General features: G+C 39.3%; 1 protein-coding gene and 1 pseudogene across 2 annotated transcripts; one reads left to right on the forward strand and one right to left on the reverse strand.

Annotated features, from left to right (window-relative positions):
- Positions 1 to 8,155: 8,155 nt before the first annotated feature.
- Positions 8,156 to 59,801, forward strand: LRRC72 (leucine rich repeat containing 72). 2 transcript variants are annotated; one of them, XM_050785387.1, is made up of 9 exons: positions 8,156 to 8,392; positions 13,787 to 13,860; positions 18,944 to 19,013; positions 41,024 to 41,105; positions 42,543 to 42,653; positions 50,005 to 50,094; positions 51,083 to 51,235; positions 58,269 to 58,296; positions 59,526 to 59,801. In XM_050785387.1, exons 1-9 carry the CDS (start codon positions 8,303 to 8,305, stop codon positions 59,689 to 59,691), a joined length of 864 nt encoding a protein of 287 aa, XP_050641344.1. In that variant the 5' UTR covers positions 8,156 to 8,302; the 3' UTR covers positions 59,692 to 59,801. The 2 variants fall into 2 exon arrangements, with proteins under 2 accessions (XP_050641344.1, XP_050641345.1); XM_050785388.1 differs by lacking the exon at positions 51,083 to 51,235.
- A 2,081-nt stretch (positions 59,802 to 61,882) lies between these two features.
- LOC126951326 (ataxin-2-like protein) lies at positions 61,883 to 65,114 on the reverse strand (annotated as a pseudogene).
- Between the last annotated feature and the right edge of the window lie 24 nt (positions 65,115 to 65,138).

Here is a 65,138-nt window from a genome sequence, read left to right on the forward strand (position 1 = left end):
TCTACTTATTTATTTGGAAAAATAGAAGCTGGAGACCACTGTTTATCCCATGACAATCTATTCTATGAGAGTAAACAGGAAGAATCATCGTTGTGACTTTGAAAAATATAACCTTTAAAAATACTTATATTGGGAAGCTTTAAATATTACATTGGTTAGAAACATTGTTAAGGGAACTTTCTTTTTCTGCCTGTAGTGGTTCAACTTCTGGTGAGAGTATATGCTGATAGAAAATCTAGAAGTCATGGCTTTTAGGGAATTAAAGAAAAGTAGCAAAATATGATTGATATGCAAAGATTTTGAATAAGGGACCTGGAACAGGAATAAAAGGCAATGAGCTCCAGAAAATAAGCTACCCCCAACTCAAGATAACCTGCTACTGAAAGCAGATCTACCATTCAACCCAGCAAATCCCACTACTGGGTGTCTATGCAAAGAAAAAGGAGTCATATCAAAAAGACATCTGCACGTGTATGTTTACTGCAGCGCAGTTCATAATTGCAAAGATATGAAACCAGCCTAAATGCTCATTGATCAATGAGTGGATAAAGAAAATGTGGTATATATATACCATGGAATACTACTCAGCCATAAAGAAAAAAGAATGAAATAATGTATTTCACAGCAACTTGGATGAAGCTGAAGGTCATTATTCTAAGTGAACTAACTCAGGAATGGAAAACCAAATAGCATATGTTCTCATAAGTGGGAGCTAAGCTATGGGTACGCAAAGGCATACGGAGTGGTATCATGAACTTTGGAGATTCAGAAGAGAGAGGGTGGGAGGGAGGTATGGGATAAGAAAAACTACATGTTGAATACTATGTATACTACTTGGGTGACAGATGCACTAAAATCTCAGACTTCACCGCTGTACAATTCACCAGTGTAACCCAAAACCACTTACACCCCAAAAACTATCTAAATTAAAAAAAAATAAAGATAATCCAGAAAGAAAGTAATAAAGTCCTGTGAAGAATCATTAAGGAGGGAATATCTGGAGATAGCCTGACTAGCTGTGTGACCTCAAGAAAAATTAATTTATTTCATGTAATGATTGTGCTTTACACTGCCCCCATGTTTTTTAAGTATGTAGCACATTTGCAAAGCTTTTCATAAACAGGTAAGAAAAATATGTTATCGTTTTAACTTGTATTTTAGTGCAGGTTTGTTATATTGGTAAACCTGTGTCATGGGGGTTTGTTGTACAGATTATTTTGTCACCCAGGTACAAAACCTAGTACCCAATAGTTATTTTTTTGTGTACTACTCTCCCTCCTCCCACTCTCCATCCTGAAGTAGGCCCCAGTGTCTGTTGTTCCCTTCTTTGTGTTCATGAGTTATCATTTAGCTCCCATTTATAAGTGAGAACGTGTGGTGTTTGGTTTTCTGTTCCTGTGTTAGTTTGCTAAGAATAATGGCTTCCAGCTCTATCCGTGTTCTGACAAAAGACATGATCTCTTTCTTTTTTTATGGCTGCATAGTATTCCATGGTATATATGTACCACATTTTCTTTATCCAGTCTATCACTGAATGGCATCTAGGTTGATTCCATGTCTTTGCTATTGTGAATTGTGCTGCAATGAACATTCACATGCAGGTGTCTTTGTGATAGAATGGTTTCTATTTCTCTGGTATATATCCAGTCATGGGATTGCTGGGTCAAATGGTAGTTCTGTTTTTAGCTGTTTGAGGAATCACCACACTGTCTTCCACAATGGTTGAACTAATTTACACTCCCATCAACAGTGTGTAAGTACTCCTTTTTCTCCACAACCTTTCCAGCATCTATTATTTTGAGAAAAATATCTATTGACTTGGTAATAGTATACATTCTGGCAAATGATTTTTTAAGTCAACATTCAACTTAGATTACTTAACATTAAAAATATTTGCTAAATTATCTCTTATGTCAAAAAAAATTATTTATTTTTACGTTTGAATAGGAGGCTGCATGCAGATGACGTTCCAAGAGTAAATCTGTCTTTCTAGATTTAAATAGTAACCCAGGAAGTGTTGGGTACGAAATTTTGTCAAATTTTTACTACATAGACTGGCAAGGATAAGGATTATTTTGAGAAAAGCTGAGCTTGACCCGAGAGATGTCTTTTTCGGGTCTTACGTATATTTGTAATTTCAATTTACATAGCATATATGTATAATAACTAATAATATACGACATAGATATCTACATAGCAAATTATCTCAAAACGTAGCTGCTGAAAACAACCAGTATTTATTATCCTCCTTTCTGAATGTCAGGACTTTGGGGGTTGCTAGGCTGGGTGCCTCCAGTCAGTCCCCCATCAGGCTGCAATCCAGGGCAATACTGTGGTTATCTCAAGGTTCCCTTTGGGGGGATCCACTTCCAAGCTGCCTCACCTGACTGTTGACAAGCCTCAAGCCTTCTTTGGCTGTTGGCCACAGACTTCAATACCTTGCCATGTGGGTCTCCCTGTAGGTCAGCTTACAACATGGCAGCTGGTTTTCCTCACAGTGGGCTAGAGAGCAAGAGAGAAGGTGCTCAAGATAGAAACCACAGTGTTTTTATCACCTAATCTCAGAAGTAATATCCTGTCCTTTGTATTCTGCCCACTAGATGTGAACAGAATCCAGCCCACATGCAAGAAAAAGGGATCAGACAGGAATGTGAAAATCAGGAGGCAGAGACTACTGAGGGCATTGTTGAGGGTGTGCGCATGTATGCACGTATGTGTGTATATGGTCATGTATATGCATACCACTCATACATACACTCATATTTAAATACACACAAATGCATGTGTGTGCACACACACATATATATTTATGCATGCATGTATCTATATATTTCCAGAGTATTTATGCTGCAAATGCCTGACTGTTGTATCATATGTGTGATAATATGTGGCATTCCTGCTAACATTCACAAGACTTCTCTGTCAGTTTAGGCAGAGAATAATTGTCATTTATTATCACCAAGTCTAAATTAAGCAAAGTGAGGAAAGGGTTAGTACTTTCAGTGGTTTCCAGCATAATGGAAGTTAACTTCCATAAGTTATCTGACTTTTGCATTCTGTTCCATCTCTAATTTCAGGCTAGAGGCTTCTGTCCTTGACTCCATGATTTAGAAGGGCTGCTCTGGCCCTCCTCACTGGAGAAGGAGTTCCCACTGGAGATCTTACCCCCTCATCTTTTTCACACTCTACCCTGAAATGACGGGCATGTGCTCCCCTAGGGGCACAAGGGATAAGCAAATGGTGGCTGTTTATGAGGACAGACAGAGCTTAGACATGGGGACCCATTATTCTTGGGAGGAAATATGAAATCACACTGAAGCTGTACTGGTTTGGAATTGAAAATTATTATTATTATTATTATTATTATTATCATTTTAGTTAAGCTGAAGTTGTGTCTAGAAGCATCTAGCTTTTCCAGACAGTGTAGGAATGTTTACAAATCTGACCCACTTTGTGTTCCTATACAGGTAGGTATTTGGAAGATTGTGTGCAAATTTTGAAAGAGAGGAGGTGCATATGGAAGAAGTGGAAGTGGCTGCTTTCCTGAAAGAGCTTAAGAAAAACTGCACGTGAGCAGTGCTTCTTCAGAACCTTGATGGCAAAGTGTTACATGGGTTTGGAGTAAGACAGTGTTTCTCCTATCAGCTCAAAACCCACCACCACCCTAATAACTCAAAAACAAAAAAGTTGATACTTAGAACATCAGGTGATAGCATCCTGGGCATGGACCCTAGAGACTAGCAAAGGAAACTTGGGCTTAGAGAAATGAAGTTTATTTCAATAGTCTGAAGGGCAGCAGGCATTAGGCAGGAAGAGGAGGGCAAGAGAAGACAGCTTTGTAGGATGCTGCAAGGTGACTTGAAGCTACCCATTGATGACTTCAAGAAATAAATGGCAAACACTCTATAGATCCAGCTTGCAGGGCTTTATTCATTGGCATTTGGATGTTAAAAGTTAAGCAATGAATATGAAAAGACCATTCACAGAAAAAAAAAATACAAATGACCAATAAGTTTTTGGAAAGATCGTAAACTTCCCTAAATAAATATAAACCAAAACATTGAGATTAAAAATTTCTCCAATTAGATTGGCAAAGTTCAACAAAATTGATATCCAATAGAGAAAGATACCCTATCCAGAAAGGGGCATTATCATATATGATCCAATAGTCTCATGAGGGAATTTCAGCTACTGGAATAGTAATCCAGGTATGCAAAGACATGTGTTACAACATTGTTTGTTGCAGCAAAAACCTGGACAACATATATGTTCATCAATAGAGTAATAAGTAAATGAACTGTAAGATACATTACTATGAAACATAATGCCACAATTCAATTTCGTAATTCTATGTACACTTACTTGAAAAGATGGAGGTTGATGAGATGGTAAAGAGAAAAATGAAGGATGAAGAAGAACAAATTACATGGTTTAATCTCATTGAAAATCCACCTATATACACAGAAGCAAAAGTTAGCCTATCACAGTTTCACAGATGCTGGCAAAAGATGATACTTCTGGCTTAGAGACAAAGGATAGCTTATTACTCATGGTAACAGCATAGATAGAATATTAGTATTTCCACCAGTTCTCCTACCCACAATTTCCAGAGGGCAATGTGAAATGGGTCAGGTGATATGGGCACATAGAGTGGGTTGTGTTACAGAAGAGGAAATTTGAACTTAAGGAAGCCAGACCTTTTATACTGGGCAGTGAGCTGCCTGAGATTATCTTTATAAGAAGTGAGGGAGACATTATCTTTATTACACTGCTCAGTAAAAATAAATAAATAAGTAAATAAATAAACAAAAAAACACCTACTCTTTGCTCTGAAAGTGGACACTATATCTACCAAAGCTGTAATAGACACTGTATCTTAAAAGGCTATTTGCTACACAAATATCCTTGAAAGTGTAGTCCTTACCAAAGGCAGTTAGTGCCTTTGCTTATGTGTAGTAACAGGAGAGACTCCTGGAAAATTTTCCCCCGATATTCCATTGTTATTTGCATTTTATGTAAACAAAAAAAGAAGAATGGTAGCTATCAATTACAATGGGATGTTATTTTACCTAAACTTATAACAATGAAAATTTTGATAACCTGGTCATTGACTATCATAAAAACATGTATTTTATAAATTTTGAATATTTATTATTATTTTTTTAGAGATGGGGTCTCACTCTGTTGCCCAAGCTGGAGTAAAGTGTGTGATCACAGCTCACCACAGCTTTGAACTCCTGGCCTCAAGTGATTCTCCTGCCTTGGCTTCCCAAAGTGCTGGGAGTATAGTCGTGAGCCACTGTGCCTGGCCAGATATATCTTTTTATACATGTGATATAAGAATATGTATATTGATTGTGGCCGATATATTGTTTATTCTATGCTCATTTCACCCAGTAGAAAATGAGTGATAATGATCATTTTACCCAATACATATTTTTCAGTTACTTAGCAAAACAATATCTAGATTGATAACTGGAATTATTCAAGACAAAATTAGAAAGTTTTAAAATTATGTAGCTTTAACGATAGCCATCACATGCATATTTTTTTCTCACATATTTTTCACTGAAAACTTGTTCTTAAAAACCTATTCTATATCAATACGAGAATCTTTTACTCTGTAAACAATACACACTACCTGTCTAGGAGAGTGAATTAAATAATAAACTTTTTGAACTGAACTTCCAGCTTTTACTGTTGAAGAAACTGAGGCCCAGAGACATTAAGTGATTTGAAGGTGGCCAACAAGTAGTTAATGTTAGAGCTGAGACGAAATCCCACATGCCCTGACTTGGAGCAGAGGGTTCTTTCTTCTTATCCAAATCCATATACATGATATGATGGAGCTTTCAAACTGGGGTATGCATACCCCTGCGGGCAATGGCAGCAAGCCAGGGAGGTAAAGCCACAGGATCAACACAGGGTGTCTTGCTTCAATGTAAATATTACACAAAGATTGGAGGCGAGTTAGGGGAACTGCTTTATTTTTATATTAAAACAAGATTGATTGTAAAGAAGAATGCATATTTTACATGAATTTTAAAAATTCCAGGCTAGATTCCTCAGGCTATAATCCCACCCCATGGAGGCAAAAGTTCTCTCTGTTCACTCTGCTGGGAATAATTCTTTTGTAAACATTTCATGTCACCAAAGTGAGAATGTCTGGGAAGGAGCTTTTATCCAAAAAGTGCCTTCATTAACCTCCATCCTTGACCTTCCATAATTAAATTTGCTTTATTTTAGCCTTCATGATGAGTTAATTTCTTCTTTAAGAAGGAACACATTGAGATCTTATAATAAGTCAGTCTTGAGTTCCTTTCCTAAGAATAGGGTTTTTTTTTTAAATTACCTTTTTAATATGAGGTAAAACGCTGAAAAAATAAAGAATAAAAATTTTCGATGTGATTTTAGTAGAAATTAACTGGCGACTAGTTTACATCTGCAAGATGCTCCTTAAAACTATTTTGCATATGGTTATTAAGTCACATTTGTGTAATGTAGAAAACTGAACAAGTATTGTTCATTTCCTTTTTTTCTTGTAGCACATTCATGAATAATATCTGCAATGCTATAACACACATCAACAGCAAACATGAGCCAACGAATTATTATATATGCCTCCTCAGTGGACCATTTCTCTCATTTGAGTTTTATTTCTAGGATAGAAACTACTTAAACAATAGTTCTTAGATGATTAATCCCTCCACAATAACTTGGAGAGCTTTTACCCCCACCTCAGCCCCAAATACATATTAGAACTACTGAAACAATGTGTGCTTGATTTCCCCACTGAGACATTTTTTAATGTTTCATTTCAACACCAGCATTTTTTTTTAACGCAAGTAGCTTGACCCATTTCAGAAAGCTACATTTGATTCCTAGATTTCAGGTTCAAATTGGGAGCCAAGAAACCAATTCATTTAATCCAGTCAACATTAATTAAGCGCAGTATGTTAGGCTCTGGCAGAAGAGAGAGATGTCTTAAGCAGGATCCTGCCTCCAAAGTTACCCAAGCTAGAGGGAACAAGGCTCATATAAATAAAATCACAAGATAATCTATGCTAGAGGTTCCAATACAGTTACAGGAGACAGCAATTTCAAAAAACAAAAACAAAAAACGAGGTTGAAAAGATTGGCCAAATAGTGGCTCAATTTATCCATTTCCTGTCAGAGAAAAGATTTCTCAGCTACTGAAACAATATGCACTTGTTCTTAGCCAATAAAGTCAGTAGAGAGTTCCTTCCATTTTTCTGTGCACCTGGACTCTTCCGGAGCCTTAATACTACCACCCCCATCTTCATCCCAGGTCTGGGTCTATGGTGAGGCAATTAAGGCAGTGGCCCTGGATCTGGATGTAAGAAGCACCATAAAACCAAAAATTCAGCATTCAAAGTAAATTTTTTTTTTTGAGACAGAGTGTCCCTCTGTCACCCAGGCTGGAGTGCAATGGTCTGATCTTGTCTCACTGCAACCTCTGCCTCCCAGGTTCAAACTATTCTCCTGCTTCAGCCTCCCAAGTAGCTGGGATTACAGGCGCATGCCACCATGCCCGGTTAACTTTTGTATTTTTTTTAAATAGAGACAGGGTTTCTCCATATTGGCCAGGCTGGTCTGGAACTCCTGACCTCAGGCAATCCACCTGCTTCAGCCTCCCAAAACACTGGGATTACAGGCGTGAGCCACCGTGCCCGGCCTCAAAATAAATATCTTAATGCAATATTTAAAAAAAGAAAAATCAAAATGTATGCAAATAACATGCATAATGAACAAAATGTCAAGCTTTTAAATAGAGACACGATCAGTAGTACTGGCTTTTTTCCTTTTGCGTCAAGATCTACAGTGACTCTGCAGGGCACCTCGTCACCCCCACCCTGTACATGAGGCCAGTGGTCCATACACACGTCTAATTTTCAGAAACCTAAATTTCCTGATATTCAAATCTCGAATCAAAGTGATGATTACTGGGTGACTGCTGTTGAGGCGCTCTGACCTCCTCCTGGTCCCGGACATAGCTGACCCCCTCTCTCCGGCATCTACCACACGCATCACCACGAGCAGAGATAACAAGCGTGTGTCCGAGGCGCAAGCGTGGGTGTTGCAGAATCACACGCGCAAACGTCACAGAAGTCAGCGTTTGGCTTCAAATATTTCCCAGTGTGGACTGGCTTTTAGTCAACGGGAATGCGGTAACTGTTGGTAACAGAACAATGAGCTGCGCGCCAAGCCAAGTCTCTCTTCGGTGCCACCCGCGGGCGAGGCCGGATTAATCACCGCTGCTGCCGGCGGCCCGTGTGTCCTGATGTCCTGGGACCCGAACCCCGTTCCCCGTGCCTTGCGATGCCGGAGCCTACGGAGGGCGTCCGAAACTGCCCTACAGAGCAGTCGCCGGGTAAGCGGCACCTGCCTTCTCAAGCCATCAGCCCCTCTGCCCCCCTGCCTGAGGACTCCAGGCAGATACTGACTTTGGAAGGGAATTTCCGTATCCTAAAGATGGAGATAGGTCAGATTTCAAATTAATTGGTCAACATAAAAGGAGAACAAGGAGTCCAGCACAAAATTGGAATGTGAACAGCGTTTAGCGGTGGCAAAGCCCCCTCAGCAACTCTGCCTGGGCTAGAGGTCCCTAATCTCGTGGGTGGGGTTTGAGAACTTTCCGATCCACACTAATAGACTTACACTGACCTTTTACCACTCAGCATCTGCTGCGTATATAATTATGGTGGTTTGTAGATTAAGTGAAACGGAGATTAAGTAAATTTTGCAGTCTTGATTCTCCAACAGGGGTGTGTGGGTGTGGGTGTGGGTGTGTATCCCTAATATATTGTTCCCGGCAAGTGCAAATCGACACCTTGAAGAGGAAACGTTATTTGATGATCCCTACAAGCAGAGTCCAGAGCAGTTAAAATAATGATTAAAAGAATATTTGGATATTTGGGTGGGGAAAAAGAATCTCAGAATTGTGCCAGGTGAGACCTAGCAAGGCTTTCTGGAGTTCTCTGACTCATCTGCAAAGACGGGGGCTGCTGTGATTAAAGGAGGCTGAGAGTTCTGTGTTGAATTGAAAGCTCTTCACACTAAGTCCTAACTTGTGCCTGCGTGTTGCATGGAGGTACAAGAATTTATCATCAGAGAGGACATTTTCTTCTATAGGTTTTAATACTGACCTTATTCTTCTAGGATTTAATAATCCTACCATTTTCAAACATTTTTTCCCTTTGATTCTAGATCTTCAGGCATTGGGCGGTGGAGGAAGCAGCTGCTGTTCTCCCCGTGCTAGAACTGTTCACATCCCAATTTTGTGATGGCCTCTTTTTATTTTCCTTTTAGGCTGACCAATTAATTTGAAATCCAACTTTTCGCCCTCTTCAAGCTACTGATATTCAGGCCTCTAAATTCAGTACCTTTTCTGAGTGACATCCTCCACCAGCCAAAACAATGCTGCACATTGAAATTCTACCTTCTTCAAATGCCCCTCTGCCTCCCACTGTCCTTTTGTTTTTCTACCTCACTTGACAACGATCCTCCTCTGTCTCCTTTCCAACATGTTTCCCTCTCCTTTCTTTCCATGAAAGGAAAGACCCTTCATCGTGATCTTCCTTGGATCCCATTCTCCTCAGGTTAACTGACTCATCAGATCAGCACAGCTGCCCGGATGAGATCTCTGATGAGTTCCACATTTACCCTTGCAGCTTTCTGATGGATGCCTTGACCAGTATGTTCCACCATGGCCTCAATTTCAGCATTTCTCAGCTGCATCTGTCTTCCCTCCCAGTCACCTTTCTCATCAAGTCATCACATCATCATCATCATCACCTGTGACTTCCCTCGTGCTAATTCTCTGCCTCCTTTTACTTGCCAGTTCCCATTCATTCTCCCTAAACATGCCCCATGTCATATCTGTTCACTGCCCATTCACACTTGCCCCCACCCTAGGGCAGGTTCCTTAGCAGGTGGACTTTGTTTCCCAGAGGTAGCCTTGCTTCCTGTCTGCAGTTCTCACTGCACCCCAGGCCCCCATACACATCACTGCTAGAGTCATCTTCCCGAAGCCTAGCTTTGTCACATGTTTTTTTCTAGTTCAAAAATCCAGTAATATCTTCCTATTCCCCCAGAAGTGAGCACAATGCTGAATCACCCAATAGTCAGTTCTGTGCCTTCAGGGTACCAACAAAGCAAGGGCACCAACGGAGAAGGAGGAAAAGTGTTTGTGACATAATTTTGATACTGGATATTGTGTAAAAGCATTGACATTGTTATCCTTAATTAGACTTTCTTACATGAATTTTACCATACAGCTACTTAGAATATATATTTCATATATATGTACATATACATGTGTTTATATATCATATAAAATTAAATGATGTTCAGTTAGAGTTCTCAAGGCCTGAAGAAGTTTTCTCTGAGCACTGATTAAGTACACAGTTCTGAGCCTAAATTTCAAAGTTGGCATAAATAATATGACCCCAACCCACCTTTCTTATTTCTCACAATAGCCTTCCACATGCCTTTTACTTCAGCCAAAGGCTGTACAGCCCCACATACCTTATACATTCTTCTGCTTCTTCTGTTTTGTGTGCTTACTCTCCTCTTCCACCAACATCCCGTTTCTAATTTCGCCTCACCTCTCAAGGCCCAGCCTGACTGTTAGTTGTGCCCTGAAATCTTCCAACGTGCCCGGGCTAACAGTACAGGCATACTTCATTTCTACTGTGCTTCACTATATTGTGCTTTGCAGATACTGGTTTTTTTTTTTTTTTTTGGAATGTTACTATCATATTTGTTTAAGGGACCACGAACTGTGCCCCTGTAAGATGGCAAACTTAATTGAATTCCTTTAGATGAGGGCATATGGTAGTAGTGAAGCTGTGTGTTAACTGGGAACTGGAATTGTTCCACCACGGATTCACTGAAATGTGAATTGGCACATTTTCATGTTTCTTGGTACTTTGATATTAATATTTTGTACCAGATTCATGTAAAATTATTGATTGGAAAGAAACATGCTGTGACAAAAACTTGTGTAAATAAATAACTATGATAATGATTTACATATTATGCTGATACATTCAATTTCCCTTTCACCTCATATTTTTTGAAATTTGATTTAAATTTTTAAATATTCATTCTATGGCTACAATTTTCAAAATGTGCATTACTTTCTGATTATCAAATTAATATATGCTTATTGTAAAATACTAACACATCACTAAAAATAAATATTGCCTAGAAAGTGAAAGTCCCTCATGATCTCACGTGATGACTTTTGCTAGTAATTTGAAGTGTGTGCATTTTGTATTCATATAAATATGACTTTTAACAAAAAGATTGTTACACATATTATACTGCCAATTACTTTTTATTTATAAATATATTTTAGATATCTTTAGATGTCTAGATATCTATTTGTATCAGTTAGAGTTCTCCAGAAAAACAAAACAATAGGATATATAGAGATATATAGAAAGAGACTTATTATGAGGAATTGGCTCACTTGATTACGGAGACTGAGAAGTCCCACAATCTGCTGTCTGCAATCTGGAGCCCAGGAGAGAGCCAGTAATGTAGTTTAGTCCAAGCCCAGAGACCTGAGAACTAGGAATACTGATGTCTGAAGGCAGAAGATGGATGTCCTAACTCCAGAAGAAAGCATGAATTCACATTCCTCTGCTTTTCTGTTCTATTGGGGCCCTCACTGGATTGGATGATATCCACCCCCATTGGCGAGGGTGATCTTCTTTACTCAGTCCACTAATAGTAATGCTAATCTCTTCCAAAAACTTCCTCAGAAACACACGCATAAATAATGTTTTACCAGCTATGTGGGCATCTCATAGTACAGTCAAATTTATATATAAAATTAGCCATCAGACCACCTCTCTATATTTGGAAACTACTTCACAGTATTCCATTGTGATGTCACATGTCAATTTAACCTGCATTCCAGTTAATGGGGACTATTTCACAACCACAGAAAATGTATGCTGAAATAAGCAGTGATAATCACATTTGTCTGGGTGTATGCACCTGTGTGTTTCTGAGTCCTGGAGGTAGAATGGCCGCATCAATTTAAAAGCACATTTATAATTTTAATAGATGGCTGCCAAGTTTTAATTCTTCTTTGACTGGGCTATACCACCCCAAACACTATGCAAAGATGTGACTGACTGTACATAGTAGAGGCTGATAGTTGACATCTTTAAGTTAAAATACCCAGATGAGGGCCGGGTGTGGTGGCTCACGCCTGTAATCCGAGCACTTTGGGAGACTGGAGCAGGCAGATTGCCTGAACTCAGGAGTTCGAGACCAACCTGGCCAACATGGTGAAACCCCATCTCTACAAAAAATCAGCTGGGCGTGGCGGCATGCACCTGTAGTCCCAGCTACTTGGGAGGCTGAGGCAGGAGAACTGCTTGAACCTGGGAGGCAGAGGTTGCAGTGAACCGAAATCATGCCACTGCACTCCAGCCTGGACAACAGAGCAAGATTCTCTCAAAAAACAAAACAAAACAAAACAAAACCAGATGAGAATGTCTAAGCCTGATCCAATGGGTTTTTCCAAGCCCCAGGCTCGGCTTGTGTAACTGGATAACAAAGCACCCTGATGGCAATGCCTAACCCTGAGCCTATGAATGCTCCAAGTCCCTAGATTCAGCTTGCTTAACAAGGTGTCAAGGGAGGTTCGGGACTATACATTTGCAGCTGCTGTCCATCACTAGGATACCTACCTTCCTCATTTCTTTAAATACGTTCATTGCACTAAATATAACTCCTATTGAAGTCCTCTACCAAATAGCAAAACTACTGTCAAAATTTCATATATCACCCAGAAAGATTTATAAGTCAGTTATAACCTCACCATTCATAACAAATCCCAGCTAAAATTCAGTGATTGTTTTGACTCTGATAATTACAATGTTTGTCAGATTCCAGGACTGCAATGATTATACTTTTCACTTTTGTCATGTCTTGTTAGCTCTACTTTTTCATGGCAAATTACAGACAGACTTTACTTTTTTCATCTTATTTTAGGTCATGTGGCCTATTAACGTTATTTTATAATTTAGCAAAGGACTTTAAAAGAAAAAAGCAAAGCATTTAAACAGCTGTTGCTAAAGTTTTATTTTTAAAACAGAGCTATGGGAATAAAAGTTGCTTCTCCACCAAAAATTCTCACAGTATGAGTATGTTAGCAACTCATGAAAAATGAAGTCACTGTTGCTTGCCAAGCAAGGGAAAATGTATTTATTCATTTGTTCAGAGAAAAATGACATGTATTCATTCATTTCACATTTTTTGAGAACTTACTGGGTGCCAAGCATAATGTGATAGGCACAAAAAGAATGTCCTATAATAACATACATTTTATCCTACTCTTTCCACCTCCAACCCTATACTGGGCGAATTCTCTGTAGGAAACCTATCAAATACTAATTCTTCATGTTCAAAGAAACATTTAAGAATAGTTCTTTAAAGACCAAATTACCTGGCCTCATAGAGAATACAAACTTGCTTTTGGTGTATATGTACACATGCATATTTTTTTCTCTCTGATTAAAAATTATTTAAACATCTGTGCCTAGGATTAAGGATAATGAAATTCAACCACAAAAATGAGTAAATAATATATAATTGTAGTGTTGGAATTTATCAGTTTAGAATGGTTATCTCCATATTCACCTTTCTTTTGATCTTCTTGTAGACATTATTGTTATTGACTGCAAATGCCTCAGCATTTTTGTTCACTGGAATGTAGTTTGACAGATTAATTATATGTTATCAGGCAGTTGAAGATCAACTAAAGATACGTGGCCACAAGAGGGATGCTGATGTCTTTGAGCTGTTCCTTTCTAAAAAGTAAGTGTACTTAACATAAAAAAATGAAAGAGTATCATGTTATCATGATCATGTTAAAATGTTTCACAGATTCAAATGTTCCTTTCCATTTTTGCCCCTCAAGGACTGGGTAGGCAACCACACTCCAATTATTTTACCACTTCCTGGAGTCCACAGTTTTCTATTGGAGAGACAAAATACTGAAACTGATTTTAAAAAAAAAAAAAGATTATGGAGACAGGCTGTTTGAATCCCAGCTCTGTCTCTTCCTGTTGGGTGATCTTGGGTATGTCGTACAACCTCCCTATTAGGATTGTCAGATTTAACAAATAAGTATATAGGACATCCAGTTGAATTTGAATTTCATAGAAACAATGAATATAATTTTAGTTAGTGTAAGTATGTCCCACACAGTAGTTGGAAAATTCATTGTTTCCCTGAAATTCAAATGTAGCCCGATATCCTGTATTTTATCTGGCAACGATATTCCCTGGGTATAATTATACTACCTCATTCTCAGGGTTGTTGTGAAGCTTAGGTGAGTTACTAAAAGTTAGTCAAAGTTACTGGCACACAGTAAGCACTCAATGAGCATTAGTATGGTTAATATTATTACTATTATTGGGAATCATTATACCACATACTATGATAATGACCCCCATTGTACTACAACCTCTACCTATCCCCATACAAATTTTACTGGTAAGTAGAAAAATCCCTCTCGCATATCAACAGCCCACTTTGATTCCACTCGAACTCCTCAAGGGGGCAGACAACAAATTGGGTTTTTCTATAGAGTAGAATGAGATAGAACACAGGTATGAGAGGAAGAGGGAGTTATAAATAAAATTAGACTCTGATACCGCAGTTCTCACTGGCCAATAAGTGACACTGAAGTTTGCATTTTAAGCACAGTGACCCTATTCCTATATTGTGTCCCCCTTACTTTGTGCTTTTTAATGCCTCTGAATTCTGTGTATTATTTTTAAATAGGCTTCCAGTAAAGAAAATGCTTTAGTTTATCAACAAATTTAATCACTTTTATTTCTAGCAATTTGGAGAAATCCTTTATTATTATATATATTTTATCATAAATAAATATTTATGTTTATCAGTACAGAGAAAAGTGTTGATCTTTGTAAGGACTCTGAATCTCTTGGTAGTAAAGGAATACATTCATGACAAGTTTGAAATATTTAAAAATACATTTAGTATGGAACACGTATGGTAGAGCATTCTGACACATTTAAGGTCATGCTTTGAGCCACTCGATATAGGTCAGTTAGTTTTAAAATAACAATAAATACTTCATGTGGTCAAAAGATTGCATCTTTCATGATTTTGACAATTGTATACTATTGATCACTACAGTAAGAAGATAATAAAAGTAGCTTTAAAATACTAGAAAATTTGAGATATTGATCACCTGACAGTAGGTAATTAATGGTCTGCTTATGAGAAAGAAAACACCTTTTACATTTTGAGGATACTAAGTTACCATTTCATCCAGCTGTGGACAAAAACTATTTCCCAGTCCAGATGCCAATACACTAGTATACTGAGTTATCTATTTGCCTAAGTTTCTGTTGACTCTGGGAAATGGAAAGCATCTTATTGACGTGTTCTTGAGTGATCATGGAGAACATACATTGTAACAGGATGTTGACAAGTATTGTCAGCATGAGTCATAGCCATCATTAGTAGAATTACCTCTCATTTATCCTTTGACTGGCCTCACCTTATAATGTAACAGCTTGGTATTGATTTCGGACAGGTTTATGTACAGAATAAACCCTTCTGACATGAAATAGTTAGAGTACCCTTGAAAAGTGAATTTATATGATATTAGATGTGGGCTTGTAAAATTTTTTTTTAATTAAATTTTAAAAAAGAAAAATGAAACATAAATTTATTATATTACCTAATCAATGAAAATTCAACATTGATATTACTGTTACAAAAAAATTAATGACAGTAACTTGACACAGTTAATACTTTAAAGTTTTAGTGTATTAAAACAACTTTCACACCACTGCACTCCAGCCTGGGAGACAGAGCGAGACTCAGTCTCAAAAAATAAAATAAAATAAATAGAATAGAGTAAAATAAAATAAAATAAAATAAAATAACTTTTATGGGAAATCCTCTGAGTGGGGCATGAGATACTCTAATGTAGCCATGTAATGATTTCTTTATTATTTACCGTAGGAACAGATGAAGTTAACATACTCTCACTATCACCCAGTGCAATAGTTACGGTGCCCCAAGGTCCAAGTACTCTTTCCCTGAAATAAGCTACATATCTACAGTGAGAGAGGAGAATGTATTATTATTTGTACAAATTTCCTACTAAAAGTTGCTTTGAGGCCAGACGCGGTGGCTTACACCTGTAATCCCAACACTTTGAGAGGCTGAGACAGGTGGATCACATGAGCCCAGGAGTTTGAGACCAGCCTGGCCAACATGTGAAATCCTGTCTCTACAAAAAATTAGCTAGGCATGGTGGTTTACACCTGTGGTCCCAGCTACTCAGGAGGCTGAGGTAGGAGGATCTGATGAACCTAGGAGGTGGAGGTTGCGGTGAGCCAAGATGGAGCCACTGTACTCCAGCCTGGGCAACAGAGCCAAACCCTTTCTAAGAAAGAAAAAAAAAAGTTGTTTTGGAAGAATCTGAAATATTTTGTTGTGCCAGGGAAGTGCTCAAAAACTAATGGTACATATCAAAGAGACACACGATTTTGCTTGAAATGTCTTTTATAAGGGAGAATTTGATCATTGTTTTAAGTGATAAAGGATTAAGAAAAAAACTTGAAAATTCAGGGAAGATGGGGAGGAGAATGAATGAGATAGAAGAGGAGGGAACAGATGTTCATTACATAAGAATAGCAGCTAATAATGTAAAAAGCATAAGAACATTAGGAAAATCATTTTATAATCCTAAATCTATTGGCTCAGATAAGGATCATCAATTGAAGCTAAAGCGATTGAGTAAAGAGTTGTCAGGGGGAAAGATATACACATGATCTCAGATATTTGCCTCATGTATGACTTTCCAATTATAAAATTTGTGCTTTTATAGTGGCGAGAACTGGCAGATACCCTCTTAACCAAATGACTGAATTTAGCTTCATCAAGAGTGGGGCAGACTGACATCATTTGGATCCTTTTGTGATTCAGTAATTACTACCCATGTAATTGAGAAGTAGACATGACCTTCCTTGCATTTGATCATTAGGAAACAATCCAAAAAAATCAATAATGTAAGACATTCTACCAGACAGTTATCCTGGACTCTCCAAAAAGCTAATGTTTTTTGGTTGGTTTGTTTGTTTGAGATAGAGTTTTGCTCTTGTCACCCAGGCTGGAGTGCCATGGCACGATCTCGGCTCACTGCAACCTCCATCTCCTGGGTTCAAGTGGTTCTCTTGCCTCAGTCTCCCAAGTAACTGGGATTACAAGCATGTGCTACCACCCCCTGGCTAATTTTTGTATTTTTAGTAGAGACGGGGTTGCACCATGTTGACCAGACTGGTCTCAAACTGCTGACCTTAGGTGATCCATCCACCTCAGCTTCCCAAAGTGCTGTGATTACAGGTGTGAGCCACCATGCCCAGCCCAAAAAGCTAATGTTAAGGGAGAAAAAGGAAAGAAGATGATTACCTTTAAAAAGACTCAAAGATTACATCACCCCAAATGCAATGCATGAATGTTAATGGGATACAAGATTTTAAAACACCAAAGGAAATGTAGGAACAACAGGGAAACTTTGAACATGAATGGCATATTAGATTAAATTACTGAATTCCATTTCATCTTCTTAGGTGTGAGGATGGTATCTTGGTTACACAGGACAATGCCCTGATATAGGAGATACACAAGATGAACTCCTTAAGCTGAGACACCTGCAATAAGCCTGCAAATTTATTTTCAAATGATTCACCAAGAAAATTATCAACCAATAAATATATAAATTAGATAGATAGGATAAGCATGTGACAATATGTTAAAAATTATGATGGGTATACAAGTGGTCATTGTACTATTCGTTCATCTTTTCTCAGGTTTGACATTTTTCAATATAAAAAGTTAGTGAAAAAAGGTTTATTTTGTTTAGAAATGTTTGCATGCTTTCAAAAAATGTATGTTTTTATAAAAATTAGAAAAATATTATTCCTTCAGCGTCCCAAGGTTAAAAATAATTGTGATAAAATTTTACCGTAAATGAATTAATATCTGTAATAATAGTAAATATTGATATTTTTATGCTTTGAAAAGTACCTGGCACACAATACGTGATCTATAAGAATTTGATAAACAGATAACGATATGTGATCTGTAAGCATTTGATAAATAAACAGATATGTATATGTATACATACTTGGGTTCCACAATTTCTGCCCTGAGAAATAAGAGATCCAACTATTCTAGGCCACATCAATCAAATGACCAACTATCTCAGACAGTGCCCTCTCCCAAACCCACAACTGCCCCTTTGATAAGTGAGCTGCCTTAGGAACAAGAACCAAGACCACTTGCATAGGTGGAATCTCATACCATTCAAGAGAAGTGGGTAATATTTTAATCCTATAATTAATAAATAAAGGGAGAATAAAGCACTTCACACAGTGTCTGTCTCTTGGTGTCCTGCAATTTCCATCTGAGTCCAGTCTGGCTAAATACTTCAAGGTTATTGCCCCACAGTAATAACCCACAGACGATATTGAAACAGGACCCAGCTACGTTTCCCACATTTACTTGAAAGTCCAGTATTAGCTTCACTTTTTTCCTTTGTCCTCTCCCCAGTAAAACTTGTTTTGAATTAAGGTTCCAATAAATTCAGTCATAATGAGGTGTAAATTTTTGCTAATGTGGTAAAGTGCTCCCCTCCAAGTATTAGCTTTAACTAGCTGACAAAATCTTAATCCAAATGAATGAAGTTATAATGATGGAATTTCTGAAATAAGCAGGTGAGTTTGCCAACAATTTTGAAAGGACAAAGAGAGAGAGAACCTTCTAGTTACTACGAAGCCATACTAGCTACATGCCCAGTCTTACCTACGTGTGAACTGATTGTTGCTAATGTCCACATTTTTTTTCTTTCCAGGGAACTGACAGAGGTCATTGATCTCTCTAGGTTTAAAAAATTAAAATACTTATGGCTTCATCATAACAAGGTAGTGTTGTATTTTATCTTTCGATTACTAGAATTAAACTACTGTCTTAATTTTATGTTCCTAATAGAACTAATCTTTAAAAGTATTAATATTTTTTGCTTAAAATTTAAATTCAGCTAAGAAACCAATATAAAACACATATATCTGGTACATATATGTCTGGTGTGTGTATACATATATGTGTGTGCATATATATATCTGGTATACATACACATATACACACACGAGATACATTGAATAAGGACAATCTGTGAGGTGCTATCAAATTGCAATTTTACTTTTGTCTCCCATGTCCTATCAAGTCCACTTAGTGGAAGCTATTCCTACTAAGGCTCCTGAAAGAAAACTCAGGCAGCCCCATAACCTTTTTCATCTCTCTTAGGTAATACAAAATCTTACAGCCCATTGAGTCATAGTCATAGTCTCAGTTCATAAATGAGAATATAATAGCCAACTGTCAATCTTCAATCACAAATGAGATATGCCCCCATCTATATCCAGCTATGGCTGACTGCAGATGGCCACCTGCCTTCTTTATTAACTAGAAAGCCATGGTTGGCTATTTTCCTTCCTTCTTATCTCCACTTCAGCCTTCTCCAGGTTTGGTATGGAATGGGGTGGTGTACTGGTAGGAAAAAGGCAAGGGAGAAGCAAAGTTCTTTGCTTTGTACCCTGTAGTACTAACAGATGTTCAAAGTTGATCGTTCCCTTTATGGCTTATTCAGAAGTTCCTCTGCTAGGCCTCTCCAACACTGACTCCTCTTCACTGGCCACTCCTGGCTCACCTCACCTTTATCCCAGGGCTACTTACAACTGAGGGTCTTTTGGCCTTGGCAAATCACCCTCATGTGCAGAATCCCTTATACAATGCCCCAGGTCAGCATACCTAGTCCTCAGACTCACATATCTTTGTCCTGCAATCAGAAGCCAAGAGGGTTGGTACCTCCCAGTTGCTACCAGATGTGGTTTGGCTCTGTGTCTCCACCCAAATCTCATCTCAAATTGTAATCTCCACATGTTGAAGGAGAGATATGATGGGAGGTGATGGATCATGGGGATGGTTCCCTCCATGCTGTTCTCATGATAGTGAGTGAGTTCTCACAGTATCTGATGGTTTTTAAAGTGGCACTTCCTCCATTGCTCCCTTTCTCACCTGCCACCATGTAAGACGTACCTTGCTTCTCCTTCACCTTCTGTCATGATTGTAAGTTTCCTGAGGCCTTCCCAGCCATGCAGAATGTTGAGTCAATTAAATATGTCTTCTATATAAATTATCCAGTCTCGGGTAGTTCTTTATAGCAGTGTGAAAATGCACAAATACAGAGAATTGGCACTGGCAGAGTTGGGTACTGCTATAAAGATAACCTGAATATGTGGAAGCAACTTTGGAACTGAGTAGTAGGCAGAAGTTGGTGCAGCAGTTTGGAAGGGCTCAGAAGAAGACAGGAAGACATGGGAAAGTTTGGAATTTCCTAAAGACTTGTTGAATGGTTTTCATCACAATACTGATAGTGATATGGACAGTGAAGTCCAGGCTGAGGTGATCTCAGATGGAGATGAGGAACTTATTGGAAACTGGAGTAAATGCTATGCTTTAGCAAAGAGACTGGTGGCATTGTGCCCCTGCCCTGGAGACCTGTGGAACTTTGAACTTGAGAGAAATTATTTAGAGTATCTGGCGGAAGACATTTCTAAGCAGCAACATGTTCAAGACTTAACCTGGCTGATTCTGAAAGCATTCAGTTATATGCATTCACAAAGAGATGATCTGAAACTGAAACTTTTATTTAAAAGGGAAGCAGAACATAAAAGCTTAGAAAATTTGCAGCCTGAGCATTAGGTAAGAAAGAAAAACCCATTTTCTGGGGAGAAATTCAAGCCAGTCACAGAAATTTGTATAAGTAACAAGGAGTCAAATGTTAATAGCCAAGACAATGGGGAAAATGTCTCTGGGGCATGTCAGAGATCTTCAGGGCATCACAGGTCCAGGGCCCTGCTGCTCTGTGCAGCCCCAGGACTTGGTGCCCTGCTTCCCAGCCACTCCAGCTCCAGCTGCTAAAAGGGGCCAAGGTACAGATTGAGCTGTTGCTTCAGAGGGTGCAAGCCCCAAGTCTTGGCAACTTCCACATGGTGTTGGGCCTGCAGGTGCACAGAAGACAAGAGTTGAGCTTTGGAAACCACCTAGATTTCAGAGGATATATGGAAATGCCTGAATGTCTAGGTAGAAGTCTGCTGCAGGGGTGGAGATCTCATGGAGAACTTCCACTAGGACAATGCAGAGGGGAAATGTGAGGTTGGAGCCCCCACACAAAGTCCCCACTGGGGTACTGCCTAGTGGAGTTGTGAGAAGAAAGCCATCTTCCTCCAGACCCCAGAATGGTAGTTTCACCAACAGCTTGCACCATGTGCCTGGAAAAGCCACAGGCACTCAATGCCAGGTCATGAAAGCATCTCTGGGATTGTACCCTGAAAGACCACAGGGGCAGAGCTGCCCAAGGCCATAGGAGCCCACCCTTTGCATCAGCATGCCCTGGATGTGAGACACGGAGTCAAAAGAGATATTGGAGTTTTAAGATTTAATGACTGACTGCCCCACCTGCTTTCAGAATTGCATGAGGCCTGTGGCCCCTTTGTTTTCGCCAAATTCTCTCATTTGGAATGAGAACATTTACCCAATGCCTGTACCTCCTTTGTATCTTGGAAATAGCTAAATTGCTTTTCATTTTACAGGTTCATAGGTGGAAGGGATTAGCCTTGTCTCAGATGAGACTTTGGACTTGGACTTTTGGGTGAATGCTGGAATGAGTTAAGACTTTGGGTGACTGTTGGGAAGGCACGATTATGTTTTGAAATGTGAGAAAGACATGAGATTTAGGAGGGGACAGAGGCAAAATGATATGGTTTGGCTCTGTGTCTCCACCTGAGTCTCATCTCAAATTGTAATCCCCATGTGTCAGGGGAGGAACCTGGTGGGAGGTGATTGGATCATGGGGAAACAGCAGTTTCCTTCATGCTGTTCTCATGATAGTGAATGAATTCTCATGAGATCTGATGGTTTTTAAAGTGGCACTTCCTCCTTCATGCTCTTTCTCTCCTACCACCACGTAAGAGGTGCCTTGCTTCGCCTTATACCATGACTATAAGTTTCCTGAGGCCTTCCCAGCCATGTGGAACTGTGAGTCAATTAAACCTCTTTTCTTTATAAATGACCCAGTCTTGGGTGGTTCTTTATAGCAGTGTGAAAATGGACTAATACACTATCCAAGCTGATTTAACTTCCTCAGGAAGTGTCAGGCACCAGGCCACCATGCCCCCAAATGAGGGAACATGTCTCAAGATCACCAAGTGTGGCTGTTGAAGCTTCTCTTAAAGGCCAGGGTTAAGGAGGCAGTGCTCTCCCACCCTTCCCTCACAGTGAGAGCCTGAGTGTTGGACTCAAAACTTTTTCCAAGCAAAAGAGCAAGACTGAACTAAAATTCAAACCCAGACAATCATTACGGTAAGCTAGTGACTAGGTTGTTTGCAACTTTCAAAAATTCATCTTCCGACAGCTTGTATTTGTTCATTATACAGTATATTGATAACCCAAGCTTAGCATTTTGAATGTAGACTTTCAAACACTAGCTGACAAAAGAAATAATTTGAGTGTTTAGTAGTCATCTGCCTGTCAAGTAGTACATCCAGATCTCAGCACTGATATAAACAGCCATGTTTATAAAAATATTTCAATATTTTATTTCATTCTTAGTCTTTTTAAACACCAACTAAGTGGAAAATGGAAAATGAAAGTGATTTGGTATTAACTATAACCATAAATCTCATAAGCTTGAAATAATTTCTAGGAGAACAAACACGAATATCTTCAAGACCCAGGCAGCTAACAGCTGGAAAGTGCACACACTACTTTAGGGCATAAACATTCAAAACGCTTTTAAAAAACATACTGCTGGCCAGGCGTGGTGGCTCATGCCTGTAATCCCAGCACTTTAGGAGGATGAGGTGGGTGGATCACGAGGTCAGGAGTTCAAGACCAGCCTGGCCAATGTAGTGAAACCCCGTCTCTACTAAAAATACAAAAATTAGCTGGACGTGGTGGCAGGCACCTCTAATCCCAGCTACTCGTGAGGCTGAAGAAGAAAATTGCTTGAACTCGGGAGGCGGAGGTTGCAGTGAGCCGAGATTATGCCACTGCCTTCCAGACTGGGTGACAGAGTGAGACTCCGTCTCAAACATACACACACACACACACACACACACACACACACACACACACACACAGCCAAAACTTAGCCTCAGTCACAATGTGCGACTTCCGTCAGAAAAAGATGAAAATCATCAGGCATAGCAAAAGTGACTAATCTTTGTTTTTAGTATGTGTTCCTGTGGTGCTCAATGGTGTCCAGTTTGGAGGGAAAGAACATGTACAAATGTCTAGAAGGGAGAGGTATAATTAGGGATTTTATAATTTTTTTGGAATATTTCTGGGAATGGATATAATCTGACTTCCAACTACTCATTGAATATTCACAAAATGGACTTGCAGATGCATCTGCGCTTAAAAAGGGATCGCATGCGCCATCAACTGTTTTACTTTCTTTTGTTTTTGAAGGGGTGGGGCAGGAAAGGAATACAACAAAAGGCTGAATGTTTTTCTTTTGCTGGATTATTTATATGCAACAAACTATATTATTTCTGTGAACCCCAAATATCTGAGACAGGTCTCAATCAATTTAGAAAGTTTATTTTGCCAAGGTTAAGGACACGTGCCCATGACAAAGCCTTAGGTGGTCCTGACAACATGGGCCCAAGGTGGTCCAGGCACAGCTTGGTTTATGCATTTTAGGGAGAGTAGACATCAATCAATTTTCCACCTGTGACCTGAAGAGGGCTTCCAGGTCATGGGTAGATAAAAGACAAATGGCTGCGTTCTTTTGAGTTCCTGATAAGCCTTTCCAAAGGAAGCAATCAGATATGCATCTATCTCAGTGAGCAGAGGAAGGACTTTGAGTTCTGTGTCCTTTGTCCCCAAAGAATTTCCTTGTGGACAAATTGTGAGAGAGCTGTGTAGCTTTTTTTTAAATCTTAGTAGCTATCTTTTTTAGGAATAGAATGGGAGGGAGGTTTGACCTAAGTAATTCCTAGTTTGATTTTTCCCTTTGGTTTAGTGCTATTGGGATCCTGAGATTTATTTTCATTTCACATTTCTAAAATCATTATCACTTAATTTGTTCTTTATAAAAGAGACTTGTTTAGTCCATGTAGTACTGAAAGGATTTCATACCCAAAACAGCTTTTGAGTGGTCATGGGATAAGCAAATGAGCTAATGTGAGTTTTCTTATTGATCAATAATTGACTGGATGCTAAGCCACCTAAGTATTCATACCCCATCAAAAATTAAAGTCTTATTCAGATCCCAAACTCTAACAGGCATATTAACTAGTATAATATTTCATCAAAGTTCATATATAAAGTTTTAATTATGAATTTTCTTTAAAATCTAGATTATACTAGATTGACCACTAAGAGGAAACTGTGACACTGTAGAAATGATATAGAGATTTGTGAAAAACATTAACCCTGAGATATGAATATATTTAGAGTTATAACACATTGTTAAGAATGATCTGAATTCCTGACCAGCATTATTCTTACATTAGTGAATATTTTAGCTACCCTCTATTCAGGAAAAAATAAGGCAAAAGGAATAAAATAAAGGGAATGTATTTTTTTTTTGTTTATTCACTTATTCAATCCACAATATTTATTGAAGTACATGAGGTCATTGTTTGTTGTCCACTCATGTCCATTCGTTCCTTCTTCCTGTCCAACAGAATTTGGGTTTGAGTTTTGGTACATACTCCTCCTCCATTCTACTCAAGTAGGTGGCCCCACCCAGGTCCATGGGTGGATCCTGAACTGTCTAAGCCAACCAGAATAATCCCACTCTTCTGGTGAGTGACTAATCAATGAACAGGCATCTAACCCAACTGTAATAGAGACCAGGGCACATTTGCTGGGAGGTTCCTGGGAGAGGCTTTCTTATTCCTAAAAGGGAGTATTAGAAGAGTACTTTTGCTTCTGGATGTTTTCTTACCTGGATATAAAGGCAGGAAGTAACTATCCTATGAACTTGATGAATCCAACACTTAGAGAAAGGCAGAGCCCGGAGATTCATGGAGATGCCAAGACTAAGGCTATCACAACTTCTGCGCTTGGTGATATGTGAGACAATTAATGAACTTTCTTTATTTGCCAATTTGAGTTGGGCTTAAAAGTTACTTGGAGCCCAAAGCGTCCTACTTGGATACAGCTTATTCTGTACTTGCATTAGGCTGCTACAGAATTTAACAATAAATGTGATGATCCCTGCTCTAGTGATAAAATTAGGAGGGGTAAAGGGAGTGGCTCTGCTCCTAGCAAGTACACTGTATTTGCTAGCTGCCTGGAATGAGACAACACAGTTGTCTTTGAAGGCAATGAATGTAATTTGGTAAATGTGAAGCCTATTATGCTGGAAGGGTGCGTATTTCTTCAAATCATTATCTAGTGGGTGATAAAACTTGAGCTTCTGGTCCAAACGTGAACTAGCTGATGAAAATGCACAGGTTTATTTCTAAGGACCTCCAACGTCCTAACTTTCCTAGGTTTGCTTTGGCAACTCTACTTCTTTCATTATGTTCTGAGGGCTTGTTTAGCTTCATATTGCATAGATATTCATTAGTGCTGCATCTCCTCCTCATTGAGATCATGTTTTCCTAACACCTGCTGACATAATTAGTGGGAGGCAGCTGCTCTTAGGTCTAAAGTCTTCCTTCCTCATTTCATTCTCTAACAAGTCTGACCCAGAGAATTTTAGGTCCATGAATTCATTCTTTCCAGCCTCTCATGAAAGGTTGAGTTTGGCTCAGATAAATGACCTAAGTGACCTATATTTTACACAATAATTTATATGGCACATGTATATAATCACCTTCTGTCTTTGCTCATTACTTCAAAAATTTTCTTTTATGGATGTCCAATAATGACTATGCATTCATAATATTGATGCCACAATGTTAATATCCTTCTGTTTCTGGAAGTACAACAGTAGCTTGGTATATTTCATTTCGTCTCGATGAAGAACCTGTCTAATGCCTCCCCAAACAACTATTCAAAATGGAACCTGGGTTTCTGCTGTGCAGCAAAAACCAATAGTTAACAAATTTTATAAATTCAGTTTACATAAAAAGATGCTTCTGGCAAAGTCATTGTTTACAAACATCATTATATAAAGAATAATTGAAATATTTATAATAACATCACTCACACTGACTAGAGAATGGTCAGATTGGAATAAATGCTTTAACATTAGGAAAAATACCTAATGCATGCAGGACTCAAAACCTAGATGACGGGTTGATGGGTGCAGCAAACCACCATGCCACATGTATACCTATGTAACAAAGCTGCACGTTCTGCACAGGTATCCCAGAACTTAAGGAAAAATAAAATAAAAATAAAGAATAAATGTTTTAAGAAATGTCTTAGGCTCAATCTTCTAAGATGTTATGATTTCCAAGCTCCTAGACATGAAGCACATATTGAGAATTCAGCAAATAGCACAAATGTATGTATTTTAGGAAGAAATATTGGTTTATAAAATTAGCAAATCATACTTTGGAAATTGAAATAATTATTTTTAATGTGCTGTTACAAATATTTGATAAAGAATTATTTGAATGGCCATACATTTTCGGTAGATTTACAACATGCTTTGTATCATGGAATTTCTGTTGGCCTCTTTAATCAGATTTATTTGTTTATTAAGTTTGGGTATATATATTTGTTTATTCATTTATACATACAATACCTTGTTCCAAAAACTATTTAGAGCAGTACAAACTCCACTCTGGGATGTAAAAGCCGTTAAAAAAACAAAATGAATTAGCATACATTCCATATATTTTGGGCTCTTATGTGTTCCTGTTACCTTAGGGCAATATTAATTATATCCTTAGTGTCAACTTTGTTGAAAAAATTGTATTTTGCTCCATATTTAAAAACTTCTTTAAAAAGCAAATAAATATAAATAACCTAAATAACACTTCACTGCATGGTTGTGAAATTTGAAGATATGTACAATACATATCTAGTTATGGTTTTTAATGATTTAACCAAAAAAAATCCTATTTTTGGAAAGAACAGGTGCAAATATTTTAGTATGTCGGAAAAGAGAAGGGAAAACATGAGAATAAAAGTCTGGATTGGTTAAAAATAGTTACTTCTGAATATTTTTAAGGTATAGACTGTGTAAGTACTGTATATATTTTAAACTAAGATAGAAATGAATGCATTGTTTTAATTTATTGGATAAGAACACCATAAAAATAAACTTAGAAATTTTAAAAGTACATTGAAATGTTTCTTTTTTTATTCCTATATAATTCAGGGTATATTATTAAAATGCTTCCCAACTAATGTTTCACGTTCTATGTAAATTTACTGCATATTGGAATTTCAGTACTAAACATACAATAACATACTCTTTCAATTAACACATAAGTCCAGAATTTTTCAGAATTTTATCATGTCATTTAATCACTGGTCTATGTACGCGTCTTTGCCCCTACGGTTTTTCAACCTTGCTACTATTGTGATAAATATTTTTTTTTTTTTTTTTTTTTTTGAGACGGAGTCTGGCTCTGTCGCCCAGGCTGGAGTGCAGTGGAGCTATCTCGGCTCATTGCACGCTCCGCCTCCCCGGTTGACGCCATTCTCCTGCCTCAGCCTCCTGAGTAGCTGGGACTACAGGCGCGCGCCACTACGGCCGGCTAACATTTTTGTATTTTTAGTAGAGATGGGGTTTCACCGTGTTAGCCAGGATGGTCTCAATCCCCTGACCTCGTGATCCACCTGTCTCGGCCTCTGAAAATGCTGGCGTGAGCCACCGCGCCCGGCCTGACCTGGATAATTCTTGGTGGTGGAGTATGTCCTGTGCATTTTAGGGTGCTCAGCAGCATCCCTGGCCTCTACCCATTAATGCCAGGAGATGCTCCCCAGGAGTGGCAAGCAAAAATATTTCCAGATATTGTCAAATGCTCCCTGGGGGGCAAAATTCCCCCCTACCTCCACTGAGAATCATTCAATATAGTAGCGGAGTGATCTGTAGAAACCTAAGTGAAAACATGTTACTCCTCTGCTCAAAACCTCTGATGGTTGTCAGCTACATTCATCCAACTTCTTACAGTAACCAACAAGGTCCTATACACATCGGGCCTCTGGTTCTCTCTCTGACCTTATTACCTGCCATCTCTCCCTGGCTCATTCTAGTTTAGCCACCCCAGGCACTACACTGTCTCGGGACCTGTGCACTGGCTTGTCCCCAGTGCTGTTCCTACAGACATTCCAGTGGCCCTCTCCCTCCCTGTGATCAACAGTCTGTTCAAACATTGCCTCCTCCATAAGGCCTACTCTGTCCCACCCCACTAAAATGTAACACTACCTCACTCTACCACTTCCAATTGATGGCGGCGGCAGGCCGTTTGGAGCAGCTGCTGACATTACACCAGCTGCACCAGGGAAGTGTGGACAGTGGCAGCAGGAGCAGCTGTGGGAGCAGCAGTGGTGCCCCCCATCCAATTGTACCACCTCCACCCTCGCACAGCCAGACAGGACCCGCTCCCAGGCCCAGAGCCTCCAGTGTGGTCTTAACCTCACTCCTTGCCATATCTTGGGAACCTGTGATTACCCAGCTGAAGACACAGCCAGGAAAACATGGAGGGGAGGTGGAAAGGTCCTGGAGCCCAACCCTGGGGGACCCCACCAGAGCCTGCCACTCTGGGAGCTGCCGCAGTGGGGCCAGGCCAAGTCACCCACTGGTGGAGGAGCAGTGTGGTTGGGCACGGAGTGGGGGGAAGAGAGGGGTCCCAAAGCAGAGCTGGGACTGGGGTGGTGCCATATTCCACAGAGACGGTGGGAGCTCCCCAGGCACAACTGCAGCTGCCCAAGCCATGGCTGCAAACTGGGTACCCCGGTGCTCTTGGGAGCTGGGAGTAGGCAGGAGCCCCATCCTCCCAGGCATAGCTGCAGCTGCCCAAACTGCCACTGTGGATCCACGCATCTCCCTGCACCCAGGAAGGCCCCTCTTACACCCACAGGCTCAGCAGTGCCTCCTCCTGCTGTCTGGCTTCTCCCTGCTGTCAGCACCCACTCCGATAACAGAGCAAAGTTGAGCCCTAGCCCAGGAGCTGTCACAACCTGGCTGGGGGTACACACACTCAAGCAATGCTGGTATGCCAGCCCCCTGCCACCTCGGCCCCCTCCAGACTTTGGGCACCAAGAAGTGTGGGCGGGAGGCTAAAGAGGAGCTGAGGGCAGCTGGGCACTGACCTGCAGGTGCCCCTTGACATGAATAACCTGAGCTCCATGAACAGTGGCAGGAGGCACACAGGCTCCTGGGCAGGTGGCAGGTCCCCGGTGAAGCCCCGCCTTCAAGTTAGAGAGGGCCTAAAGGCTGAGGGCTGGGCTTTCAGTCCCGTAGACCAGAGTGAAAACTTGTGGTACCTTTTCCAAGCCTGCCTGTGGCTGCCCATGAACCAATCAGCAAGCACTTCCTCCCCTCTAAGGCCCATAAAAGCCCTGAACTCAGTCAGACTTGAGGAGACAACAGGATGACCAGCTGCAGAGAGGAGCTATCTTCTCTGCTGAGAGCTGGACACTTGTTGGGGCACCCTTGCTATGGACAGGAGCTGCCCACTGCAGGTCTTCTCTAAGGTGTTCTATTGCTCAGTAAAGCTACCCTTTGTCTTGCATACCCTCCAGTTGTCTGTGTAACTCATTCTTCCTGGATGTAGGACAAGAACTTGAGACTCACTGAATGGCGGGGCTAAAAGAGCCATAACACAAACAGGGCTGAAAACACACCCCTTGCCTGCCACATTGTGGGTGACAAGAAGGAGACAAGAGAGAAGGAGAGAAGAGAGAAGGAGAGAAGAGTTGAGGCCCTTTGGGAAATCCACACCTAGGAGCTCCCCAAACCTGGGCTGTGACACCCTCTTTAGGGTTCTGCAGTTCCTGGCATCTTCAAACTTCTGGATACCATGCTACATTCCTGTGTCAGTCGTGGAAGCTGCTTATGACACACCTGGTCCAACCACAGCCTCACAGGAAGCTGGCGCCCATGCCAACCCCTGGAGCTGCCTGTCCTGATACAGCCGACTGGACCCCACACTTGCTCACACGCCCCTCAGTTCTCTGTGCCTGGCTCACCCTTGACAGGCATGGGATCCAAGCTGGTAGCAGGAGCTGAGCACAGCCTTCCAGGCTGATTGGGCAGAACCAGCCCAGCAGGCCAGAGCAAAACTCAGGCAAAGGCACCACTGGCCATAGAGGTTTCCGGCTGGTGAAGCAATACCCCAAAGATCCTGCAACACAATCTCCAAGTTTCATTTTTTCACATAGCACTTATCAACTTAGGTCGTAATATATAATTTACTCATTGTATGTATTATTTATTTAATCTTTCCCTACTACAATAAAAGCAGAGATTTTTGTCTATTTTCTTCATGGCTGTTCCCCCAGAACTTAGCACAGAGTCTGGCACATAGTGGATGCTCAACAAATGTTTGCTGAGTGGAAGAATAAGTAAATTAAAAGTCTAATATTGAAATAAAAGAGGACACAAACAAATGGAAGAACATACCATGCTCATGGATAGGAAGAATCAATATCGTGAAAATGGCCATACTGCCCAAGGTAATTTATAGATTCAATGCCATCCCCATCAAGCTACCAATGAGTTTCTTCACAGAATTGGAAAAAACTGCTTTAAAGTTCATATGGAACCAAAAAAGAGCCCGCATCTCCAAGACAATCCTAAGTCAAAAGAACAAAGCTGGAGGCATCACGCTACCTGACTTCAAACTATACTACAAGGCTACAGTAACCAAAACAGCATGGTACTGGTACCAAAACAGAGATATAGACCAATGGAACAGAACAGAGTCCTCAGAAATAATACCACACATCTACAGCCATCTGATCTTTGACAAACCTGAGAGAAACAAGAAATGGGGAAAGGATTCCCTATTTAATAAATGGTGCTGGGAAAATTGGCTAGCCATAAGTAGAAAGCTGAAACTGGATCCTTTCCTTACTCCTTATATGAAAATTAATTCAAGATGGATTAGAGACTTAAATGTTAGACCTAATACCATAAAAATCCTAGAGGAAAACCTAGGTAGTACCATTCAGGACATAGGCATGGGCAAAGACTTCATGTCTAAAACACCAAAAGCAACGGCAGCAAAAGCCAAAATTGGCAAATGGGATCTCATTAAACTAAAGAGCTTCTGCACAGCAAAAGAAACTACCATCAGAGTGAACAGGCAACCTACAGAATGGGAGAAAATGTTTGCAATCTACTCATCTGACAAAGGGCTAATATCCAGAACCTACAAAGAACTCAAACAAATTTACAAGAAAAAAACAAACAACCCCATCAAAAAGTGGGCAAAGGATATGAACAGACATTTCTCAAAAGAAGACATTCATACAGCCAACAGACACATGAAAAAATGCTCATCATCACTGGCCATCAGAGAAATGCAAATCAAAACCACAATGAGATACCATCTCACACCAGTTAGAATGGCAATCATTAAAAAGTCAGGAAACAACAGGTGCTGGAGAGGTTGTGGAGAAATAGGAACACTTTTACACTGTTGGTGGGATTGTAAACTAGTTCAACCATTATGGAAAACAGTATGGCGATTCCTCAAGGATCTAGAACTAGATGTACCATATGACCCAGCCATCCCATTACTGGGTATATACCCAAAGGATTATAAATTATGCTGCTATAAAGACACATGCACACGTATGTTTATTGCAGCACTATTCACAATAGCAAAGACTTGGAATCAACCCAAATGTCCATCAGTGACAGACTGGATTAAGAAAATGTGGCACATATACACCATGGAATACTATGCAGCCATCAAAAAGGATGAGTTTGTGTCCTTTGTAGGGACATGGATGCAGCTGGAAACCATCATTCTTAGCAAACTATCACAAGAACAGAAAACCAAACACCGCATGTTCTCACTCATAGGTGGGAACTGAACAATGAGATCACTTGGACTCTGGAAGGGGAACATCACACACCGGGGCCTATCATGGGGAGGGGGGAGGGGGGGGAGGGGGGAGGGATTGCATTGGGAGTTATACCTGATGTAAATGACGAGTTGATGGGTGCTGACGAGTTGATGGGTGCAGCACACCAACATGGCACAAGTATACATATGTAACAAACCTGCACATTATGCACATGTACCCTAGAACTTAAAGTATAATAATAATAAATAAATTAAAAAAAAAAAAACCACATTCAAAAAAAAAAGTCTAATATTTTCTCATAAATACAATATTTTCATTTTGTCAGTGAATCCAAATGGCATGTAATTAGTCACCACTTATAAATTTGAGGAGGGCAAGTTGATAATATTTTGTTTAGTATTTTACTTTTTGTTCATTTGAAAATGTCAGTTTCTGTTTGTTGGACATCATGGCTAAGAATATTTCTTTGCATGAGTACTAGTTAAGGTAACAGAAGTTCACGTGACAGAAGCATGCTTTGGCCAATTTAAGCAGAAAAATAATTTATCGACAAGATATTGGATAGCTATTATGGAGCTTGAGAATCAAGTTCAGAAAGTTCTCAAAATCAAAGGGAGCCATGGTCAAAACCATGTCACAGAACTACTTTCCACAAACACTGTTTGTGGAAAAACAATCAACAATAGAAGCAGTGGCTTGTACTGTTGGTGTCACCAGCACCAGCCACTGGACACATCCACTGTCACCACTGCCACCATTTCCACTGCTATGGAAAGCAATATTTTTTCTCTCCATCTCTACCACCACCAGAATTAACTTTCAACTGTCTCCGCTTCTTTGTATGACTAGTTCTTGATTAGAAGTTCAGAGTGGGTGCATCAAGGTCACGAATCCATGCCCTATCTGCCAGAAGTCTGGAAAAGCAAATATCTTGTATAATGGGGTGTAGTTTCTGATTGCCACCAAGACTTATTAGACAAGAAATCCTTGAATTGTGGGGAGGAGTTTTAGATGCTACACAGCCAAAAAGGTACAAGTGTATCCCATCTTTTATTAATGTTTAGAAAGATAAAAGTAAAAGGAATAGTACTAATATCTGCATTAATGATTCCTGTTAGAGTACCAAGAAATGATAGTTCTGAAATTAACAGATGTTTTCAGGTGAGGTGGCTCATGCCTGTAATCCCAGTACTTTGGGAGGCCATGATTAGAGGGTTGCTTGAGTCCAGGAGTCTAAGACCAGTCTGAGAAACATAGTCAGACCACATCTCCATGAAAATTTTTAAAATTAGCCATGCATGGTGGTGTGTGCCTGTAGTCCCAGCTACTTGGGAGGCTGAGGTGGGAGGATGCTTGAGTCCAGGAGGGTGAGGCTGCAGTGGCTGTGATTGCACCACTTCACTCCAACCTGGGCAACACAGTGAGACCCTATCTCAAAAAATAAAATAAAAAATGATGTAGAACTGAGAACTGGAGTATAGCAATGGTCCTATCACTAACCAGCTAATAATATATAGCAAATCACATAATATCTCTAAAACGATGTTCTTCTTAGACAATATGGGGTATTTATTCTTTCAGACTGCTTCCAGGGTTGGCATGAAAAATAAATGAGATGACAAGTGTAAAGTACTAATCAAAGAAACTTGCACACAGTAGTCACAGAATAAACAGTAAGACCCAACCTCCTTACTCCTTTTCTTCATGTTGTTCTTAACATAGCTATATAAACATATAATATTAGTTGAAAGAATTGGCTAATTCTCTAAGTTAGCAAGGGTTGCGCACATCTGCCCTCACTTGTCATTTCCCAGTTGCAACAACTTCCAATTCTTTTAAGTGATCTTTTGTTACTTATCAGCTTTTCTCTAAGTCACTTGCTGGTATTGCTGCTACTTCTTGATTTTTCTTTTCTAGAAAATAGCTATTGAATTTTCACTAAGGAAATGAGCATTTAATTCTTTCTCTTTCCTGCCCTCACTTCTACCACACACATGCATACTTTCCATTCCCCATTCTCCTGATGTGGTTGTATTGTAATTTTGGTTAAATCAATATTCACTGGTATATTGTTATGACAAAATATGCTATTCAGAGCTAAGCCATGTATTCAGCTTTATGTTTTCCTTGATTATACTTCCTTCAATTCCCTGGAGTTTATATTTGTTTGACTTTTTTGTTAGCTTTTTGTTATGAACTGAATTGTGTCTCCCTCAAATTCATATGTTCAAGCCCTAATTCCCAGTCCCTCAGAATGTGGCTGTATGTGGGAACAGGGCATTTAAAGAGGTGATTAAGCTAAAATGGGTCATTAGGGTGGGACCTAATCCAATATGACTAAAATCTTTATAACAAAAGGAGACTAGGACAAAGAAAGCCAGAGACTAGACATATGCACATAGACAGAGATCACATGAAGACACCAGAACCAAATGGCCACCTACAAGCCAATAATAATACACTTTTTGACACCATTCTTTATATTGATGACACTATTTGGGTTTAATGGACGTCTCTGTGATGTTATGAAATATATATTTAGTCCCAGTCCTGATTTCCTGGCATACAACTCCCCAAATCCTTGGAATCTTCAGAGTGATAAGCATCTTTTCGTGTGACTGATGGTTGGCAGCTCCCAGGCAGCTTCAGGATGGGGGCTGGTCATCGAAAACACTAAGGCAAAATTAGAAGGTTGGGACTTCTGCTCCCCAGGAGCCCTACTTCCAGGAGGGGAGAGAGCCTGAAGGTTAAACTGATCACCAATGGCCAATGATTTAATCAATTATGCCTATGTAACAAAGCTTTCATACAAATCCTAAAAGACTGGGTTCAGAGAGTTTCCGGATAGCTGAACACATGGAAGGTGCTGGAGGGTAGTACCCCTGGGGAGGGCATGGAAGCTCTGCATCCCTTTCCCCATACCTTGCCCTATGTAGCTCTTCATCTGTATCCTTTGTAATATCTTTTATTTAAAAAAAAAAAAAAAAAAGTAAATGAAAGTGTTTCACTGAGGTCTGTGAGCCACTCTAGCAAATTTCAAGTCCAGGGAGGGGGTAATGGGGACCCCAATTTACAGCCAGTTGGTCAGAAGCACAGGTAAAACAACCTGGGGCTTGCAATTGGCATCAGAAGTGGGGTGGAGGGGGGCAGTCTTGCGGGATTGAGCTCTGAACCTGTAAGATCTGATGCGATCTCCAGGTAGATGGTGCAGAAATTCAACTGGAGGACACACACTTGGCGTCTGCTGCATAATTAGTTGCTTGCATGGCATGGTATGTGGGGGTAAAGCCCCACACATTTGGTCAAAAAAGTCTTCTGTGTTGTGTGTGAGAGCAGAGGAGAAAACCTGTTTTTACAACTCAGTCCCCAAAACTGATTCATAAGCTAATAATAATGAGTTGTTATGAAGCATAATTTGAGGAACATTCAAAAGTTTTCTCAGATCGCACATACGTATTCAAGGATGTTAAAGTCAACAATTAGAGCATCATTGATTATAATCTTCTAATTTAAAAGAAATACCCTGAGATGGCTAATGTATTAATCTGTGGGGAGAATATAATAGTTTACCTCTGGAACACGCAGAAATGGGACTCCAGAGCATGTGAAAAGAAAGGAAGTGTGCAGAAAAAGAGGACATTGGGATGGTCAGGGTTAAGAAGATGCCAGGAGGAGAAAAAGGAATGCTGAAAAAAAGAGTGGAAGAAGCCAAGAACAAGTGCAGTTACTTATGCATGATGTTGCTTAGTGCCGGGGTTGGATCTTCTTTTTAGTTTGGATTGATTGGTGACCATATACATCTATCTAGGTTCTGCTGAAAAGTCCTATAAAAAACGTAAGAACACCACATAAGAGGTGGGGAAAAGACAGGACAGTGCCTGGAACTCAAAACTAGCTTAAGAGATGGCAGCCCTGTTAGAGCAACTGTTGAGAAGAACCCAGAAAACTTGAGAGGTCAAGTTAGATCAGGTGGGTAGAACAAGGCAGGCCAAGGCTCAAACCAAGTCTGAGAATGAGCTGAGCTGGACAGTTCAACTTCCCGTCCTGAACATTAGTAAGGTGCAGTGGTTTCCAGCAGGGACTGTGGAGCCTGGGTTAAAGCCTACCCAGTTCCACCATGTACTAGCTGTATAATCTTGGGTAAATTACTTAACCTTTCTGGGCCTCAGTTTCATCATCTTAAAATAAGATAATAATATACTCCTTCCTCATGAGTTTGTAGTAAAGATTAGTAAGGCAACATTCTGTTTATTTTTACAATTTGAAAGTTTTCAGAGATTATTACATTTCTTCTTTCCATTTCTGGTCAAAATGTTTGGATGCATTTTAGACACCTTTTGGGATTATTGTTGAAATACTAGGAATAAATTGATGCATCGAATATTTTCCAGTGCTCAATCTAATAAACTTATACACTTCAACATATTTTCAAATTAGTAACTTCTGGATGGTTTAGATAGAAGTCTCCCCAAATTAAAGAACTCCGTTATGATGTAATACATGCCAATGTTTGGTTTGGGAGTCAGATAGACTTGGGTTTGAATGTTCACTCTGCTACTACTTATGATCTCCGGACCTTGAGAAAGTTGTTTAACTTCTCTGAGCCTTGGTTTTCTCCTAGGTAAACTGGGGATATGGGGGTCAAATAAATAACATTGGGCTTTTGTTAGGATTATATTGTATAATGTCTGTGAAAACATCTAGCTTAATGCCCAGCTCATAATAAGCACTTAATACATATATTTTCTTCTCTTGCATCTAAATCAGCAGTTGTCAACTGGGGGTGTTTTTGCCTCCCAGGGGACATTTCACAATGTCTAGAGACATTTCTGACTGGGATGTGTCTGCTACTAGCATCTACTGAGTAAAAAGCCAGGGATGCTAATGTACAACCTCAGGGCAGCACCTTTCCCATCAACTCCAACGAAGAATTATCTGGTCCAATATATGTGATTGCTGTAGAGATTAAGAAACCCTGAATTCTTTCTTAATTTTAAATTCATGGTGGTATACATTTGTGCCTAGTAGTACCCTAGTGATTAACTGTATGTATTTTACATTAAATATAAAAGCTCCCAGTTCTATAAAATTAATACTAATGGTTAAATAATAGTCATCTATTGGGCACTTGCTATGCTCCAAGCCTAAGCTAAGACATATGATTTGTGAAATGCCACACTAAATATAAATCCTACAGCAATCCTGAGAATCAGTAATACAGATTTCTCTAAACGGATAATAATAATAACATGTTATGGCCAGGAGCGGTGGCTCACACCTGTAATCCCAGCATTTCAGCAGGCCTAAGCAGGCAGATTATCTGAGGTCAGGAGTTCGAGACCAACCTGGTCAACATGGGGAAACCCCCATCTCTACTAAAAATAAAAAAGTAGCAGGGTGCGGTGGCGCACGCCTGTAATCCCAGCTACTCGGGAGGCTGAGGCCGGAGAATCGCTTGAACCCGGGAGGTGGAGGTTGCAGTAAGTAAAGATTGCACCATTGCACTCCAGCCTGGGTGACAGAGTGAGACTCCATCTCAAAATAAATGAATAAATAAATAAATAACATTTTATTTTAATAATAACTGAGTATCAGGACAATAGCCTGTCTTATAATGTTCCTGACCTTAACAACTTGCTATCTTGCAATGTATATTGAATTCTACCTTGAAATACTCCCTCAATTTCCTCCATTTCTTTCTTCTCTCGCCACCATTACTCCATTTGGGCCACTACAAATTTTCTGAATTAGGGAAACGCCCTCCTTATTCATCTCCTGCCATTGTACTTGCTATCTCCTGTAAATCGGCCATTTTCTTTCTAAAATCTAATTGGGCAATAACATTCTTCTAAACAAGATCTTTTAATAGCTCCCCAAGGTCCTCATGATTTGGCTTTGACTCCACTCTATCTCCCTTCACTCCCCCTCACCTTCACAAACAACGCACTCCTATAATCCCAATAATCATGGTCCAAGGATGTTAATGCTCGTGGGAAAACTATGATTCTATAACCAAGGTCAAACTGTGGGGTTTATGAGTGTTCTTCCTGTGTTAATGAGCAATGCAAGAGAAATTAAAGTCTCAGCTAATTAGTAATGTTCTATTAATGTGTGGTTGGCAGGTAACTGGAAGAAGAGAGAGGAAAAAGTCATGATTTCTGCTGGCGTTCTTTTCCTACATTGATGTCAAGTGTGGCTACTATTAAAGCAGGGAGTAGTGAGAGGAAGAACAGAACGCAGCGAATTGCTGCCAGGAGGCCAGTGGGAAAAGTTAGAAAGCAATAAGGAGCCAACAGGGACACTCACCTTCTGGCTTTGAACGGTTTCTCCTACCCTGGGGAAACACGGCTTCTCTCATGACATAACAAAACCTTTGGTGAAATTACTAGTGGTCCTCCAGAAGGAGTGCTGGCATAATTTGGTGGAGATGAGTCTGCGAACAATCAGATGAACAGCACATGAAATCCCTTTTATAGCTTCGTAATTTGTGAATGTTGCCAATATAAAAACAAAGTAAAGAAAATTCCTCAAAGAAGTTAGTTTTCAAACCTTAAATACAAATCTAAAAAGGCTTTTCTGAGATTTGAGAGAGGCATGAATAAAACGTCCAATAGGCCGGGTGTGGTGGCTCAAGCCTGTAATCCCGCACTTTGGGAGGCCGAGACGGGCAGATCGCGAGGTCAGGAGATCGAGGCCATCCTGCCTAACGCGGTGAAACCCCGTTTCTACTAAAAAATACAAAAAAACTAGCTGGGCGAGGTGGCGGGCGCCTGTAGTCCCAGCTACTCGGGAGGCTGAGGCAGGAGAATGGCGTAGACCCGGGGGGTGGAGCTTGCAGTGAGCTGAGATCCGGTCACTGCACTCCAGCCTGGGGGACAGAGCGAAACTCCGTCTCAAAAAAAAAAAAAAAAAAGTCCAATAAATCCTAACTAAGTCAGATGGGTTGGGATCCTTTTTCTGAATCTGTTCATCAATGAACAAAATATTTTTATTTAACTAATAATAATAGTTCCTGGACGGACGTGGTGGCTCATGCTTGTAATCCCAGCACTTTGGAAGGCCAAGGTGGGTGGATCAGCTGAGGTCAGGAGTTCAAGACCAGCCTGGCCAACATAGTGAAACGCCATCTCTACTAAAAATAAAATATTAGCCAGGTGTGGCGGCATGTGCCTGTAGTCCCAGCTACTTGGGAGGCTGAGGTAGGAGAATCACTTGAACCTAGATCCTAGGAGACGGAGCTTGCAGTGAGCTGAGATTGTGCCACTGCACTCCAGCCTGGGTGACAGAGTGAGACTCCGTCTCAAAAAAAAAAAAAAAAAAAAAAAAAAAAAATAAAAATATTAAATATTTCCTATGATAAGCTTTAGAAAACATACAAGAAAAAATTTACCATCAGGAACATATATTTTTGTATACATAAAGTACTAAATAATTGATCAATAACTCTTTCACGAGGATCTTTTCCCTGCTAGATCCTGTGTTAAATGGTAAAGTTATCATTCTTACATTTAACTTACCTGCAGTTCTTAGAACATAACTGCTCCTCTTCTATGGCTCTACCATGTCTCATCTTCACAATGCAAGTACGTCTTTTAAATTTGATGGATGTTATGGAGTCAATATTTTAAAAAAAAAATAGCAGTTCTCCTTACGGGGTACCAGAATGATTTCTGACATACAGTTTAGCATTGAATACCCCGTATTATGTATACAGTACCTAATGGTTCATTTGAGGAATTTTGAGAGAGTACTTTTTACTATTTCCATTCATATGAAAATTTTGATTCTAACCTTAAAAGTAAAATGTGACTTCTTCAGTATATTGTTAGGAGACTAGGGAGGTAGAAAGGATAAGGTGCTGAGGTTCCTTTCCTTGAGGAACGCACAAAACTCTAGCGTTCAAGTGATTAACTGTACAAGTCAAAATAAGCATTTGGGACGGTCAAGAAAATGGAGGTTCGTGAGCACAGGAGTTGTCAGGAAAGGCTTTGTGAAAAAGGATGAACTCTGAATGATGAACAGGATTGTACTGTGCCTTGCCCTCTAATTACAGATGGTGGCTGGTTGAGCTGTTAGTTCTGGGCCTGATCTGGCAGAGCTGCCTCCTGCGTGTATTCAGATTGCAGAACCCATAGCTAAACTGAGATCTGTTTACTAGAGGGGCAGAGAACCAGAGAAGAGGAGATGGTTGTAGACAAGGCCGTAAAGAAAGAGTCCAGGATTAGACCATCACTCAGGAAATCTGACTCGAAGTGCTGAAGCAAGTAGAAGTTTAGAGAAAATAAAGTGGGTCAAAATAGGGCACAAAGACAGCAGTAAGGTACAAGGAGGTCAAACCTTGGTTTCAACTGATTTCTGCAAGTGAAAACTTACTGCGGCCGTCCACTCACGCACGGTTTAGTATGCCTTGCTGGCCTAGGGCTAATCCTTAAAAATAATTTCAAGTGTACCAAGAAGGAAAGACATACAGACAAAGGGAAATCATGACTCCTACAGATGCAGAAATGGCCTCAGCATAAGGAGAGAGCCCTTGGCACATGATAATATTAGGTGGCGGATATGTGATGTCGGATCCAATGAGACTATACGGAGCAGAAGTAGAAGAAATATTGTTAGCGCAAAAGAGCTAGGCCAGGTTGCAGAGGTTTTGAAAGCCAGGCAAGCGAGTTTGGCTAAGATGTGGTAAGAGAGGTTTAAGTTAGCTAAAAATATTCTTTTTATCACATTCTCCTCAAAGACAATCCAAATGTAACTTACAGCCAGACCAAAAGGTCACAAATAATAATAGCAAAAGTCAAACTTTTATTATCTTATTACAATTAAATATATTATTTTTGTATATCATGTTATCTATATTTATGTTATATATGCAGTTATTATAAAAAGTATATTGTTCTCTAACTCTCATTTTTAGCTCCATGGAATAACATTTCTAACTAGAAACTATTGTCTGACAGAACTGTATCTAAACAATAATGCAATATTTGAGATAGAAGGTATGTCTTAAATTTTCTGTTGATTTAATAGATTTTCAATTAAGTACTTTCAACTATGGTAATTGCTAATGACATGCAAAAATCTGTTTTAACACTTCTGTTGAAAATATATTAAGGAATCTATTTTTAAATGTTTTAATGTACATTTTATATTAAGAAATGTGCTATTAGATTACTTTTCTAATTTAGTATTGCCATGTGTCTTATTCAAAATTTAAAATAATTTTTAACAAGTATTTTAGACATAAACTAGACATGTGGAAGCAAATTTTAACAATAGTTGGGAGCATTGATAAATACAAAAACTTAATAGTCTTAAGAAATTTTATTGGCAGTATGTTCTACCAGCCAAATTCCTGCTTTCACTCTGAGTTAATTTTATATGCAAAACACTCTCAAAACTGATAATTTCAAGCCATTCGTAAAAGCACGTGGCATACCATGATCATGAAATACAGAGGTACAGTACAAAACACTTTTCTTTAATATCATATATCATAGAATAAAAATGTCATACATTTTAAGGCCCATCATGATTTCATACACCACTAAGAAAGAACATCTTGCCAATGAAGCTATGACATGGCTATCAAAAGACACATCCCACTTTCATTTATGTTAAAAATGTAGGAAAATAAACAATTTAGAATCTATGAAAATAATATGAATATTTGGTTTCCAGTTATGTACAGAAAATACTTAGCTATGCAATTTGGAGGAGATGAGTAATTTTTCCCTTGACTAGCATTATAAATCTAAGTAACATTGACAAGCAAAAAAAAAAAAATCCAAAACCAAAACCAAACAAAAAGAAGAAAGAAACTAAGCCCTCCAAAATCAATCAAACAAACAAAATCATTGCTACATTTTAAAAAGTAAGACAATCTGGTCACGGGGGCTCATGCCTGTAATCCCAGCACTCCGGGAGGCCTACGCGGGTGGATAACCTGAGGTCAGGAGTTTGAGACCAGCCTGGCCAACATGGTGAAACCCCGTCTCTACTAAAAATACAAAAATGAGCTGGGTGTGGTGGTGGACACCTGTAATCTCAGCTACTTGGGAGGTTGAGGCAGGAGAATCCCTTGAACCCAGGAGGCAGAGGTTGCAGTGACCTGAGATTGTGCCATTTCTCTCCAGCCTGGGCAATAAGAGTGAAACTCCATCTCAAAAAAAAAAGTAAAACAATAACAGTGGAAAGAAATTTACTCTGTATTCCCACATCACAATTAATTGTATGAATTATATCTTATTGTATTCTTAATAATAATTTATAATATATTATTAATAGTTATTCCTTCTTTATCCAGCTATCATATGTTTTCCTTTTTAGTTAGCATGTTAATTAGCATTAAAAATGTTTAGTTTTATTTGCAATAAAAAAATTGAAAAAAATGTTTAAAATCTTGTAAAAATATTCTTTTTTTTTTTTTTTTTTAGGCCTGCATTGTTTGCCTTCATTGAATATACTCCTGCTACACCACAATGAGTTAACCAATATTGATGCAACAGTGAAGGAATTACAGGGAATGCTAAATCTGAAGATCCTAAGTAACAATTTGCAATTTTATATGGCCATAAATTAAAATAGTATTAACATAAGACATTTTTACATTTATCAAGTTTAAAATTAGAGGAGCAATGTTTATAATTAAGATATTTAGGCCAGGCACTGTGACTCACGCCTGTAATCTCAGTGCTTCGGCAGGCTGAGGCGGGCGGATCACTTGAGCCCAGAAGTTCCACACCAGCCTGAGCAACATGGTGAAACCCTGCCTCTACCAAAAATACGAAATTAGCCAGGTGCGGTGGCACATGCCTGTAACCCCAGCTACTCAAGAGGCTGAGGCGGGAGGACAGCTTGAACCTGGGAGGTAGAGGTTGCAGTGAGCCAAGATTGCACCACTGGACTCTAGCCTGGGCAACAGAGAAAGACCCTGTCTCAAAAAAAAAAAAAAAAAAAAAAAAAATTAGATATTCCTGAAAATAAGACTGGATCTTATTGTCTTTTAAGACATGCTTTCGAAAAAACAACAGAAAAATTTTTGTGTGTGAAATGCTATCTATCACATGTCTAATGAAAATGACAAAAGTAGCAAAAGGATTTACATGTTTAAATTTATTTTGGGTTTTATCTCAAAAGTAAGTTTTAACACACATTATATGATTCCATTTATATAAGCGTCCAAGTAGGCACATCTATAGGACAGCAACACTGAGAGGTAACTGTTTTTAAATAGATGAGCATTGCCAACGGCCAAGGAATTGGGGGTTGTGACAGCCAGAGAGTAAAGGGTGTGGGGTTATTTTTGGGGTGATAAAATGTACTAAAATTGACTGTGGTGATCAGTTGCATAACTTTGTGAATATACCACAAACACATGAATCATATGTTTAAACTGGTGAATAGTGTGGTACATGAAGTATATTAATAAAGCTGATACAAAAAAAAAAAAAAAAAAAACAACAGAAGGCTTTTTAAACTTTCAACTGGATAACCAGCAAACTTTATTCATATATATTGAATCACACCCAGCAAGGAACTAACCTATTGAAAAGAAGTGTGAGATGAGTCAAAAAAATAAATAATACACCACTCCTACTCTCAATAAGCTTATGGTCTTGAAGGGTAGATAAACATGTATACAACCACAATACAAGATAAAGGATTCTGGGTGTATTAAGATAAAAGACCTGCAGATCAAAGAGGAGGTTTTCAGACTTTAGAGTTTAGAGACCTCTTTATAATAATGTAATGCAACAGATATATTTTTAAATTCCTTTTCTATTCATTTCTCAGAATTGCCTGAGACAGTATTTTGAATAGTTGTAAACTAGTATTGATGGTGAAGGTTCTAATCAGATAATCAGATCAATGTAGAGAGAGTTACTAAAGTTTCCATATGTTTTCAGTGTTGTCAGTTATATGTACTATACTGAGAGAAAATGATTCATTTGTTACAGTTAGATTATTTAAACCCAAGTATTAAAATCACAAAATTACACCAAGTTCATGGCAATTTTATGCTTATTTTGGAGACATGAGAAGGCTGCCTGCTGTCAGGAGGTTTTTTACAGCTTTTGGATCTTCTGTGAAAGAATTGTCCTGCATATTTGAGTTACCTGGCCCGTATCTGCTGAAAAAATGCTGCTATAATTAAAAGACTAGTTATGCTAGACCTAGGACACTTACCTTTGTTTTTCTATAAAATGGGCTGACAGCTACTTCTCAGGGTTGCTTTAAACATTAGGATAACTCTGTAAACACTTTTTAAGAAAACATTTCTCACCATTAATGTTATTTTGAAGCAACAAAAAAAATTGAAATTCTAAAATAAGAAAAAAATTGTTTTATTGTGGATTATGTAAATCAGATAACGAAATAAGTTGTATCCAGTCTCGAAATTCTGCTAATAGACTCAAGAAAACAACTGCTATTTTAAATAATAATCATACAGTAACATGTTTGAATGTCTTTCTTGTTGAAAAAAATGTTTTATTATAGTCTCATTTAAATCTTTACAGCACCCTATGATGTAACTAGAATTATTCCCTTTAATCACGGAAATGCAAAGCTCACAGATTTAACCAAACTCTTAAGGAATGTTGAAACACAAATTCATGCCTTGTTTTACTTATCATTTATTTATTTATTCATTCATTCAATAAATATTTATAATGTATTCATTCATTCATTTAATAAATGTTTATCACACATTCACTACATGATACTATTCTAGATAATAGGACTCAAATTTGAACAAGAAAGACCCAGTCTATACCTATATAGGGCTTACAAATTTGTAACACTCAGACTAAATATATCTTAGAGTTGAAGGGGTTTGATGCAAAATGATTTGCTACTTTAAAAACTCTATAATTTGAGGAAACTTGTTACAAAACAACATTTGGAGAGTAGTAAACAAGCTTACTCCCATAGTAATAAACAGAGTTATGTCCATAGTAATAAACAAGGTTATGCCTTGAACAAAGGTGCCCAGCCCAGGACCAAATAGATCCTGAAATCTAGCCCATACCCTACTTGTCAAGGGTGTACGTGAGCATAGAATTGTGACAGGCATAAGCGGTGGGAGTTTTCTAGTTTTTAAATACCAGTCTGGTAGTATAATGTCCATATCATTACCAGTCACAATAGTTTACGACCACTATTTAAAATCATAGTGATGCAATTCAAGTTATGTAACTGTAATTTTCCAGTTGAGAATCTTGTTGTGGGATCATTTGTTTGAAATGGAGAAAATGTTATGTCCAATTACAAAAAACAAAAAGCGTTTTCTAAAAATTCACATTTTGAACTCATGTCCCATTTTGGTTAAAGATGTTGCATGGAAAATAGATTGTATTTATTAGATAACTAATGTTATTTGTGCAGTCATGTCTTCAGATTAAGTTTCTATGAGCCTCATTTGCAATCACAGATTAGCTTTAGCTCATTAACTAAAATGAGAAATCTATGTGTTTTCAAATGTGGTCATTTTTGTCTTTTTAAGTTGTAAATCCATGTGCAATTATAAAGTGTTGTTATTATTTCACTTAAATGACAAGTTCTTCAGAGGGTGAGAAAACAGCCTGAAGGGCAAAACACTAATCCATTCTCAGCATTGCACTTTCCATTGGCATTTATGAGGAGAATTGCCAAGGATTGCCTAGGAGACGCATGGCTGAGAGCTTCAGGGAGGCCTAAACCAGCTGCAGAGTGTGAGGTCCTGGGAACTGGAATTCCTGTCTTCCGGGCAGAGTCAGGGGACTCCACCTCTTCTCTCCAGGCAGTCTACCTTTCCACACCCTCTCTTTCCAACTCAGTTTTCCTCTTCCTTTCCCTTCCCTCCTCCAAATTCTTTCTAAATCAGAATCCACATGTGTCAAAGACCCACTTTGTGGCTGATGGCTTTCATTAACTCCTGCCTCCTTTCCAGTACTGAGGGGAAAAAAACCACCACCACCAAAAGCCACAGCATCAAAATGCTTAAGCCAGTCTCCTGTTCTAAACCTTCAGTTTTCTCATTTCTTTCTAATTTTCTGTTTTATTAAGCTCCACTGTTGGAAAGTTATGTTTAAGACTCCTGCATGCCATAATTGTTAAGACCTGCTTCCTACTGGAGCTTCCAGGAATCAGCATTGGGAACAGGGAGCTCCTCCTTTCGAGAGAGGGTCTCCATGTTTCCACAGGTATTGCTTTTAAACATTGTCTGCCTTTGTCTTTAGCAGTGGCCCCAATCCACTGCCGATTGCAAAAAGACAGCGGTGCAGAGGGATGCTGGGAGATGGGGTGGGACTAGGATCTCCAGGGTCCCTTCCTTTGAGCCTCTTTTCCTATAATACCCTTCCAGGTGGGACCACCCCTCCCAAAAGACAAAACGATTCAGCAAAGAAAAAGAACCAAGAGTGCTTTTCACTGTTTGTCCTGAAAAAGATAATGTTCTGATCCCTCCTCTCTCGATCCTCTGCTTTATCCTAGTTTGCCTTTTACAATCAGGGGTGATTTCCATATTAGCACATGGTGTGTGGTGGCCACCAGATTTTTAGTTAAAACAAGATGATGATTAACAATGGAGATGCTGACCTTACTAAGTAAGCTTGACCCAGAGCCTCACAATCCTGGTATCTGATTATTGACAGCTGAACTTCCTTCCACAGGCTGCTCTCTATAATAGGCTTTTAACTTCTCCATGTCATTTTCTTTTTCTCATATATTAAAATTGGGATGTTGGTCTCTTATTAATTACATCAACTTTCTTCGAAGGCAGCCTTAAAAACATTGGGGTTCATTTAAATAACGATTTTAAATACTGCTTTAAAAGTTTACAAAAAACTAACTGGAGCCAATTATTTAGATATCTTTTTTTCGCCTTCTGTCTTGATAATAAGTGGCTTCATACACGTGACTCATGTAAGTCAAGCTTGTGTGGTAAGGTAGTAGAGACATTTTGATATATCATTGGGTAAATGTAAATTGCTTAGACTCAGAATCCCAAATTAAGATAAGCAAGACAGTGCTGGCGCCACTGAGGTGTACACTGTAAGTAGCCTAGAGGGAAGGTGGATTAAATAGTATTAACCTATTGAAAGTGAAAGTGTAGCAATTTCTCTTCATAGTTTCTAAAAGAATGTGCCTGTACATCATAGAAGGCTTTCAGAACATTCAGACACAGGAAACCGATTTCACATCTTAGACATTTAATTTATGTTGATTTTAGTAGCATCAATCCAAAACTCATAAATCCAAAATGTTAAATGTTTCATAGTATAGAAGGAAAAAAGAGAGTTACAAATAAGATTGCTTCCTTCTAAAATTTAAGAGCTAGGAAACAGTGAATAATAATGATGAAATGCCTTTTATTTAATTCAATTTTTTTTAAGTTAATTTAAGCAGAGGCTGGGCTAACAGTTCAGATTTCTGATTTTGTGTCATTCAGTTTTGACTTTATGATGAGATGAATGGTCAACCACAAGTCCATAGAGTTTTTAGTATCAATATGTTGTTAATAAGTAATGTAACAGTAGTAAATCCAAGTTTTGTGTTTTATTTAGCTGAAGCTAGTTTTTGAATTTCCACATAGAAGTTACTTAACCAAGGCTTAGCAGAAAAAGCCAAGAAATGAAATGAAATGGATAGTAATGTCCTCAGAGGGAAAAGAGAAGACGAAGGGTGCACCTAGAGAAAACGTCATTGAAAGATGTTGGTACATTTTCCATTAACGTCATATGTAAAGGCAGACTCTACTTCCAGATGCTATAATGTGTAACAGGGTTATGAGGTGTCAGATGTGATTCCCCAAGACAGTAACCACAAAGCAGACTTCTGTGCTAAAGCGTCTGTGACTTTTTCTTCCTTCTGAGTTCTCATGAAAAACAATTATGCTTTGCTTTTATATCCTTGAAGAGGGTCCTTTTCTTTACTTTCTCTGGCTCGAACTACAATTCATGATCCCGATGGCTCTTTTAAAATCTGTCCTTATTAGTGGTTTAATATACATCTGTTCTATTCCCTGTCCTTCAGTTATAATTATTTGTTACCACTTTAAAATGCTTCTCTTTTAAGAATAAAATTCAGATCATTTTCTGTCACTTAAGAAATCTTGAAAAAAAAATTGTTTTGTCTTCTCATTTTCTCCATTACATACGTATTTCCTTTCTTTTAAATTTATCTGTGGCTCCTGGCTCTACATTTTCCTGTATGCCTTTCCTCATTCCTGTAACTTTTGTTTATTATGCACCAGGTGTCTTCCATTGCCTGCTTTATGTCCCTCTAAAGCTCGTGTTTTCCACAGGGAATAGCTATATATAATGCTTTTATTAGCCAGAAAAAGTTGTGTTTATACAACAAATATCAGAATGTTTTATTACTACAGAGAAAACTTCCAGATGATTGACCTTTTTAAAGTTTTTATCTAGTTTGTTATCTTTTAAGCATACACCCACCCCAATCTTCTTTATGTTACAAACTGCTCTTTATAAATATTAATCAGTTTTTTTCAGAGGTTCTAATGCTTCCTATTTTCAGGCCTTTATCAAACCTCTTTGTATTTATGAATAGTCTACAACAGTATTCTTAAATTTCACATGTACATTAAGTGAGCTTCATTTTGAGTGAAGCAGTTGTGCAGTAGCTGGAGCTCTTTCTCTTACTGCCATCTAGTGGTTCTCCTCATTAGTTGTATTTTCAGAAGTATTTCCTAGAAATTGCACGTAGGTAGGCAGAATCCGAATAACTAAAGATGCCCAGCCAGGCACGGTGGCTCATGCCTGTATTCCCAGCATTTTGGGAGGCCAAGGCAGGCGGATCACGAGGTCAGGAGTTTGAGACCAGCCTTGCCAACATGGAAAAACCCCGTCTCTACTAAAAATACAAAAATTAGCTAGGTGTGGTGGCAGGTGCCTGTAATACCAGCTACTCAGGAGGCTGAGGCAGGAGAATCGCTTGAACTCGGGAGGCAGAGGTTGCAGTGAGCCAAGATCATGCCATTGCACTCCAGCCTGGCAACAAGAGCAAGACTCTGTCAAAAAAAAAAAAATGCCCAACTGAAAATCTTTAAAGTTTTATTTCACATTGTGCTGAAAAAAAAAAGTTTATTATCATCTAGGATGAATAGGGAAAATATCATTTTTAAAAAAATAAAGCCCTCACAACTTCTAGTTGAAGATGTTTAAGAACACCTATGTGCTGATTCCCAAGGGATATGATGTGAGAAGTGCCAGGGCTGCTTCTGCATCCACGTGCCTCATTCTTCCAACCACTCCATTAGGAAGTGCGGTTTATCGCACATCCTAGCACCTGCACACCAGGATCTCAGAAATGCACGTGCCTGGCCAGAGACAGACAAAATGCAAGATACACATCTGCTCAGCTTTGGTCCTGCTGAGATCTGAAACTACTATCGACACATTCTGAACTATGAGCAATGGTGTGGAGGAAATAAATTCTATTAGAGCAGGATGTTGTGTCTCTGCCTATCTTCACGCATGCACCCTTGTGAACTTGGAGACCAAAAGAAGACTACCAAGTGATATTTTAATAAAAAGTAACCTCAAAACTCCAATAGAGCTGATATCTAGTTCTTCATTTACTAATTTATTTATGGACATGTTAAAAATTTCCTTCATTTGTGGCAGATTTGGGTCAATGATATGATCATAGCCCTTAGCACAGTTCCTAGTAGATAGTAAGCACTTGGTTAATATTTGTTGAATGAATGAATTGAACAGATAGAAAAATTAACTGCTGCTCTAAGTAAAGGTTTCATGGGTCTATTGCTGGATATGAAGAAGAGCTCTATAAGTTCTTATGTTTTATAGAATCTCTTAATTTTTCGTATTTTATAAGTGAGACGTGAAACGGATTTTGAAATCTGACATTTTGTTTTGGATTCTTCATTTGCAGGTCTATACCAAAATCCTTTGTGCCAATATAACCTGTATCGTTTATATATCATCTACCACCTTCCAGGAGTGGAGCTGCTTGACCGAAATCGTAAGGACCCTTCCTTCTTGCAAAGAAATATTTGAGAAGTAGTCTTATAGCTCAGTGGTTATAAATGAAGACTACCTTTGAAAATACGTTTTTGTAAAAAATATCCCTTTGAATAATTGTCTTTGTAAATGAAAGTTTTTCAATTACTTATTTTTGAAAGATTTGCTCTCTAAAATGTGCCCTGATTTAGAAATTCACGTCTCTTTACTACTTGATTAGAAAGGCCCTCTAACTGAGCATGAGGAAAGTGGTCCTTCTGGTTCTGGTTTTGACATTAACATGTTGGATGCCAAATTGTTTACCTCCCGGCACCTTAGTTTCTTATCTCAAAAGTGAGGGAATTGGAATAAATCTCATAAGGCCTATTTAAGTTCTAAAAGTCATGCTTTTTAAAATTCTGTAAATATGTATATATTGAAACATACAATGAATGATGACTTCTTTATGAATGCACCTTCAAGATAGCATGTCAGATTTCTATATGCCACATGCACACACACACAATCAACCTCAGCATATTACGCTTAACATTTTTTGAGGCCTATTTTGCTTCCAAATGCTATATTATCTATCTACTTACCTTTCTGTCTCTACAGGTTTGAACATTCTTAATAATTTATTACTGAGTAACCACTTTCTATAGGATACATCAGAAACTTACGGTTATACCTCTCCTTTCTAATAGCCTTGAGGAAATGAAAGGATGTTTCATGCTAAAATTTTAATCATCCTTGGTGATGTGTTAAAGGGTGTTCGGGATGCATTAGACTGAAGGATTAAGCTCTGTCTTGTGATATGTGGGGTGTATATTGAGTGCTTGTAAGATTATGGAAATAACTGTGATAGCTCCTTTACAAAACAATTTTGACAGGATGTTCACATATAGCATAGTTTAGATAAATACATTCTTGAAAGTATTCAGTTCTATTTTGAATCACTCTGCCTATTTATAATGCTATGCAATAACATTACTTTTTGCATTTATCAGAAGTTACAGAAAAAGAAAGAAGATCAATGATTACAATTTTTAACCATAAAAAGGCTCATATCATTCAATCAATAGCATTCAGAGGAAAAGTAGATGCTTCCTGGGGTCCTAAATCACCATTTAAGCAAAAACCAGCCCAGAGAGTACCTTCAGGTATTTTGCAAAAAAAAAAAAAAATTAATGAAATTAAAACTTCTCAAACTTTTGGGTAATTTGATTGTAATAATAGCAACTACAATTTACAATAAACTTAAGTATCTAAATAATGGAATAATTTCTAATATATTTGCTAACTTTATAATACTTTTAGTCCAGTTAAAGTAGGTATGCAATTTTCATCCTCATTCATGCATGTGAAATCAAATGGGGTGCTGTGATAATAATGAGATAATACATTGAAGCCTCTATCCCAGTATCTAACACAGTATAAAGGGCTCAATAAATGAGCTATCGTTATTTTTATTACCACTGACATGGATGATTTTACCAATTAAGGCTATATAATTTTTGATAATATAGAAAAAATACGAAGAAGAAATAAAGATCATCTGCAATTCTGCCATCCAGAAATAAGCACTGGTAATATTTTGATTATATTCACAGGGTCATTATATGCAAGTATAACTTGAATATTTTCAGGATGTTTCCTTAGTAGGAATTTAATTTCATATTTGTAACAGAAATGGAAAAAAATAGGGGTTTAGTTTTTTCAGACAGCAAAGAATACAAAAGTACAGTATCTAGGGTTAAAGTTCTATGATGTCATCAGTGTTTGAGGATATATCTGTCTTTTGTTCTGCTACTCTTAGTGTGCTTTATGATTACAAGGTGGTTGGTATACCACCAAGCCTTACATCTCCATTCCAGGAAGGAAGAGAGGGTGGATGAGAAAAGGTGCAAAGGTAAAATCCTTGTCTTTATGACACTTTGCCAATGAGACAACATGCATGTTTTAAAAAACCAAATCAAGTATTTAGAAATAAAGGGGAAATTGAATTGAAAAATAGTTTGGAAGAAATTACCCAGAATGCTACATGGAGAAAGAAAGCGATAGAAGATATGAATTAGATATTGAGAAAAGGAGAGACATTAGAAAGAGAAGGTCCAATATAAGCTTAGTAATAGTTCCTGAAAAACAAATTATAGATAGAAATTAGCAGAAGGTAATGTTTAAAGTGATAATGGCTGGAAAATTTCCCAAACTGTTAAATAAATTCTTAGACCGCCCAGACAATTACCAGAATTAGCAAAGAATTCATAGATGCACCAGACAAAATGAATCCAAACACAAAAAAGACACATAACAACAACAACAACAACAACAACAAAAGTCTTCACCAAGGGCAAAACCATCTTAAAGCAGTTGGAGAGAAAACCCAGATGACCTACAAAAGAATAACATAGAGATTCACCACAAACTCCCCAGCTACAATCGTGGAAGTCAGAAAACAGTGATCAGAAGTTTTTAAATCAAAACCATAATAAGATACCATCTCACGCCAGTTAGAATGTAGATCATTAAAAAGTCAGGAAACAACAGATACTGGAGAGGATGTGGAGAAATAGGAACGCTTTTACACTGTTGGTGGGAGTGTAAATTAGTTCAACCATTGTGGAAGACAATGTGGCATTCCTCAAGGATCTAGAACCAGAAATACCATTTGACCCAGCAATCCCATTACTGGGTATATACCCAAAGGATTAAATCATGCTACTATAAAGACACCTGCACACGTATATTTATTGCAGCACTATTTACAATAGCAGAGACTTGGAACCAACCCAAATACCCATCAATGATAAACTGGATAAAGAAAATGTGGCACATATACACCATGGAATACTATGCAGCCATAAAAAGGGATGAGTTCATATCCTTTGCAGGGACATGGATGAAGCTGGAAACCATCATTCTGAGCAAACTAACCAAAGAACAGAAAACCAAACACCGCATGTTCTCACTCATAAGTGGGAGTTGAACAATGAGAACACATGGACACAGGGAGAGGAACATCACACACTGGGGCCTGCTGGGGGCTGGGGGTCCAGGGGAGGGATAGCATTAGGAGAAATACCTAATTTAACGGACAGGTTGATGGGTGTAGCAAACCACCATGGCACATGTATACCTATGTAACAAACCTGCATGTTCTGCACATGTTTCCCAAAACTGAAAGTATACTAAAATGTGTGTATATATTTACAGTTGTCTAACTCACCAGGCATGGTGGCTCACACTTGTAATCCCAGTACTTTGGGAGGCTGAGGCAAGTGGATTATTTGAGGTCAGGAGTTTGAGACCAACCTGGCCAACATGGTTAAACCCCATCTCTACTAAAAATACAAACTTAGCCAGACATGGTGGCAGGCTCCTGTAATCCCAGCTACTTGGAAGGCTGAAGCAGGAGAATCGCTTGGACCTGGGAGTTGGAGGTTGCAGTGAGCTAAGATTGCATCACTGCACTTTAGCCTGGGTGGCAGAGCAAGACTCTGTCTCAGAAAAAGAAAGAAAAGGAGGGAGGGAGGGAGGGAGGGAGGGAGGAAGGAAGGAAGGAAGGAAGGAAGGAAGGAAGGAAGGAAGGAAGGAAGGAAGGAAGGAAGGAAGGAAGGAAGGAAAAAAAGAGAAATATGTACAGTCTATTCTCTCCGAAGCCTGCTACCTGGAAGCTTCATCTGGATGTTAAAGCCTTGGTCTTCACAACCCCTTTTCGTAACCCATTCATTTCTATTGATAATAACTCTTTCAACCAATTGCCAGTCGGAAAATGTTTAACTCTACCTTCTGACCTGGAATAGCAGCACTCACCCTGCTTTGAGTTGTCTTGTCCATCCAGATTGAACCAATCTAAATCTTACATGTATTTGACTGATGTCTGTTATCGGAGTAGACCATGCTGTGGAAGGAAAGTAGTCTTTAGATAGAAAATCTCCCCTCTTAAAAACAGTTAATGCACACAATAACAAACAATGCAAGGTCAGCCCCCACAATCTATTTTTCAGTGCTATAATTATTATCGGTGTGATCGCCACCTTTAGGGCTCTACATTTCTTTTGTTTAACCAGACTGCTGAAAGAACTAGAATCGTTTTTTAAATTCTCTTGGCTTCTTTTCATATTGAACCTCCAAAAACAAAATCAGGAGCAGAAAAGATAAGGAGAGTATTTTATTGCATTTGAAACTTTTTCTTCTTAATTAACAGATATGTTGACTAAAGCCTCTAATAATTGACAGGACAATTATTATAAATCTACTCATTTTCTGCAAAAGGTCACTATATCATAACAACTAAAAAGTATTTTTAGCCCAGAGTATGGCTTATTTTAGCATACCTTAATTAAGCAAACATTTATAGTAAAACACACTATGTAAATTTTTAAAATTTATCATATCATTTTGTAGCTTCTATATTTGTTTTGTTATAAATCTTACCTTATTGTGACTTTCTAAAAACTTATTAGAGTAATTCTAAGAGAAATATGAATTATTTTATTGAAAAGAAATTACACTTAAAAATGTTTATGAAGCAATCATAAAGCCACATTTTGATTTTATTATCCTTAATCTAAAGTTGAGAAAGAAACCAATTATATTTCTAATATCTTGAGAAGCAAGATCAATTTTAAGTTTTCTTCAAATCCCATCTATCAGTCCTTATCAAATAAGTATGGTTAAAAGGGTTGTACAAATTTTCATTACTGTCTCTGGGTTTTATTGCAAGATAGCCGGTATTCTCAGAACCAAAACACTTTGGGCTTCTACCTGGCATTAAGGAAACTCATTTGCAGATTTTTCACCAATATATCTAGATGTGGAAAGACATTAAGGGGAATTTAAAATAAAACACCAACAAGCTTTCAAAATGTCCATTAGTGGTCCAAAAGTGAGGCTGCCAGATTTCCACCATGTTTGCTGAAGACAGAGCTCCAGGTGCTGAGCCCAAGCTGGGGTATAGTGTCACAGAGCCTGGGCCTGGCAGCTGAGGCATGTACTACTCAGGAAAAGGGAAGGGTAAGTCCAAAAAGGAAGACCAGGCAGACTATTTAACAAACAGCAATTCACCAAAAAGTGCATCAGTACAGACAAGGCAGGACAGAATCCAGAGAAAACAGATAATTCAAAGTTATGAGCTGGGAGATCAATGGCTCAGGAAATCAAGTCTTGAAGACGTTTCTGACTTTGGGTAGCTATGACATACCAGGCACACCCAGAAGAGTAAATGCCAACCCCTACCTATGCATGAAGGTTCAGGTAGGTATTAGAGGTCAATGTGAGATCTAGAGATTGTTTGGCATAGGGCTGAGCAATTGAGGGAGCTGTGTAGACTCAGAAAAATTTGTGAAAGCAAAAATCAGCAGTCAACAGAGCTTCCATGTTGCATAACTTCAATGGACACTCTTAGCACAGCAAACATTTACTGAGGCCCCCTCTAGAATTGTGCCAGAAAGTAGCCCTGGGCCAAAGAGATAAACTAGAACTACTTTCTAAGGGAGACACCATATACAAAAATAGATTCCAGAGGGATTGAATATCTAAATGTAAAGGAAATAAAAAAGTACTGGAAGAAAATACTTTCATAATCCCAAAGTGAAGGCCAATCAAAACCTCACACAAAACTCAGAGGCCATCAAAGAGAAATGTTGACAGATTTAACTACATAAAAATGAAAAACAATTATATGTATCCCATAAATATGTACAACTAGCATGTATCCACAATAATTAAAAATAAAAAGCATCATATAGGAAGAAAATTAAAATGCAAGATTGGAGGAAGTCTTTATAACATATATAATAGGCAAAAGTTAACACCCATAATTTCTAAAGGACATCTCCAAGTCAATTTAAAAATCCCAGTAGAAAACAAAATAAATGACATGGACAAGACATATGTACAAAGAAAGAAATGTAAATAATGATCACCTTCACTAATGATCAAATAAGTGGAAATCAAAACAATGAGATACTACTTTCATCCAACAAGTAGGCAGAAGTTTTAAAGGGTTGTTAAAGATGAGGGAGAAAGAGCACAATTCATGTTATTGATGGGAATGTAAACTCGTTCAACTCTCTTGGATGACCATATGGCAGTATCCACCAACATACAAAATGTGCAAACCATTTGACACAGCAACTAAATTTGATCTCTCCCTTACAGAAGTGCTTGCACATATGGACAAAGAAAAAATATATGGGTATAAGTCTGCATGTTGCAATATTTTTTATAATAGCAAAAGTAGTAGAAACAATTTAAATGGTCATTCATAGGAGAATGTTAAATAGACTATGGCACATTTGTATAATACAAACTATTCCATTATAGAATCAATCCATAATATATTTGGGGGTATTAAAAACACCTTGACAAGGCGGGCAGATCACCTGAAGTTTGAGACCAGCCTGGCCAACATGGTGAAACCCCGTCTCTCTTAAAAATACAAAAATTAGCCGGGCGTGGTAGTAGGCGCCTGTAATCCCAGCTACTCAGGAGGCTGAGGCAGGAGAATCACTTGAACCCAGGAGGCAGAGGTTGCAGTGAGGCAGAGGTTGCAGTGAGCCGAGATCGTGCCACTGCACTCCAGTCTGGGCAACAGAGAGAGACTCCGTCTCAAACGAAAACAAAAAACAAAAACCATACTCATTGGAAAAGCAGTATACTATGAGTAATAACAAAACTGGAATTTTGTCAACAAACAAATCTCTATGTATATGTACATGTAGACATGTGAGTACATATGTGACATACAGGCTGGAAACATACACACAAAATTTTTAATAGTGATACTTAATAGTAGTAAGAGGAAGCGGAAAGGTTAAAGGGAAATTTCCCTTTTTGCTCACTATTTTCTTTATTGTTTATACTCATTATAAGTAAAGTATGTGCTTTTTGTAATTAAAAATGTAGAAGAGAACAGGGGAGTCCTGTCATTTTTTGACAATATGGATGACACTGGAGAGCATTATACCAAATGAAATAAGACAGACACAGAACAAATACTGCATGATCTCACTTATATATGGAATTATAATAGTCAAACTCATAGAAGCAGAGAGTAAAATGGTGGTTGCCAGGCGCTGTGGGGAAGGGGAGATGGGGAGATGTTATTTAAAATGTACAAAGTTTAAATTATATTACACAAATGAATAAATTCTGAAGATCTTAGGTAATGTGATGATAGTTAGCTGTATTGTATACTTGAAATTTACTAAGAGGGTAGATCTTAAGTGTTCTCACCAATACACACAAAAAATGGCAGAGGTCTGGCTGATGAATATGTTATTTAGATTGTGTTGATTATTCACAATGAATACGTATATTAAAACATCAAGTTGTACACCTTAAATATATGCAGTTTTTATTTGTCAATTATACCTCAATAAAGCTGGGAGGAAAATGTAGGAAAAGATAGCCTAGGATGATCCAAAATGCACAAGAGACTTTTGTCAGCCACTTATGAAGAGAACAATGCTATGAATTCTAAGGCAGAGAGGCTGTGTGGTCGCTGCTGCTTGTGGAGTGGCAAGAGCTGATACTGTGGGCTTTACTGGCACAACAGGTGCTGGTAAAATCCATCTCTGGACGGGCACTAGGCTTTCTGGAGGGAAATCAACAAAGCAGTGACCATCTCTGGAAGACACCATAAGAAATCCAGGTTTTGAGGACTAGTCTTGGAGCTTCAAAGCTAGGAAGATCTAGATTCTTGTGATCTAGTATTTGTTTATTCTGTTTCTTTACAGTTAATGCCAAGAATCCAAATAGTTGAAATGTTCCTAACTATTTCTCCTCATTTGGACTGTTAGTCCATTTATAGACGCATGTGCCTTTCAGAAGAAAAGGGATAGGTTTCAGTATCTTATATCAGCCTCAGTATATTAAATACAAAAATTTCCACTTAGATTCCATTGGTACATTATAAATTGACTAAGCTTTCCATTCTCAGGGTTTTGAAATTTATATTGTACTAAAAAAATTGCCTCAAAACCTAAGGCAAAACCCAGTATATCTAAGAGAAAGTTTTGCTTTGGAGTTAGATAAAAAGGGATTTTTGACAGATTGAACTATTTGTGTAAAGGATAACTTGAAAACAGAAAGCCCTGTTTTATACTTTTCCTTTATAGCATCGTTCCGTTGTTTTCAAATGCTGGATAAATATTTTAAAATACTAACTTTAAAATGTATTTTTTTTAGATTTTGGATTTGCAAATAATGTAGACAAGTAAGTAATTTTATCTATACATTTATTATCAGATTATTTCATAATTGTGTTGTCCCTTTAAATCATCTCCATTTCCTAAAATAGATTTTAATGAGTTAAAAAATGACTCACTCTTCAATAGATGAGAAAAATTGGTAGGTCTTTCTGTGATGAATGAGTTCAAGCTCTGTATTCATATCTGACATACTTGGGCTTTTAATATTACTATCAAAATCGCAAATAAGTAAAAAGATAATTTGATGCTTAGAAAAACAAACCTCGGCCAGGTGCAGTGGCTCATGCCTGTAATCTGTGCACTTTGGGAGGATGAGATGGGCAGATCACCTCAGTTCAGGAGTTCGAGACCAGCCTGGCCAACATGGTGAAAACCTGCCTCTACTAAAAATACAAAATATTGGCCGGGCGTGGTGACGGGCGCCTATAATCCCAGCTACGGGAGACTGAGGCAGGAGAATCGCTTGAACCCAGGAGGCAGAAGTTGCAGTGAGCCTAGATCACGCCACTGCACTCCAGCCTGGGTGACAGAGTGAGACTGTTTCAAAAAATAAAATAATAAAAACTAAACCTTAACTATTAGCTATTCTGAAAGTGGGGCTGTACATTCCTTGTTTAGCTATTCTCTAAATATGTTCGGTCATAGCAGTTATCATGTAGACTTATATTTTATATTCACTAGAATTTACATTTCCAAAAGCAAGCACCTCACTAAAAGTCCATAGAAGACTTTTCAAATTCATGAATACTGATGAATTTAGAGTCATCATTCCTTTTTATTTTTTCACTTAAGATGTTTTTTTTTTTTTGGATACAGTATGGAAAATTATCTCCACATACATTTATAAAATATGGCATAATGTAGAAAAAACTTAGGAATACAGTGAACTTAAGATAATAATGTGCATATATCTATAAATATTTTAATCATCTCATTTAACATGGTTTTAAAACATGACTGTATGAGTATGTGAGACCTTAACTGTACTAATTGATCCCCAAATATGTTCAGATACTTCATTTATAAAGTAAACAATATATACAATATAAATAGTGTCACTTAGCCTGAAAGTCATTTGTCAGTGGAGCCTGCAAATTATTTGTTAGTGGTACACAACTAATAACACAAATAACACAGAAAAACGTGGCATTAATGCATTTGAATAAAAATTTGATTTTGGTCAAATTTTCATTTTTGATTGCTTTTTTTCTGACATAATTGCTTTTTTTTGCAGAACTGTGTTCAATGACCCAGAAGATGCTGTTTTTGTGAGGTCCGTGAAGAGATCAGTGATGACTTTGACCTCTATGAACTGGAACACAGTTCCAACACGAGAGGAAAGATACCTCGAAGAGGAAGGCACAGAACCGGCTGAAATGCTCACAGTTACACTGAGATGAGCCCTGGTATTTCTAGAAATCGTAGTGGTTTTCAGTTGTATATTAAACTTCCCCGTGACTTAGCGTGTTACATACTACTATGATATTATTTGAGATATTTAAATGTAAACAGAAACACCAATAATGAAAAATAATTCTTACATTTTAGGTTTTTTAATGTAAAATTGTTTAAGTATAAATGTATACAGAAATGTATAAAATTCTTAAGTGTCCAAATCAATGAATTTTTAAAAATTGAACAAGTTTATGTAACTGGCATGCTAGATCAAGAAATAGAACACTATTAGGACTCTGAAAGCTCCCTCCTTCCTGTACCAGTCACTACTCACCCTTCCAAAGTAATCACTGTCCTGATTTCTAGACAATAAATTAACCATGTCTGATTTCAAAAGGCATATAAATGGAATCATAGAAGATGAATATTTTGTGTCTGGGTTTTTTCACTTGACGTTGTAAGCTTCATCCATGTTGTTGCTAGAAGTAATGATTCTATCATTCTTACTGCTGTATAGTATTTCATTGTAAGACTATATAACACAAGTAACTTATCTAGTGTACTATTTTTGACTCTCCTCTCTGGAGATATTTGCCAGTTCTGGCTAACGACCTGGGTTTGGTATAGCCAGAAACTTGCTCCTTAGGGAAAAAAAAATCCAAATGCTTTTAGCAGTTGCCTAGTACTGAGTGACAAAAGTGGACATTGAACATAACTCAAATTCATTACAGTTTTCCCTAAAGAGCTAGATAAAAAGCTTACAAAGGGCAGAGTGACATCTCCCTCTAGCTGAAGGTGCTTGGGAAACACAGACACACTGTAGAAGTGGACTGGAATCAAAACAGGCAAGAGATGAAAGCCTAGAAGGAATAATGAATTGACATTGAGAATCTACAGCCTTCATTCACCTGTGGGCACTTATCATCCTGTGCACGGCCAGAGTCTAAAAATTCAGATATGGTCCCTGGAAGAAGGTTGCAGCTAGAATAAAAAAAACGCAAAGATTTGCCCATTCACGTAGGTGAGTTGCTGGTATCATGACAAAAGTGGTTGTTTTTGGCTTCCAAGATTAGGTGATAGAAAGATTTGAAGCATTCTCTTGCTTGGGCTTGGGCCATAATCCAAAAGACAAAAGACATAGTCCCAAAAATGTAATTCTAGAAAAAATAATTTAAAAAAATTAAAAGACATTTGTTTACATTTTTAAAAACAGATTTGTTTGAGAAACATTATATCTACAGAACATTTTATAGGCTACTAAATACAATAAAATAGGCAATAATCACATACATTTTTGCAAGTATAAGCACTCAGTTATACTAATGACAGTTGCACAGGTATAACAGTTATGAGTAGACAAACCATATTCATAAAGAAATAGGTCAAAAAGTAAAATGTATATCGCAAATGCAGACATACAAAAAGAACATCTCTTCACTTATTGAGGAAGTTTCAGTGTTTTCATGCACACACACACAATGCTTAAACACAAAACAGTGTTGCAATAACATACTTTTGTGAAGTCAGATTTGTGAAAAATGTATAAAACAAATTATAACTCTAAGTCTTGACATGATTCCCATATTGGAAATAGAGGTATAAATTAGCAAATTATAAAAAGTAATGCTCACAATTTAAAATTGTGAATAAAAAACTAAAAAGACAATTGTACATATGAAAAAGTATATTATGGGAATAGGTTATAAGCTATTGGGACGAAGTAGGCCATAAGAGTTGGCTGACTTTCACAATTATTTAAATATTTATTTATTTATTTATATTTTTATGTAATAAAAAGTAAAAGTTCTTGTCCGGCCATCCTCCTGGGGCATCCATCTGTCTCTCACACAGGCCACTCAAGTTAATGGAAAATAAAGAACAGGGGACCTAAGTCTGAGGTTACAAACAACAGAAAATAAAAGATCTTCTGTGTCCAGCAGGGGAATAGATGAGAGGATGCGAGGGCAATACTGGGTGGGGACAGGCAGGGACAGGGCAGGAACCCCCCACCCCTGCTGGACCCTGGCGCTGCCCTCTGTGAGGCCCCTCCCATTCAAGGTGCTTGGCAGGAATTCCCCAGCTCCCCTGGGGAAAGGGGGGATGGGGAACTGGGAGTGGTCTGAACTGCTGGGGGAAGAGGCATAGATCACTCTTCCCTCCACTCATGGAGGTCTCGGGTCTCGGCCAGGAAAGTCTTCAGTTCCCCAGGGGGTGGAAGGGGAGCTGCTGGGAGGGGTAAGATTGAACTCTGGTAAGTCAGGAGACAGTCGGGGTCAGTGAGAGCTTGGGGGTGTCTGATGTAGGGGTAGGGTGAGGGTGTGGAAGCTGAGAATGCAGGCACCCCACTCTGGGGCACTGCACTTTGGGGGTGACCTCCCATGACTCTGGGGTGGGTGCAGCAGCATCACCTGGGGTGGATGGGGAGCCCCAGGGTGAGGGGGCAGGGCTGCAGTGATTCCAGTTTGGACATGAGCCTGGGTAACATGGGCCATGTTGGTGAAGCCGTGGGGCAGATGCTGGTGGTGGATGGCATACACAGTGGCTGGCTGGGGGAAGCTGCTCTGAGGGGACCGGGCAGAAGGTCCCAGAGGCAGAGAGGGCAGCATGCCGGCCAGGGCCCCTGGGTGGTACAGATTCTACTGTTGGGTGTCCACTGCCCAGGTGTGGAGCCACTCCTGCCTGATGCTGGACAGGACTGGGGGCTGCAGTCTGGTTCCAGGTAGGCATGGTAGCCGGCTGCAGCTGGTGGACATGAAGCTGTGTGGCATAGTGTGGGTAGGCCTGATGAACAGTGACATAAAGGGCTTGAGGGGTGGGCTGCTCCGCAGAAGGGTACTGAAGGGTGGAGGATGACACAATGACCTGGGGATGTCTGCCCGACGTCAGCATGCGTGGATTGCTTTGAAGCAAAGGGGCAGACACCGGCTGTGAGGCGTAGTGGGTCATGGGCTGCATCATGGCAGGTGGGCCTGGGAACTGCTGAGTGTTGTAGGAGATGTAGGAAGAATAGGGCGTGGCAGCCACCAGAGGCAGGCCAGCAGCCACCGAGGTGGGGCTGAGGCTGGCTGGTATTGGTCCCAGAGCTATGGGCACAGGGAGCATTTTGCTCTCCAGTACTTGCCCTGCTGCCCAGACATTGAATTGGATCCAGGATACGAATACATCTGAGATGCCTGCACAGCTGGTCTCATGTGGATCTGAGGTATGTAGGAGATGTACTGGGGGCTGTATAGCCCACTCTGGCCTGCTGTCAGCACTGGGATGGAGGGAGTTGAATGAGTCCGAGGCCCTGGAGAAGTTGGGGTACTGGTGGATTTATTCACAAACAGCAGAGACTTTGTGGGACTGAACTCCTTGGTATTGGGGTTCAACATTGATTACTTGTTCAGCAATAGGGCCCTCATCCTTGTCCTCTCCTTTGATGAGCCCAACTGGGGGGCTGCTGGTTTGGCTTGGGCAAGGTGGGGGGGGGGCTCTGTTCTGGACCCTCAGTGCCTCCTGCTGGTGCCAGGGGTGGTCTGTCTTCCTTATCCCATATAGACTCTGTCTTGGAGGGAACCCCATGGGATCTGAAGTCAACAAACCATCAGCCTCCTTCTCCTTTCCTTTGGCCTCCTCCTTTAAGATCCAGGGAGGAAAAGGATCCAGGCTGTTCTCAGGGGAACTATTGGGCTGAAGCTTAAACTGGGCCCCAAACTGTCTGAGTTCTTCCAGTTGGAATAGTTTCTGTTCATTCTGAAGACCAGGGACTTTCCCAGCTATCTGAGCCAGCTACTGGGGCTCCAGGGTTCTCTCAGGTTCCTTGGTAGAGAGTTCTTTTACATCTGTGGGGGCCAGGGAGATCTTTGGAGAAACTGAGGAAATGGAGCCCATTCCAGGATCTGAGACTGATGAGGTCACAGGGATGGAGGCTGAAGATGTTGGCACTGCCAAGCCAATGGGAGGCTCAAGACAGGAAGCTGAGATTGGGGCAGGGGCAGCAGACTTGGGAGAACTCAGGGGATATATCCGGCCCACTGCAGGAGGAGGAACAGAAGTTTCTCCAGAAGGCCTATTATTGGGTGAAGACAGGGTCTTGGCACCTCTCAGAGGCCTCTGTGCCTTTGGGGACATGCAGGAAGGGCCTCCATTGATACCACGGGCCTCAGAACCTGGGCCAGGGTTGCTATTGTCCAGATGGTGAGGGCCACGAGGTGGCAAAGAGCTAAGGCCAGGCCGACCACACGGAGAGCTGCTGCATCAAACTCCTCCCTGGGGACCTTCCTGGACTCATTGAGGCAGAGGGATGATATACTTTATCTTCCTGGATGCCAACCTGGGGCTCTCCTGCCCTGAATACTGCCATTGGGCCGCCCTGTGCTTCTCCACTCCAGTGGCCCATCATCACTCTCCATGGCGATCCACAGGCGGTACTGAGGGCTTGATTCAATCTCTCATGCCAACTGCGCCAAACGCAGGTCTCGCTGCTGAAACTCTTCCGAGCTGTGCTTTTCTGTCTTTTTTTTTTTTTTTTTTTTTTTTTTTTGTGGAGAACGGGGTCTCGCTATATTACCCAGGCAGGTCTCGAACTCCTGGGCTCAAGCTATCCTCCCGCCTCTGCCTCCCTGAGAGCTGGGATTACAGGCGTGAGCCCGAGCTGTGCTTTTCTAAGGGCACTGTATAAGAAAAAAGACTGCTATCCCAGGTGGTCTTCACACCGTAGTTCTCCTCGTTGAACTTGAACATTTCATTGGGGTCCCATCCATTGGACATGTCGGACTCAAGGTCATAGTTGTCGCTGTTGCTGTCACCCGCCTCCCAGCGCTGAAGCACCTTCTCTTTGTGTTCCCCATTCCCTTCTAGTTAATGGCAATGGCTGAATGGGTGAACTTGTCTTTAGCAGCGTAGCTGAAGTCAGCATTTCAGAAGTGAACAAGCATGACATCACTTGGCTTAAACACCATGGTGTCTACAATATCCTCCCGACAAGGACCACCTGCTGGCTCAGATGCTTTCTGGTGTACAACATCCACTGCTAGTTCAAAATTTGAGCTCAGTCTCTTGAAGATACCCTCATAGATGGTGTCATTTTTCACCTTTACATCACAAGTGGAGCCCACAACAGCTGTAAGGAAATGCAGCATTCTGGAATTGTTGTACACGCCTTCAAACACAGGTGACTGTGGGGGTCCCTTTCCTGTGCTTTGTCCCCTGGCGCTGCCAGTGGCAGCGGCCCCCGGCCTCTCCTGGTGCTGTTGCTGCGGAGGCAGCTGCGTCGCCAAGATGATTTTGGCTTCCCAGCGGAGCCCGCTCCTGGCAGCCGAAGGCCCCAGGCAGGGGGAGGAGGCCGCAGGAGGCCCCGGTGGAGCTGCAGAGGAGGCATGGCCTGCTGCATGGGGGGCGGCTGCTGGGGCTTGGAGAGCTCTTATGGCGGCTGAGGCTTCAACATGATAGCAACGTCCGAAGGGGAATT

Source organism: Macaca thibetana, chromosome 3 (genome assembly GCF_024542745.1).
Source record: "Macaca thibetana thibetana isolate TM-01 chromosome 3, ASM2454274v1, whole genome shotgun sequence".
Classification (NCBI taxonomy): Eukaryota; Metazoa; Chordata; class Mammalia; order Primates; family Cercopithecidae; genus Macaca; species Macaca thibetana.

Excerpts from the sequence above, each read along its gene's own strand:
- LRRC72 (XM_050785387.1), top strand. The coding sequence starts at position 8,303 with ATGTCCTGGGACCCGAACCCCGTTCCCCGTGCCTTGCGATGCCGGAGC. Across the intron at positions 19,014-41,023 it reads TATGGCTTCATCATAACAAG|CTCCATGGAATAACATTTCT; the intron begins GTAGTGTTGTAT and ends TCTCATTTTTAG. Across the intron at positions 58,297-59,525 it reads TTTGCAAATAATGTAGACAA|AACTGTGTTCAATGACCCAG; the intron begins GTAAGTAATTTT and ends TTTTTTTTGCAG.